Genomic DNA, 72,089 nt, shown 5'->3' with positions numbered 1-72,089 from the left:
GGTCCTCCTGAAATGTCCTGAGTTTACTCTGTAAGCAGTGGAGAGCCTTCAAAATCTTTAATATGAATTTTCATTAAGAGGGAAATATTCTCTTTGCTTTTTTCTTGAACTTTAAACAAGTTGCTTAAGCAAAAGTTCTAAAAAATGACCATAGCCTCAAATATTTATTGATTCAGATCTCAGGAATCTAGGAGATTAAGAGCTAAGAATCAGGTGTGGGTGGCTCACTTCTGTCCTTAGTTTCTTAGAGATAATTTGCTGAATGTCCTCTTCCCCTCCATATCTGCCAGTTGGAAATCTTACGAGAAATGCTCCCTGTTCAAGGATATGAATGACAAGATCCGCATCCAGCACCCTCTCGGCCTACGGGGAAGCCACCAAAGTAGACTCACGTTTTGCTTGAAATGATGGGTGATTGTTCCATCAAGTTCTGACATTAATGGTTTTGGTTAATCTGACACAATTGAGACAATAGTTTCTCTTGTCATTATTTCTTCATTTTTATCAAAGCTCACTCACTGTTCTGGGTAAAGGCAGATCTAGCCTTCTTCTGAAGCTGCACCTCCAACATGTGCTGACCTGGAAGGATGGCTATTTACAGGACTCCTGGGTTTGTTCACCTTCCTTGGATACTCGAGTATTGGAGTGCTCAAATGCATATGTTCTAGAGACCGTTTGTTTCATTAGAAGATGTGACTAAATGTGAACCTGAAAGAGCTAATCCATAAAGATGGATTCTGGATGGCTAACTGGGCCCAAATTTAAAATAAAGCCAAGTAGCTATTTGCTGACTAGACGTCACACACACACACTTTGAATTCCCTGAAAACTGACACTTATATTCAGCTTTGGGACTCGATTGAGGCTGGGCCCTTCTTCAACCAATCATGGTTTAGCTGCCTCAACCAATCAGGACTCAGTTGCATTGACCAATCAAGGTTTATTTGCATAGGTGAACCTGATTGGGAACTTGGGCAGGAACTTTCACTAGAAAACCAGAGCTCTCCCTTTGCTCTCTGGTACACATCTTAGTTTTTACACTGAAGGCTGCATGTCCCCAGTTTGCAAACTGTACACCAGAATAAAATCTCTTTTCTCCAAACTCCTTTTCAAAAAAATTTTCGTTCACAAAAAAGTGTTCAACATTCTTTTCTCCCTAAGCAAACCCACTTACTTTTCTCCTCCAGCCTTCCTAGGTCAGAGGCACAAGTTGTGCCAGAGGCAGAACAAACTAGACACTTAGGAACACAATAAATCGCAAGCACCTGCTCCAGCACCTCTGAGGAAGGTGTGTACATACATACAGACTAAGGCTGCTTTCACTTATAAATGCGCTGCATCTGGAGCCTTTCATTTGCAATTAAAAGAAAGAGACTTTAAAAATAGGAGAGATGAAAACAGAAACCAAAGCCCTAAGCAATGTGGGTGGGGATGTGGAGCTGGCCCTAAGAATGACCAGGGACTGGTCCTCTGCTTCCTGCATCCGCTTCTCTCTGGTGCTTGCCTCGTTTTCCCTGGCCGACTGTCAGAGTGAAGCCGGGGTAATGGCTTCTTCTGGAACCATGGGGCTTGCCTCTTCACAATACTGGGACCAGTGAGGAAACAGGACCCTCTACACTGATTCCAGCTGCAATCCTCATAGAGAACTCTGACTGGGTCAGCCTGGGTCAGGTGCCCACCAGGGTGCAGGGTATCAGAGAATGATGATTGATAGTTCCAACCTCAGCAAACAAGTAAACAGGAGGAGTAAACATTTTACCTGAAAGACAAGAAGTGCTGTTCTGGACAGACAAAACCATAGCTGTGATACACTCTGATTTTGCCACAAGGGCTTTATGCCACAACATACCAGAACTTTCTAGCCTCAGATAGCTTTGCCTTGACAAATGTTACATGGTAAAGAATTTTCTTCAGTTACAGAATCCTTTTGTGGTTTTCCAATTCTAATGATTAGTTTACTTGTTATTTCAAATACCTGAGCATCCTCTGAACTTTATTCTGGCCTATGTATATCTTGAAGGCAAATACTTGTTCCAAACATTACCCAAAATATTAAGGTTCAGGGGCTTTGCTGAGGTCATAGTGCCATGTCCTCTCCTGTGGTCAGTGATGCCAGTTTTCAAGTGGATCCCTGCCTTGTAGTAATTTTGGCTGGACAGGGACCATGCTGAATGACTCACATCCAAATAAAATGAGGACAGCACAGAAGGAGCACTCTAGGCCGGCTGTGCCAAAGTGGACGAGCTGCTCACGGCCAGTCCAGCTGTGTTCCCTCCCAGTCTGCCTTCAGTGGTGGCTGCCTTCGTAGGACAGATTTGGATTTAATGTGCGTTTCATAGAGAGGAAAGGGAAGACTTCATCTCTGGAAAGTCATTTTACAGATAAGAAAACCGAGCCCCAGAGATGTCACATGACATGAAAAAAGCCATGCAGTCCATGAGATCCCCTAAGGAACTTCACAACAGAAAACATCCACTAGATGCCTGCTGTGTGCATCCATCGCTGGGCCCTTTGAGTAGGATAGAGTAGAGGAGGCTTAAAGCATGGTTCCTGCCCCCCATGAGCCTCCAATCCCAGCTCCCCAGCCACACACGTCAAACTTTAAAAACACAGGGGTACATTTGACATTTTTCCAAATAGAAGACCTTACAAACAGTCAAATGAATTTCAATATTCAGGTTGTCACCAACCATATATCCCATATATAGGGCTTACTTCAAAAGTGAACAAATTGATTACAACACAGAGATACTCATGCTAATTCTAACACGTTGCCTGTTGTACGTTGGCCACAGCTCTGCATGTAGCAACACTGAATAAATACTGTGACGACCAGCGCCTCTTGACTAAGGATGATCTCAGGATTGGCCTCTGAGGTTTTCTAAGGGTTAACTGGGGAAAAGAGTGTGGGATTCCAGGGTCTGCAGTTGATTTCCAAGAGTCACTCCTTGAGGGGCCACTGCCAGTGCAACATCTGGCATGCACCTGAATAAATCCCAGAAGTTTCCTTTTCAATATTGTATAAATTCTGCACCTTGGCTCATGGCTATTAAACCCACTGTGGCAAGATCTCCGCAAGCACGGCAGTATTTCCTTCATGAGGGAGGACCACTCCAAGGACAGCAGCATGGAGCCATCTTCACCCACCCCAAACCCCAGAACCTCCAGATACAGCTGTCATCTATGCTCCTTCTGCTAATAATTCCATTTAGCTCACCCATTTTTTGGAAGCAAGCTTTTCATTTGGAAATGGGCATTCTCATACACTTTCCTACCACCAGATTCCTTCTCCTCCTCTTCCAGACTCAATTTCACCCTGGAAAGTACAGCCATGGGTGCTTTGCCAACCCCTCCCTGTGCATTATGGTCAGCCAAGCCCTGTCACACTCAATGTGGCTTCAATTAAAGGCAGACCCCTTGGAGAGGGCCACCACCTGCCTGCTCTCCTTCTTTCTCCTTTGCTCCCAGTTCATGTTGCTGAACAGAATTCTTTGAGGGACTCTTTGTAAGATTGACCATCCATAGTCCTGGCCTCCAGTTGCTTCCCCTGAATGAGAGTTAGAGCTGGAATTACAGTATACTGGAGACAAACAGGTTCTATAAGGTTATTTGGCCCCATAGCCCTATTGTGCAGATTAAAGAAATGAGTCTCCAACGGGATCCTACTGCTCTCAGGTCAAGCAAGGGTCCTCAGGCCTCGTAGCCTCACGTGTGCTCTACCCTCTGCTTTGTGTATGCTTCTCATCACTGTAGCCTTCTGGCCAACTCCAGCTCACCAATCTTTGCTAAGGCACTTCTGGGAAATGGTCTTTACTCCCTTCCCCCATCTCTTCTCCCTCCCATGGAATTTGTTATTTTCTCTTTGGACTTCTAGTTTTTCACAGCACTTCCATTACAGCTTCTCACAGTGTATCAGACATACAGATTCTGTCCTAGTTTGTTCCCCGCTTCCCAAAAGCAAATCCTAAGACAAGGATTCCTAATGACAGCAGTTGATGTGGGAGTCAACCCTGGGAACCACCACTGGGATATGGGGAGGGATGAAAATCTGTAAAAGATGAGGGATTGAGCAGGTTCTGCCTGTGCACAATGGGGGCTCAGTCCCACTGGGAGCCCGTGCATAGCCTGAGAAGGACACACCTCAGGGCAGTAAAAAGCAGGAAAGCTGGTGCATTTATTTACCAACTGTGGTGCCTCGTTTTGGGAGGCCTGCTTCTGGAACATAAACTGTCTGGCACTTCCAGCCCTTTCAAACTCTGAGCAAAGCACTGTCCTCAGCCAGAGGATGCTTCCAGGCAGAGATATCCTGAAACAGTCTGCAGGGACCTCCAGTGTGGTCCAAGGGCTGACAGTGCCTTCTACAGATGCTAACTTGCCTGTGTCCCCCAGAGAAGCACAGCCTGGACTGCATTCATCTCAGCAGACCCAAGATATGGTGTCCAACTGGCACACTCATTATTTTCATTTAACTTAAAAAGGAATTAAGCCAGTTAATAACCTCACATAACTAAGGAAAAAGCTCAGAACTTGCAGCTGGGCTTCTGATTGAATGTTTCTCCAAGGTACTTCATTTCTCAGAATTTTCAACCAGATCATCCCTCTTCTAATATCAGAAGTATATTCCTTCAAGTCCTGGGGACTTAGTCCAAAGTAGCCTGCCAGTAGCAAGATTTTAAAGTGTATTTCTGAAATCTTTATGAATTACATACTTTTCTATAATTTATGCACATTTCTTTTAGTATTTTTAAACATTAAAATTACCAGTTAAAATTATCAACTATTTTTTGTACTTTTTTTTGTGTGTGTGAGAAACTGATGTTCCAGCATAACTTTTCTGTGGCTATCTCAGGGCTTCATGTGTCTCCTAGCTCAGGCTATTCCACAGGTTGAGAGTCACAGTCCTCCTTTCCATGTGAAAACTACATGCGATGGAGATTTAGTTCTGGAAACTCTGCCATCCAGCACGTTAGGGGTCTCCTGCTTTAGCCTTGGGATCCATGTTGATAAGGGGAGTTGCTGAGCCATTGGGCTAGGGCCCCATGAACATAGAATTTCTGCTGAAGCAAGTGAGAGTCTGGGGAGCAGCCCAGTGAAAAGAGGGAGGAACAGGTGCATGAAGAGTTATGCATGAAGTTATGCATGAAGACACTTGAAACGTGTCTTCTCAAGGGGCTGGTTCATGCTTGGTGTTTTTCCCATGCCTCCTTCGTATGCGTGGATTGCTCCTGACTGTCTGCCCTGTCCCATATCGCCATATACGCTACCGGGCAGTCTTACACCAGAACCGTGGCCAGTGATAGAGATTCTCCTGAAGATTTTGTTAGGGGCGAAGGCACTATAGTTAGTGGATGTCTCCATAAAGCAACTTTTCCCAGGTCTTCCTTCTTGGCCATGCAGAAGATAAATCACTTTTTAAATCTTTCTCTTCCCTTAATGCATTGCCAAGCCTTTTGGCTTTTGGCTTCTCTACTCCTGGACTCCCCTGTGACTCTTCTGGCTTTACAGGGGTGGTTTTCTCCACAGCCTTGGCCACATGTCAATACCCACTGCCATGCATTCCCCATCCCTTCTCTCCATTAAACCATAAAGGACCCCCAATTACAAGTATTCTACATCTTTAGCAAGAATCTCTAGAATTATAAATATATGTGATTCTTTTTCCTCTTGTATTCCTTATAACCATGAGCAGAAATAGGAGAAGTAAACTCCAAATCCATTTCACTTGGATGAAATAGATCAAATATCCAATATTTCATCTTTACTTTGATTGTTTAATAGAAGACATTAATAGATGGAGTTAGTTTGAATATCATCAGGTACACACACACATACACACAAATATGTATGTACATGTATATATACAGAAAAATAATATTTGAAAAGAGGAAGCTTGAGGGTATTGCCTCTCTACTTCATGTGCCTGCCTTTCTCACCTCCACAGCCTCCCAATAAACATTCTTCCCTCAGCTCTGATGCTCCCATCACTGTGTAGTTCACCTTGGAATCCCAACTTGAGGCAGGATTGATTGTCACCTGTTTGTTCTTCCAGGCTTTGCTTGTGCCTGCATTATGGTGAATTAGATAGAGATGCTGTCTCAGATTGTGCACCCCCAAGACAGATCATGAGACAAGGATTCTATTGAGAGCTGATCTCAGGCAAGTTTACTCAACACTTTATAAATGCTACCCCATCGTAAGTATAACCCCTTCATCTCAGTCCCTCTGAGAAGGAGAGCCTAGCACAGAAGTTTTACCCTTCAGTGATTTACTGCCCACAGCCCTCTTGACCCTGTCCCACTGCCTCTGACCTTGTTGTTACCCTGGGGTGCCCCAGGGAAACTCACTTTGTTTGGAAGCACACTGTGTTCTTTTGGTGGGGCTTCAGGTCCCTTGGTTCTGAAGCATTTTTCTCAATACATTCCCATCTACTCATCATCTTTCAGAAATTTCCCCCGGTTCTGGCCTGCCTAAAGCCCCTCTCCCTGCTTTCCAGAACAACAATGGGTTTTGCTGAGTGACACTTACTAATGGGCCAGGTGGGGAATCCATTGCACTGCAGGGGAAAGGTGTCCAGGTTTACTGGCAGATAAAATGTGGTAAGTTAGTTACTGAGGCAAGAGTGTTCGGGTCAAGCAGACAGTGGGAGGGACCTCCCGACTAGGGGAGAAGCAGACAGTGGGAGGGGCCTCCCGACTAGGGGAGAAGCCGGTGGACTCATGGGCTGTTTTGTCTTCCTACAGAGGTTAGCATCAAGAGACCTGAGAACCAAGTATTTTACTGTGTATAATCAAGGCCTTGCCAAAGATAAAACCTGACTGGCTACACCCCTGGTTACTGGGATATGCTGTCCCTCCATTATAATTAGAAAAAACACAGGTGCATGGAGTGAAGGATCAACGTAGGGATAGGCTGTTCCTACGTTATAATTAGAAAACACACATGTGGATGGAGTGAAGGATCGATGGAGGCAGATCAACCTTTCTTCCTGCCTTGGAGGAAAGTCTCGAGGTTTGCTCAGGAAAGAGCATCAGAAGGAAGGTGAGATAATGAAGCACGACCATTTGAATTTTGTGTGGAAGGAATGCGGCTTGCAGGCTGCCAAGCTTCAGGGTACAGTTTTCATCTCTGATTTGTCCCCATGGGAGGTGGCTGCCAAATGCGATGAATCAGGCAGTAGAATGTCCACACCCTCTCATCTGTTCTAATCCACCTTTACTCAGAACTTGCCTACGGATAAATCAGCGCGCAGCTGGGCAATGGAAGGGCGTGCCGTGACGGACTCACCGAGAGACTGGTCCTGCTGCTGCCCAGTCATGATCAGCTATTTCCACACGTCAGCACGTTTATCTCTTCGCTTAAGGCCATTTAGGTTGGAATTCCTATACAGTGCTGTTGAAAGGCCCTATATAATATTCTCAGTTTGGATGAAAGTTTTTGAGGGAGAAAGATGGTTCTCAGTAAGTCAAGAGATTTCAGAAGAATGGTGTGAGAAAAGTGTGGAATTTGAAGAAAAGCACACAGCTATTTAATATCATGAAGTCCTGGTTTTTTACAAAGTGAAAAGTTTAGATCATAGGGTCAGTTGAAGATTAAATAAGATGTGACACATACATATATATTTGTATATATACACATCTGTATCCTGTATATGTGTGCACGTGTATATGTATGTGTATGTGTGTACCTAAATCCACATGACAATAATCCACATTCCATGTGATCCGCTCTCCACATGAAGTGCACACAAAGACCCTCAGCCTAGTCACTGCAGAATAACTAAAAAGGCATTCCATTTGTAGTTTCTGTCTACCATTTTACTATTTAAAGAACTAAATTTATTACCCACATCCACACTTGTAAAGTCTTTTGAAATTTCCTTAAAGCACTCTGGAGCCTCTCCTGCCACACTTCATCCCCAACCTTTGCCTGTGCTTCCCCCTTCCTTTCCCTTCTAGCCTTTCTGCTTTTTTGTCTAGAGATACACCGAAGACATAGTTCATGCGTTCTTGTTAAATGAATGGCGCCTCAAAATATCAGCCTTCCTGGGCCATTTTAACAAGAACAGAAACTCATGAGGTCCTCTTTCTACACAGATGTCAGAGCTTATCATTGTTATGCCAAAACAGTAAGAGGCAAGCTGCATAATTAGTAAGAATTTCATCAAGAACAGCATTTTCCCAGGGGCAAACAGAGAGACTGCAATTAGAAGGCAATGTTTTTGGTGAGGCAGGGGATGCTGGAAGCCCTCTGAAGGAGTGGGGAAGAAACCAGCTATGGCACTCAGTGCTATGACTGCAAGACAGCTGCAGACACCCTGCTAATTTCAAACCTAGTTGTTATTTAATATGGATTGGGGCTTTATCATCTCTAGATAATTAGTAATGTTTGTCCTTAGGAGGTGTGCTTTCTTTAATGGGGGTCAAAGATATCTGAAGTTCTCTTTAGTGGTAATAGAGTGCTGAACAGTGCTGAAGTTCTCTTCAGTGGTAATAGAGAGAGAGAGAGAGAGAGAGAAAAAAAACTCAAATGGAGCAAGCATGTCCAACGTCACCCATGTGAATAAAGCTCCTTGTCCACCATGACGTAAGGGTGTAGGACAATGGCCAGGTTGCTCACACTGGGCTGGGCCACCCTTCAAGACTCAGACTTTGGGGAGAATGAGGAGGTCACTTTCTAGGAAAGAGCTCGTGTTTCCTTGGGCAGAGAGCAGACTTTCATAGAGAGATTTCAATAGTGAGAGATACAACCTCCCACTACCACCCGCATCTGCATGCTGAAGGACCAGAGAGAGGTAGGGAAGTGTGCACAGAGCACCCTGGAGTAGATGCTGTGGGAGGGTGGACCGGACCTCCAGGTGCTTTTTTCTGGCTGCTCTTGGGGCTGCTATGAAAATTCTCAGTGGTGACTTCTCCAGAGGACCTCTGAGCTATGCCTCTCCACCCTGGAGCACCTGGAGACCCTGATGGACTGAGGCAGTGTATGAAAGCCCAGCTCCCTTGCCTTAAGCAACTTAGACTCTCCCCTGCAGCTGTGCTCCAGAACAGTGCCCCTTGGGATTTGGTTCAGGCCCATTTCACCAGAAGCCACACTATTGCTCTGTTCCCCTTTCTCTGTCCTCTCCCGACTCCCTTCCGGATGTCTCCTGTGGGAATCCCTCAATCAATCACCTGCACAAGAATCTCCACCTCAAATTTTCCTTTCAGGGACCTCAACTTAAGACAGCTCCCAGCTTCATCCATGTCACTGCAAAGGACATGAACTCATTCTTTTTTTAGGGCTGCATAGTATTCCATGATGTATGTGTGCCACATTTTCTTTATCTAGTCTATCATTGATGGGCATTTGGGTTGGTTCCAAGACATTGCCATTGTAAATAGTGCTGCAATAAACACAGGTGTGCATGTGTCCTCAGCAAACTAACACAGGAACAGAAAACCAAATACCACATGTTCTCATTCATAAGTGGGAGTTGAGCAGTGAGAACACATGGATGCCAGGAGGGGAACATCGCACACTGCGGTCTGTCGGGGACCAGGGAGAAAGGGGAAGGAGAGCATTAGGACAAGTACCTAATACATGTGAAGCTTAAAACCTATATGATGAGTTGATAGGTGCAGCAAACCACCATGGCCCATGTGTATCTATGTAACAAACCTGCACGTTCAGCACATGTAGCCCAGAACTTAACGTAAAATAAAATAAAATAAAATAAAATAAAATAAAATAAAATAAAATAAAATAAAATAAAAAAACAGTTCCCTTGTGACAAAGGGCTGGCTTTCTTTTGGGGTTGCAAAGATGGGCCATGCCATCTCTCTGGCATAGTAATTGCATTCTGAATTATTCTAAATCTGTTGAAGATCCTCGGATCTAGATGTGCTAATTTTAATGACTCTGAAGAGAAGAGTAGGCATACTCTTCTGGCTACTGGCTAAAGTAGTTCTGCTGGCTAAAATGAGATGCCCCTCTCTCAGACAGCCAATGGGACTGCAAAGTTAAGAAAATAGTCTTTTATTCCTGGTGATAGCACCATTCCAGTAATGTTAGTTGTGCTACCTGCTTTCGCAGGCATCTGCTGTCAGAACACAGGCTCAGTGGCACACACGATTTGTCAGTTGGCGCTGGCCACAGAACACTTGCTGATGTGGGCCTTTCTTCCACTCCCAAACGAGACGATGGTTTTGCTTCCACTCCAATGTTTTAAAGATGAGGAGATGACCCCAACTGGCTTTGTTTTCTTTATATGATTCTAAAAATAACAACTATCTTCTTTTATGTTTTATTCAAAACGGGTCCATGAATTCCTCAAGATGCATCTCCTTTTAATGTGTGTTAATTCAGGAGCCCCAAAAGCAACAACAGAGAAGATAAAGTATTTCAACATATGTTATTTTAAATTCTTAACATCTGAGAAGCAAAAACCAAAATATGCTAAAAAAAAAAAAAAAAAAAAAAGAAAAATGAAAACATGTGAAGCCAAAATGTGCCTTCTGGCCTCCGAGTTTCTGTGTAGGTAAATCCTGCTTCCTTGAAGCCTGTCTACCCGCTCACCAAAGCATTCCCCAGGCTAGGACTCCCAAGAAACACCATCTGGTCATTCCAACCCTGAACATTGCTTCCTTGTCTGATCACCTATTAATTATATGGCATATTTCTATTTAATAACATCACATAGCCTTTGGGGCTGAGATCACTGGGATGGTTTCACATAATTTGATTCAAACCCTGGTGCCAGGACATACTGCGATCCTGAAGGACTTACCTGAATTACTTGAGCCACAGTTTCTTCTTCAGGTGCGTGAGCCTGATATTTTGACAAGGCTGTGTATAAAGATTAACTGAAGTATTGGATCTCAGAAGCCCAACAGAACAGGCTCTCAATACATATTCCCCTGTTCCTTGCTTTCCTCATGTTATTCATTATTTTTTTATATGGGGAATCTGTGTGTCGTGGTGTTTGACTATATTGCAAGCTACTCATGAGCAGAGAATCAAAGGGCAAATCATTTATTTGAGAGGTGCTCCCTGGGAGTACCAGGAGGAGAATGTGGAAGTTAGCCTGAGAAGGTGATATGGTTTGGCTATGTCCCCACCCAAATCTCATCTTGAATTGTAACTCCCACAATTCACTGGTGTTATGGGAGGAACCTGGTGGAAGGTAATTGAGTCATGGAGGCGGGTCTTTCCCATGCTGTTCTTATGATACTGAATAGGTCTCACAAGATCTGATGGTTTTAAAAATGGGAGTTTCCCTTCACAAGCTATCTGCTCTTGCCTACTGTCTTCCATGTAAGAGGTGACTTGCTCCTCCTTGCCTTTCGCCATGATTCTGAGGTCTCCCCAGCCATATGGAACTGTTAGTTCTCATTAAACCTCTTTCTTTTGTAAATTGCACAGTCTCGGGTATGTCTTTATCAGCAGCGTGAAAATGGAATAATACAAAAGGGAAGGAGCTACCAGAGTTAGCAAGCAAGTCGCTACCATGGGTAATCAGAGCTTAATGCTGTGAAGAAAGTCAGAAAATGGCAGAAATCATGTGCTCTGCAGTTATCCAGCCTGAGGGCCTGGGGCCACCAAACCCCCTCAGTCATGGGCTAAGAGCTGTCCCAGGGCACTTCCAGCCCGCTCTGTTTTCAGACAAAGTCAACTTCCAAGGCTCCAGAGAAAGACCCAAGTAACAAGATGCAGTCATTGGATGCTTGAAACTCTGCCCTAAAGTGGGTATAATCAGGCCAAAGGAAAGAAAACGGATGGACACTGAGAGCACTTGCTACAGGAGCCTTTAGCTGAGAAAAAAAGTCTGTGATGATGACTGGCTTGAAAACACAAAGTCTGAGTATAAATACTAACCTTTACGCAATGCACGGGGTTAGTTGTGGACTGTTCTGCTGGCAAGAGGCAGAAAAATGTCAGTCCTGCGTCAAGGATCTTATTTACATCTAGCTGGAACACTTCTTTAAAAGCCCAGTCAACTTGACTACATAGAGTATGGAAGGATGAAAGGGCATACATATATGTGTTTATATGTGTATGTATGTATTCACATAACAAACTGATTGCAAAAACTCCCTCCCATAGGTTAGCCAAGAAACCATTTGGATTGCTCAGAGTTATCACAAGGCAAAGGAGGAGTACATACTGAGAAGACCACAAAGGGTGAGATAGTGAGTCCAGACGCAGGTCAGGGGGCATGGTCCAAGAAAGTGGCACTGACCTGGGAGCTGACAGATATGTAGCAGTTAACCAAGTGAAGGGTCGAGAGTGGGGCCGGGGAGGGCCAGGAAAGGACGTGGTGCCAGAGACCCTGTGGCAGGATAGAGTGTGGAGTGAAGCCAGCAGAGAACTCCTAACTCCAGGGGTTTTGCAAAGTGACAGTTGAGTCATTTAGCTTCTCTGCCTCTCACCTTTTGCATCTGAGGAGTGAAAACAATAAACCCTACTTTACAGCAGCCTGTCCAATAGAAATTCCTGGGATGATGATGGAAATAGAATATCTGGGCTGCCTGATACAGTAACCTCTGTCCACCTCTGACTGTTAAGCACATTCAATGTGTCTACTGAGGCTGAGAAACTAAGGCGTGTCTACTGAGGTGATTTGGTTTGGCTGTGTCCCCACCCAAATCTCATCTTTAATTGTAACTCCCACGATTCCCAGGTACCATGGGAGGAACCTGGCGGGAGGTAATTGAATAATGGGAGTGGGTGTCTTTCCCATGCTGTTCTTGCAATAGTAAATAAGTGTCACAAGATCTGATGGTTTTAAAAAACAGGAGTTACCCTGCACAAGCTCTCTTCTCTTGCCTGCAATCATCCATGTAAGATGTGACTCCTCCTTGCCTTCTGCCATGATTGTGAGGCCTTCCCATCCATGTGGAACTGGTAGGTCTCATTAAACCTCTTTCCTTTGTAAATTGCCAAGTCTTGGGAATGTCCTTAGCAGCAGCATGCAAATGGACTAATACAGAAGGGAAGGAGCTACCAAAGTTCCTTCAATGAAAGCTCCTTCTTTCAATAAAAATGAAAGTTTTATTGAATTTCAATTAACCTAAATTTAAGTGGCCACAGGTGACTAGTGGCTATCCTATTGGAGAGCGCTTCTTGAAAGTGTGATTTTAGGGATTAAAGGGAATTCTTTATATCGAAAGTGTCTGGCACAGAACAGTCCTCCACCCATCTTGATTCCCCAGCCCTGAAGTGAGATCCTGGTGACATAAGCCAGGTCTCTATATAGAATGCTTATTTAAGATTGCCTCTTCAACAGGATTGTATTTGCTGGGCGCGGTGGCTCAAGCCTGTAATCCCAGCACTTTGGGAGGCCGAGACGGGAGGATCACGAGGTCAGGAGATCAAGACCATCCTGGCTAACACGGTGAAACCCCGTCTCTACTAAAAAATACAAAAAAAAAAAAAAACTAGCCGGGCGAGGTGGCAGGCGCCTGTAGTCCCAGCTACTCAGGAGGCTGAGGCAGGAGAATGGTGTAAACCTGGGAGGCGGAGCTTGCAGTGAGCTGAGATCCGGCCACTGCACTCCAGCCTGGGCGTCAGAGCGAGACTCCGTCCAAAAAAAAAAAAAAAACAAAAAAACAAAAAAAAAAAAACCAGGGGCCTATTTGGCTCTAGTGTAGCTCGCCGCCAGCAGACCCCATTGGTAGTGATGGCATTCTTGGCATCCTTCCAGGGCCATGATTGACTTGGCCAGTAAAAGACAAAATTCAGGTAGCCACTAAACAGTATGAAATATCTCAGTTTTAACCTAAAGTGGAAGCAATAACAGTCTCCAAGGCTGCAGAAGCAGGGCTTAGCAGACGAACCAAAAGACAAGAAAAGCCCCATTTAAAGAATAACAATCAATAGCTGAAAGCTATTAAGTTCACTCTTCTAGTTCAAAGGGATTTGAAATGGCAATTTGTCAGGCAACTGTTGTCACTTTAGATGCCCCAGTGCTTTCTTTGAAGCCCTTGATTGACTACAGGAGGTTACGCCAGATTGCTCTAAGGACAGGATTTCCACAGTTGAACACATTTATATCCAAGTAATTATGACTCTTCTGAAATTTAATCAACACAAGGCAAAAGAGAGCTAGTTTGAGAAAATATACATGTGCTCTGCAAGGTCAAGGCGATGGCTTCGGTGGCTATGCCCACAGACAGACAACTAGCTGGATGGTTTCAGTCACTTAATTGTGCTGATCAGATTCTCGAGCAGGTTTCCCTGCTGGCCAGGGAAAGGGGGAGGATCACAGAGTGAGGACTTTCTCCATTCTGCTTGTTCTGTTCAACAACGAAACAGACTTCCACTTGAGATGGGTTGTTTCTAGGGAAGAACAGCCAATGAGAAATAAGCAACCTAACACATTTACACAGTGTAATCTCTTCAGCTAGCAGAGGCGGAGCTGGAAGGACATTTTTGCCAATTGTTTTGGAAAATAGATGAGTGCCCCTGTGAAGCAGTGGCTGAACGGCTCTCGGGCAGATGGGCCCAAAGGGGTTTTAGCAAGTGAGAAAGAGGACTGAGAACTGTGGTAGCTACTGGGCCTTAAGTCAAACTTTCTTCTAGAAATGTGCAGAATGGACACAGAATATGAGAAGCCCTCTGAAGCATTTTTTGCCTTAGGAACAACGAATTGCAAGTTAATTTGCTACTTTTTTGTGGAGTTTTCAGGAACGTGTTCATCAAGAATGGAGTGTGCTCCTGGGTGTCTGCAGAGCAGGGCGTGCATGGTGACATCAGCCAGAGCTGTGGCCCCGTCCTAAGCATCCAAGAGGAAGGTCAAAGCAGAAGGTGGGAAGGGATAGAAGCTGTTGTCAGAGTCCAACCTCTTCCTAAACTTCTAAGCCCTCTATGACTCAGGCAAGAGTGTGTCTTAGATAGAAGGGGGCAGAGTGACACAGATGGTAAAGATGGGAGCTGACGGGCTGCCCAGCAGCTGTGTGCCAGATGTCCCTGCTATGCAGCCTTGGGGACACATCCATGCCAAATAACTAAAGAGAAGCTATGACAGGAAAAAAAACACACACAACATGGTATCTACATACGACATGTGGGGCTGGGGCCAGGAATGAGGTCAGGAAGAGCACCCCACCAAGGCAGGATGAACAGATGGAAGGAAGGTCAAGCCAGGAAAGATCTGGAAAGAAAGGATGGGAGAATCCACTTTTATTTTATTTTTTTATTTTTATTTTTTTCTTTTGAGAAGGAACCTTGCTCTGTTGCCCAGGCTCGAGTGCAGTGGCGTGATCTCGGCTCACTGCAAGCTCCGCCTTCTGGCTTCATGCCATTCTCCTGCCTCAGCCTCCCAAGTAGCTGGGACTACAGGCACCCGCCACCATGCTCGGCTAATTTTTTTGTATTTTTAGTAGAGACAAGGTTTTACCATGTTAGCCAGGATGGTTTCGATCTCCTGACCTCGTGATCCGCCCACCTTGGCCTCCCAAAGTGCTGGAATTACAGGCGTGAGCCACCACACCTGGAGGAATCCACTTCTAGCTGTTTTGCAGGGAGTGTCCCAGGTACAGGACACCAGGAGACAACATGTGTGGGCAAAAGTACCTACACTCACAGTAGGGGTCCAAGGCCAAAACCCACCAGGGCATTTGCTGTTCAGTCTGTGATGTGTGCATGCTGACCACACAGCAGGGAGCAGGTTCTGCCAGCGCCACCCCACCCAGGCCATGTGAGCAATGTTAGCCCTGCGTTTATGCTGATGGATCTACCTTATGGGACTCAAACAGCATTCACTCTCCCTGAACAAATTAAGAAGAAACTAATCGCAACATGAGATTCTTTATAAATTACTCAGACAAAAGAAAATGAATCACTATATGCATAAGCAGCAGATGTTATGTGACCTCAAAATTAATGCCTATTAGCAGGCCAAAATGTATGCAGAAGAAGAAAGGTAAGATTTCCATGCTGACAAGTTTGTAGATCTAAATTCATTCTGGAAAAATTGTGTCTTTCAAGTAAGAAAGCATGGTAGGCAACATCTTTCCTGGAGTCTTCATCATCACTCTTGTGGCAAGAAAGTTGACAAGGAAAGAAAATTGCCAAGAACTGGAGTTGGTAAGTCCAAAGTTCTGCAGAATTTTGAAGGAGGCAAATGTGAGACACTAACTGCATAACAGATGGGTCTATCTCCCAAGACATTTACTCATGGCCCGGTCAAAGAAAAAAGTAGTGATTTCACCCAAATCAAAAATGTAAAGCCTTCACTGGCTCATGAGGAAGATATCCTTTTAAGTTATTACAGCTTGAGTATCCCTTATTTGAAGTGCTTGGGACCTGCAGTATTTCAGATTTCAATTTTTTTTCAGATTTTGGAATATTTGCATTAATACTTATCTACAGAGCATCCCAAATCTAAAAATATGAAACTTGAAATGCTCCAGTGAACATTTCCTTCGAGAGTCACGTAGGTGCTCAAAAAGTTTTGGATTGTGAACCAGTTTGGATTTCAGATTTGGGATGCTCAACTCGTATTATTACTTTTTAATTGTGATACAATACACATTGTTTTAAGGTGGCAAAACTTACCATCTTAGCCATTTTTAGGTTTACTGTTCAGTGGTATTATGTAAATTCACATTCTTGTGCAAACATCACCACTATTCATCTCCAGAACTCTTTATCTTGCAAAATTGAAAGTTTGAACCCATTAAACAACTCCCCATTCTTCCCTTCCTTCAGGCCTTGGAAACAACCATTCTACTTTCTGTCTCAATGAATCTGACTACTTTAAGTACCTCATAGGAGTATAATCATACGGAATTTGTCCTTTTGTGTCTAACTTATTTAGCTTAGCACAAAGTGTGCAAGATTCATCCATATTGTAATGTGTGTCAGAATTTCCTTCCTTTTCAAGGCTGAAAAGATTCCACTGTATGTAAATACCACATATTGTGTGTTCGCTCATCTGGGTTGCTTCCACTCCTTGGTCATTAAGAATTACGCTACTTTAAACATAGTGTACAAATATCTCAAGAGTCACTGCTTTCAATTCTTTTGGGTATAAGCCCAGAAGTTGAATTGCTGAATTATATAGTAATTCTATTTATAAAATTTTGAGGAACCATCGTACTGCTTTCCATTATAACTGCACCATTTTACTTTCTTACCAACAGCACACAGGAGTTCTAGTTTCTCCACACATCCTTGCCAAACTTATTTTCTCTTTTCTTTCTACCCTTTTTTTTTTTTTTTTTTGGACAGTAGTGAAGGAGATATCTTTAATTATATGGAACTTTCAGAGGTCACTCATTCATTGATTCATTGATTTATTCATATACTCAACTAAATATGTTTATGTTTACATAAATATCGGTTAAATATGTAGTAACTGGTTGAAAGAATATAAACAAAGGGTACTGAGTAACAGTGTAGTCACATCTGACAATCAGTACCCTTTGGTTACAGTCTTTCAATCAGTTACTAATTGAAATAATGTCTAGATTTCGTACATTCAGATATAGTCTAAATGGAGAGGTAGAAAATAAAAAGTAAATAAATAAGATGATACAAGATGATGATAAGAAGCATTAAATAATAGATCAGGATAACATCACTGAGGAACAGATGGCCAGGAAAGTCCTCCCTAGTGAGGAGCCTGTCTCTGGAGCAGCACAATCGAAAGTGCTCCATGAGGGGGAAAAGCAGAGGCAAACCCTTAAGGAGACAAAAGTAGCAGGTGCCTGCCCTCTGTTTAGCATGCATTTCTAGACTTAATAATGACTTCTACCAAGACTTTTTTGTTTAGGGCAAGGATTGTGCATCATGCTTAAGGAAGTGTCTCATGCTTACATATACCTCTATGTTTATATTATAGCACGTATCTTACCCATGACAGGACTTGGCCTGTTCGACCTGTGTACATTTGAGGACCAGCCAGAGCTCATCCCTGTGATGGAGAGCAGGATAGCATGGTGTGGTCTCAGGGCCAGATTGCCTGGGTTGAATTCCAGTTCAACCATGTGCTAGCTGTATAGTGTTAGGTAAAGTATTCATAGTCTTTGTGCTTTGCTTTCCTCATCCGTAGAGACAATAATAGTACATCCCTCATAGGATCATCGTGATAATTAATGATTATATAAAGTCCTAGAACAGTGCCTGGCACACTAAGCATTTGGCAAGGTTTAGATATTTTTCTGATGTCCTCTCCATCATGCTACCAGGACACTTGTTGATATGTAGACATTCGTAGGGGATTAAATAGACATTAAGGATAGCTTGTTTTTACACTGCTTGAATCTCCACAATCTCATCCCTCAAATGCTCTTCCAAATTTTCAACACTTGAACAACAGAGTTCCCTACAACCTGAGTAAACCTTTATGTTTCTAGGAAAAATCTTGTATATGTTGAATGGAAGCCTATGTCTTCACAGTTTTCCTTGTTCAGGTTCTACCTGTGGTGGATGCACCAAACAAATCTGGTCCTACAGTGGTGCGTTTCAATAACTTCAAGATGATTGGCAGGTCCCCTGAATCTTCTCTTCTCCAGGCTGACTACTTCCAAAGATATGGCTTTGAGCATCTTCCGTTCCTTGGCCTGGTGCCTCTGAATGAGATCCCACTGATTTTTATACCACTTAAAATACAGCGCCCAGCACTGAGTGTAATTCTTCAAGTGTGATTTGTCAGGATGAAGTGGAGCAGACCAACAAACTTCTTCATTCAAGATCCAATTATTCTCTTATGGTAACCAAACATTGAAGTCAAAATTGTGGTTGCCACATATTATGATTCCTCCTAAAGATCTTATGTAAATCAGCACCATCAGGAGTTCTGTAGAAATTTAGCTTCTGGGATACTTCTTGGTTTACCACTTTTATGCAGTGTTTTTGGTGTTTGAGTCCCAAATGTTAAAAAAAATACATCATTTATTCCTTCCATTTGTTTGAAACAGTTTATCATTATTTGACCACTAAATTTGTTAGACAATGTCATCAATAACCTATTGCCTCATTAGATAATCTGAGAGATGCACCACTGGAATTTTTATTTAAGTTACTACTAATACATGTAAATCAAAAGGAGAGAGTTCAGAACCATGAGCCACTGTTGGAGTCCTTTTTTAAATTGACACTATTCCATCAATAGAATATTAGAGGTTCCATCTTTCAACTAGTTGCTGACCCAAACAATTGTGATTGAATTTTTTCCTAATTTCCCTTCATTTTGTAACAGACATTGTGACACACCCTGTCAAATAACTAACACTAGTCTAGCAAGCCACTGCAGTCCAGAGCCTCATGGCCATTAGGTAGGGGAAATGCCTTCTGCACCAGTGGATGAAGGAGAATTATTGAACTATTGTTCAAAAGCAGAGTATGGCAGAACCAGGCATGCCACTGCCCATGGTAAGTTATACAGGCATCACACGGTGTCCCTGGAGCTTTACTATAGCTGAACTTAGAATCCCTAGGAGAGCTTATGAGCACACAGTCTTTGAGGCTCCAGTTTCAGAGTTTCTGATTCAGGACGCCTGGGTGGTGCCTGAGAATTTGCATTTTTAATAAGCTCCCAAGTGAGGCTGCTGCTTCTTATCTGGGGGCCACACTTTGAGAACCACTGTTTTACACAAACTTTTTTTGTGTGCTACTATTAATATAGAAAGAGGTAACAGTAGAGGGTGAGGTGGATCCCTAGTTCTGCTTACACCTTTGAAACTATTCAAACAGAAAATCTCTCTACCAGAGGGCTGAGTAATTCTTAACGCTGTCTTTAGGTTTTACTAAAAAGGTCTTTGTTATCTTTTCTTATTAGAATTCTGATTTTTTTTTCACTCAGTGCCTCATAAATGAGCCTATTGACTTATTTATGGCAAAAAGAGCAAGGTCTTTTCTGATCTTTAGCCAAAAATTTCCCTATAACATAATACCTACTACATGGTTTAATCCAGTACTTCTTGAGAAAAAGAAATAGGGTTTAGTGTGAAATTGCTATTTCTCAGTGAATTCATGCTAGCTTCTAGTGATCACGGATTCCTTTTAAACGTGAAGCGGAATGAGTAATGTATTCCAGAGTCTTGCCTGTAACAGGTCTGTGAGGTGTCTGCTCCCCTGGTCAGTGTTTGCTTGGAAGCAAATGGAATTTGAGGGATTCCCTTTTCTGCAAGTTGTTCATCAACTTTCCACTGTGGTTTCCCAGCAGTGGGCTGCTGCCTATGGCCATCCTCTGCCTTCCTTATGTGCTCAAGGACCCCTGTTTTTCTAGCATGCATTGCAGTCCCCTGCCCACTCAGAACTTGCAGGCCACCTCACCTCCACAAGGACCTTCTCTTCCTAGTCCATGTCCCCAGGCAGGAAGCATCCCATTGTCAAATGAATCTTGTGGGCCCGGTTCCTTTCTCCACATCCTCAGGAACTGGACACTCTTGAAAGTGAGCAGCTACAAGGGCACCGGTGACTTCCAACTGATGTCCATGGCCATTTGTGTCCCGGGTTTATGTTGGGAGAAGGTGACAAAAGAGGCCGATGAGCATAGACCCAAAGAAGTATTGATGTTGCCAGACACTCTCCTGATTCCAGTCCTTCTGGAAAGGGCCATCAAGGGTAGAGGACCGAATTTGTGCCATTGGACAAGATCTTACCATAAAAAAAAAAAAAAAAAAAAAAAAAAAAAAAAAAAAGAAGCTCTATGAGAGTGGGTGCTGCTTCCCTGCAAGTCCTTCACCTCCTCTAGGTGGCTCTCGCTCTTCCCAGAACACACAGTCTTTTCCCTCTTCCTGGGATGTTCATACTCCTGAAACCTGCATCATTTGAGCCTTTACCAAGACTCCTTCCCTGTGAGATTTTTCCTGAATGTTTTATCTAAATTTGTAACTGCTCCCATCGTCACTCTTCCAATCTCTTTTTCTTATTTTTCTCGTTAGCATGTTCTGATACTGAAAATCCAGTTGATTCCATTGTTTATTGTCTGTCCACTCATGTACATAGAAATTTTTATCTACTTGTTCCACTGTTGTATCCTGAGCATTGGGAATTGTGTTTGGTGCATAGATGCTGCTCCTCAGTAAATACTGAATGAGTGAATGAGTGAATGAATGAAGTGGAAGAGGGAAACTGCAAAAGGGAAGGTAGGCATGGAACCCCAGCGTGCTATATTACCAGCAGATATGGTCTCAATTGCATCAACTTTTTGCTAGGAGGTCACATGTAAGTCAGGTATTTGGCTATCTTAAAACTCTCCAGGCCCATGTACACCATCAAAAAACTGGGCTCCCCATGGCAGTGACTACTACTCCAGTTTAGGGTATCTAGTCTAGGTAGCCTCACAAGGTCTCCCCACTATTATATTTTGTGACTCTATGAGCACTTGGATAGGGGCACTATAAAAAGGGCTTGCATTCAGAAAGGCAGGAGTCGTTATTTTCCCCCTCTGTTACCAAATTGTGTAAGGTAGAATCAGACCTTTTCAATGTCATGCAAAGAGATGCCCTCAAATTCTGGATGAGGTTGGAAAACCTCCACACAGAACACTTAGTCAGTTCCTACAATGTCAGACTGTCATTCAGTAAGAATGTAATCTACTGGCCCTGCTTTTTGTCAGATAATTACTAATTATGATGCGATAGGGTCTTGCTAAGTGTTTGCAGATATCATCTCATTTAATTAGCACGTTCAATTGGTTGGCTGGGGTAACACTCATTTCAAAGATTCAGAAACTAAGGTTCAGATATGTTACATAGTTTTCCCAAGGATGTGCTGTTAGCAGACTGGGGAGCAGGATGGAAGCCGGGTAAGTCTAATCTCAAAGTCCATATTGTCTGTAACTTCTGGGTCTAAATTTCAGCTCATCAGTCCTAGCAGGCAAGTAAATTTAAAGGGAGGACACTATGCAAATTGTGCACCACAGTTCTGCTGTAATTCTGAGCTTTTCCACGGGGGCTAGTTTAAGAAGAATCACTCGGGTCCATGTGATCAAGGCCTAGGCATCTGGACCTCTCAGGAGCCCATCAATGGCCTGTGGCTGCAATCCACTGGGATCCCAAGAGACCACCTTCCCCTTTCTTCTTTTCCATCAAGATTTGGGGCCTGCACTTTTCACAGTCAGCATGGCCAGTGGGCCCAAAGGCACATCTGTGTTTCTACAGAGCACCACTTCATGTGCATAAATAAAATAAGAAATAGCCAAGTAGACACCTGTGTATACAGTCACCTGCTTTTGCCAGACAGATATTTATTCGTTGTTGTATAAATGAGGAAACTTTGCACTCAGCCCTGAAAATTTGGCCACACTGGATCATCCGTCCTCCTCCCCAGTGATTTCTTCACTGAGAATGGCCACAGTTGGTTGACACTTCATTGTACTCTGCTTAAAGATCAGCGCACAGGCCCGGGAAGATCTGTTTTGCACCTGTATGGGGGTCTCATAAGGTGCTCAAGCTGTCAGGACAGTCCTGTGCACCAATGCTAAATCATGTCATACAGGACAGGGAGGAAGTGCTTCTAAAGGCAGGTGTCTGATCCTGTCACACATTATTTTATGAGACGGCCCTTTAAAATAGACCGTGTGTGATGGGGCTTGCTTTAAAGAGGTCGGCCTGTCTCACTGGACTGAGAGCAGAAAAGATTTAAAAACAAGGCAAGAACATAAACAAGGAATGTCAGGTTCTACCCATGTCTTTACCCCCCACACAGAAAGAAACACCCACAGAGAAATGTAAAGATTCTGCCTCAGCAAACTGCAAATGTTTGATTTGTGGACTACCATTAAACTGATGGAAGGATATCTTACTCAGGGCATTCTGGTAACAGGTGGATGACAGCAAACAGCATTTCAGAAGGGCTAGGGAATTAATTATATTTCTTAGCTAGTTATCCTTTTCAATTGATCGAAGTAGTTCAGTCAATTCTTATTTAATTGCAGCATCTCTAGAACTGGTATAAGCAATGGAATTTTTAAATGCCTTTTGAAAAAGCTTTCTGTGTTTGGAACCAGCATTCAAATGCCATGTCACTTCCTAGGGAATGGCTGAGGGGCTGGACGGGAAAGGCTGCAAGGAGGATGAGCTCTTGAATACTCGCAGCAAAATAAGAGAAAACAGTCAAGCGAACACATGGCATCAGAACTGGGCCTAAGTCCCATCCCCTCTGGGGACATGGTCCAGCACTGGCTGCCTGCTCATGCAGAGGCCCTCAATGCATTATTAGTAAGTGGCCTGACTTCTGGGGACGCCTCATGCCATTTCCAGAGCTCTGCTAGGGAATTAAATTCTGATTTCTTGGGCTTATCTGTGGTCCATTCCATGTTCTTAAAAGACTATTTGCGGCTTCTTGGCACAAGAATCCCTATTTGGGAAACACAGCCCTTCCTAGCTTTCTAGCCTCCTTCTTGCAAATCTGGCCCCCTTGTCTCCACTTTGGGTTCTAGTCCCTGTGCTCCTGTCCCCTCAGTAACTTGCTTTGTCCACTATAGGCTCACACATGCTCGAGGTATTTCTATCAACATCCTCTTCATTGCCCACCAAGCTGTGCCTTGCCCATTCAGAGCTGGATTTTTTTGTGCCTTAAGGAGTCTGCCAGTGCTTGCCCATGGAAGTGCCTCACTCAGGACCCGCATCTTCAAAGGTGCATTGTACCCTGAGCTGGGACAGAGGGGAGCAGAGACCACACAGTGGGAGAAATGGGAGCAGGGGTCCTTATCATTGGGCATCCATTGTAGATTCTAATGTAAGAACACCGGTGTTTGAGGTCAGTTTACCTGGACTGATATGGATGATGCACTAGGAAGGGCAGAGACTAGCATCAAAGAAATCACTGGGGAACTGGATTCCAGGACACTTGTCTATGGACATGGGAGCAAACCTTGGGTGGTGGACACAAAAAGGTAGAGTAAGTTATACGTTGAAAGGGCATTTAAAAATATTTTAAATTTCTGTTTTATTTATACCCTGTTTTTATTAAGTAAATGTAAAATAAGTTTATAAAATATGTGTAAGAAAAATAAGTAAAATAGATAAAAGGCATAATGGCAATAATACAGCAAGCACCACTGACCCACCAACCAGATGAAGAAAAGGAACAGCAGCAGCAGTTTGGAGGGATCCTGTGGACACCTCATGCCTCTCGTTTCATTCTTCACATTCCAAAGTTTTCTCAATAGCTTTACTGCATATGAAAGTGTTCCTAAAATATAGCATCAGTTTTGTATGTTACCGAGTTTACATCGTCTTTGCAGTCACTTGCTTTTCTCACAATATTATTTTCCTGAAATCTATTCACAATTTCCATGAGGCTGTCATTTATCCAATGACACAAATGAAAAATTTTGCTCTTGCCAGATACGCCACAGTTTACTTTGCCATTTTCTTTTCGTGGGCATTTTGGTTGCTTCTGGTTTGGGTGTGTGCGCGCACGTGTGCACACTCAGCATCAAAATCAAAGCTGCCATGAGTGCTTTCGCTCAAGTATAAGAGCATGCATTTCTCCATGGAATCTATGCAGAGGGTAGAATTGCTGGGCCCTGAATTGTTGGCCTCGTTTGCATTGCCAGTGTTCCTGGATAAAATCCAGTTGTCTGCATGGAAGCTGTAGTAGTTGACAGGTTCCCAGAACTATATAATTGCTCCCATTTATGCACACCCTTGCTAACCTTCTATGCTAACCAAAGTTTTCAACCTGTTTTAGCTGCACGAGTGTGAAATAGTATTTCATTTGGTTTTATGATTTGCAGTTCCCCTATTCCTAATCAGGTTGAACTTCTTTCATATGCTTATTAGCCATCCAAATGTTCTCCTCAGTAAAGTTCCTCTTCAAATGTTCTTTTTACTCATCTGTTGGGATTTTTTCTTTTTTTTTTTTTTGGCTTTGTTGACATTCTTGGCATAATTTAAATATCCAATATACTAACCCTTTGTCAGTTACATGCACTACAAGGATCTCTTCCCAGTCTGTCAATTCTGTGTTTTTATTTTGATTTTTTTTCACGTTAGTTATTAATTAAAATCTAATTAAATTATCTCTTTTCTTACAGTTTGTGCTTCTTATGAATTGTTTAAAAATTCCTACCTATTGCAACATTATAACGGTCTCATATTACCTGCTGAAAGTACTGGTTTTGCATTTTCATATAAAAGTGTGTATCACCTTTTGTTGTTGTTATGGTGTGAAGTGCAGTGTTAATGTCATGTTTTTTCTATATAGATGATACTATGGTCTGAATATGTCTCCCCAAATTTATATATTGACACTTAATCACCAATGCAATGGTAGTAAGAGCTGGGGTCTTTGGGAAATGATTGAGTGATGGGGAGAGCCCTCTAATGGGACTAGCAATGTGTTAAGATGGCTGGAGAGAAATAACTGGCCCCTGTCCCTTCCCCCTCATGCCATTTGAGGATGTGCAGCAAAAAGATGCCATCTGTGATGCGGAGAGCAACCCTCACTGGACATTGAATCTGCTCACACCTTGACTTCCCAGCCTCCAGAACTGTGAGAAATACATTTTTTTTGTTTATAAATTACCCAGCCTAAAGCATTTTGTTGTAGCAGCAGGAATAGACTATGGTGGATGCCCAATCACCTTTCTGTCATGCGCGTCTGTGTGAAGAGACCACCAAACAGGCTTTGTGTGAGCAACATGGCTGTTTATTTCACCTGGGTGCAGGTGGGCTGAGTCTGAAAAGAGAGTCAGTGAAGGGAGATAAGGGTGGGGCCGTTTTATAGGATTTGGGTAGATAAAGGAAAACTACAGTCAAAGGGGGGTTGTTCTCTGGCGGGCAGGAGTGGGGGTTACAAGGTGCTCAGTGGGGGAGCTTTTTGAGCCAGAATGAGCCAGGAAAAGGAATTTCACAAGATAATATCATCGCTTAAGGCAAGGAACGGCCATTTTCACTTCTTTTGTGGTGGAATGTCATTGGTTAAGGCGAGGCAGGGCATTTGCAATTCTTTTGTGATTCTTCAGTTACTTCAGGCCATCTGGGCGTATTAGTGCAAGTCACAGGGGATGCAATGGCTTGGCTTGGGCTCAGAGGCCTGACATTCCTGCCTTCTTATATTAATAAGAAAAATAAAACAAAATAATATAAAGTGTTGGGGCGGCGAAAATTTTTTGGGGGGTGGTATGGAGAGAGAATGGGCAACATTTCTCAGGGCTGCTTCAAGTGGGATTAGGGGCAGTGTGGGAACCTAGAGTGGGAAAGATTAAGCTGAAGGAAGATTTTGTGGTAAGGAGTGATATTGTGGGGTTGTTAGAAGAAACATTTGTCGTATAGAACGATTGGTGATGGCCTGGATACGGTTTTGGATGAATTGAGAAACTAAATGGAAGATACAAGGTCCGAATAAAACAAGGAGAAAAATGGATATTAAAGGACTAAGAATTGGGAGGGCCCAGGACGTCCAATTAGAGAGTGCCCAAGGAGGTTCAGCATAGCCTTGCCAGCAAAGATTATTCACTTTAAGAGGGAATTTAGAGTGGCGGTTTGCGATAGCACCAGGAGATATCAGCTGTGATGGCTTGGAGAAACAGTGTAAACCGGCAGTGTAAACACGAGCAGGGCATTTATGAGTAGTTGAGAAGGTGAATAGGAGTATGAGGAGACAGAAGACAGTAGGGATGAAAGTTTTTTGGGGTGCAGTCCAAGTTGGTCTGGTGTCTGGAATGAGACTGGGACCTAATAAAAAGGAGTGTCCACACAGGAGCTTAAATGGGCTGGAACCTGTAGCATTCCAAGGACAGGCCTGAATTCTGAGAAAGGAAAGTGGTAAAAGTATTGTCTAGTCCTTTTTAAGTTGGTGACTGAGCTTGGAGAGGTGTGTTTTTAAAAGACTATTAGTCTGTTCTACCTTTCCTGAAGATTGAGGACGGTAAAGGATATAAAGGTTTCACTGAATACTAAGAGCCTGAGAAACTGCTTGGGTGATTTGACTATTAAAGGCTGGTCCGTTATCAGACTATATAGAGGTAGAAAGGCCAAACCGAGGAATTATGTCTGAAATGACTGCGGTGGCCTTCTTAGACCCTGTGGGAAAGGCCTCTACCCATCCAGTGAAAGTGTCTACCCAGACTAAGAGATATTTTAGTTTTCTGACTCGGGACATATGAGTAAAGTCAATTTGCCAGTCCTGGGCAGGGGCAAATCCTCCAGCTTGATGTGTAGGAAAGGGAGGGGGTCTGAACAATCCCTGAGGGGCAGTAGAATAGCTGATGAAACACTGAGAAGTGATCTCCTTGAGGATAGATTTCCATGATGGAAAGGAAATGAGAGGTTCTAAGAGGTGGACTAGCAGTTTGTAACCTACATGGAAGAGGTTATGAAATGACGACAGAATAGAATGGGCCTGTGAGGCTGGAAGGAGATATTTTCCTTGGTCAAAGAACCATTTGCCTTGTGTGGGAAGAGATTGATAGGTGGAAGTTTCAGCCGGGGAGTAGGTGGGAGTGGCCGATATGAAGGAGGAAAGCTGCTGTGAGGGATAGAAGTTGGAACCCTAGCTGCTTTTTTAGCTAACTTATCAGCATAAGCATTGTCTTGAGCGATGGAAGAAAACAGATTTTGGGAGTTATGAGGACCATAGAGAGTTGAGCATAGTTTGTGATTTTTAGGGTGTCTATCAGTATTAAAGCAGTGGCAGCCGCTGCGCACAGACATGAGGGCTAGGCTAAAACAGTAAGATCAAGTTGTTTGAACAGAAAGGCTACAGGATGCGGTCCCGGCTCTTGTGTAAGAATTCTGTCCGCACTAACCATGCCTAGGAAGGAAAGGAGTTGTTGTTTTGTAGAAGGGATTGGGGTTTGGGAGATTAGCCAGACACGATCAGCAGGGAGAGTAAGTGTGTTTTTATACGAGAATTATGCAGAGATAGGTAACAGATGAGGAAGAAATTTGGGCTTGACTGAAGTAATGGGAGCTGTCCGTGAGGCCTTGCAGCAGTACAGCCCAGGTAATTTGCTGAGCCTGATGGGTGTCAGGGTCAGTCCAAGTGAAAGCGAAGAGAGGCTGGGATGAAGGGTGTAAAGGAATAGTAAAGAAAGTATGTTCGAGATCCAGAATAGAATAATGGGTTGTGGAGGGAGGTATTGAGGATAGGAGAGTATATAGGTTTGGCACCACGGGGTGGATAAGCAAGACAATTTGGTTGATAAGGTGCTGAACTAACCTGTAAGCCTTGTCTGGTTTTAGGACAGGTAAAATGGGGGAATTGTAAGGGGAGTTTGCAGGCTTTAAAAGGCGATGCTGTAGCAGGCACGTGATAACAGGCTTTAATCCTTTTAAAGCGTGCTGTGGGATGGGATATTGGGGTTGAGCAGGGTAAGGGTGATTAGGTTTTAATGAGATGGTAAGGGGTGCATGATCAGTCTCCAAGGAGGGAGTAGAGGTATCCTATAATTGTGGGTTAAGGTGGGGGGATACAAGGGGAAGACGCAAAGGAGGCTTTGGGTTGGGGAGAGGGGCGGCAATGAGATGTGGCTGTAGTCCAGGAATAGTCAGGGAAGCAGATAATTTGGTTAAAATGTCTTGGCCTAATAAGGGAACTGGACAGGTGGGGATAACTAAAAAGGAGTGCATAAAAGAATGTTGCCCAAGTTGACACTAGAGTTGGGGAATTTTAAGAGATTTAGAAGCCTGGCTGTCAATACCCACAACATTTATGGAGGCAAGGGAAACAGGCCCTTGTAAAGAAAGTAATGTGGAGTGGGTAGCCTCTGTATTGATTAAGAAGGGGACGGACTTACCCTCCACCGTAAGAGTTACCCAAAGCATCTGTGATGGTCCAGGAGGCTTCCGAGGGGATGTGGCAGTGTCAATCTTCAACTGCGAAGCTCAGAAGGTCTGGAAAGGAGTCAGTCAGAGAGCCTTGGGCCAGAGCTCCAGGGGCTCTGGGAGCAGCTGTCAGAAGAGTTGGACAGTCCGATTTCCAGTGGGGTCCCGCACAGATGGGACACGGCTTAGGAGGAATCCTGGGCTGCGGGCATTCCTTGGCCCAGTGGCCAGATTTCCAGCACTTGTAGCAAGCTCCTGGGGGAGGAGGTTCGGGAGGAACCCGTGGCAGCTGCGGTTCAGGCATTCGGAGTTGTGTGCTGGAGATGTGGCTGGGGTTTGTCTCACAGTGGAGGCAAGGAATTGCAACTCAGAAATAAGTTGCTACTTGGCTGCCTCTACTCTATTATTGTTCACCTTGAAGGCAAGGTTCATTAAATCCTGTTGTGGGGTTTGAGGGCCGGAATTTAATTTTGGGGGTTTATTTAATGTCAGGAGCAGATTGGGTAATAAAATAACATGCATATTAAGAATAAGACGGCCTTCTGACCTTAAGGGTCTAGGGCTGAAAAGCGTCTCAGGGTTGCTGCTAAACAGGCCATGAACTGGGCTAAGTTTTTCATATTTGATAAAAAAGAGCCTAAATACTAACTGATTTGGGAGAGGTCAAATAAAGAAAAAGGAGCATTAACCCTGACTATGCCTTTAGCTCTAGCCACTTTTTTTAAGAGGAAATTGCTGGGCAGGTTGGGGAGCGCTAGTTGCGCAACAAAACTGTAAGCCAGACCGGGTGTGAGGAGGGGAGTGATAACAGGATTACAGGGTGGGGGAGCAGAGGCTGGGGAAAAATTGGGACCTAGCTCGACCTGGCGAGGAGGGGAGAGGTCAGATGGGTCTGTAGAAAAGGAAGATTAGAAAGACTCAGCGACACTTGGGGTTGGGACTGAGGGGACAGGCAGGAGGGAAAGAAGGAAGATTTGGGAGGAGTTGCATTGGGAACAGAGACTGGGGAGGGACCGATGTGTAAAAGAATGCCTGGACGTCAGGCGCCTCAGACCGTTTGCCCATTTTACGACAAGAATTATTTAGATCTTGTAGGACGGAAAAATTGAAAGTGCCATTTTCTGGCTATTTGAAACTATTGATCAGTTTGTATTGGGGTCAAGTGCATTGTAGAAGAAAATAAGGCATTTAGGTTTCAGATCAGGTGTGAGTTGAAGAGGTTTTAAGTTCTTGAGAACACAGGCTATGGAGAAGAAGGAAGAATGGAGGGTGGAAGTTTGCCCATAGTGAAGGAGGCAAGTCCAGAGAAAAGAAAGAGTAGAGATAAGAGAGAAGGAGTTTGTGAGTTCTTGCCCTCCACAAAAGTGGGAAAGGGGTCGGGGCACGGAACTAAGGTATTGGAGCACAAAAATAAGACATTGGGGTGCAAAATAAGAGGGGGCACAAAAATAAGAGGTCGGGGCTCAAAAATAAGAGGGGACGCAAAAATAAGAGGTCGGGGTACTTGCCCCTCCCCCAGAAAAGCAGAGAAGGGGTAGACACAGGGAGGGTAGGGGTTGGGGTGCTTGCCCCTCCCCCAGAAAAGCAGGACTTGCCACTTAGGGTGAAGGACGAAGGCCGGTGTCCCTGCAGCGTGGTCAGACACCTCTGAAACGTGGGTGAGTAATCAGAGAGGCGTCCCTGCAATGATTAAACACCAACGGAAGGCTGCCTTCCCCAGTTCGTGATGGGCGCCAGTGTTTTGGGTCCACGGATAAAACATGTTCCTTTGTCTCTACCAGAAAATGAAAGGAATTGAAATTCAGAGAAGGGAGAGATTGAAGGGTGGTGCCAAGATTGAAAGAGAAAGAGGTTGAGAGATACTGAGAGAGGTTGGAGAAGAAAGTAAAAAGGGGGCCACTTACCCGATTTAAAATTGGTGAAATGTTCCTTGGGCTGGTTGGTCTGAGGACTAGAGGTCGTAGGTGGATCTTTCTCAGGGAGCAAAGAGCAGGAGGACAGGGGATTGATCTCCCAAGGGAGGTGCCCTGATTCGAGTCACGGCACCAAAATGTCATGCGCGTCCATGTGAAGAGACCACCAAACAGGCTTTGTGTGAGCCACATGGCTGTTTATTTCACCTGGGTGCAGGCGGGCTGAGTCTGAAAAGAGAGTCAGCGAAGGGCAATAAGGGTGGGGCCGTTTTATAGGATTTGGGTAGGTAAAGGAAAACTACAGTCAAAGGGGGGTTGTTCTCTGGCAGGCATGAGTGGGGGTCACAAGGTTCTCAGTGGGGGAGCTTTTTGAGCCAGGATGAGCCAGGAAAAGGAATTTCACAAGATAATATCATTGCTTAAGGCAAGGACCAGCCATTTTCACTTCTTTTGTGGTGGAATGTCATTGGTTAAGGCGAGGCAGGGCATTTGCACTTCTTTTGTGATTCTTAGTTACTTCAGGCCATCTGGGCGTATAAGTGCAAGTCACAGGGGGTACAATGGCTTGGCTTGGGTTCAGAGGCCTGACACTTTCTATCATTGGTTGAAGTGCTTTCTCTCCACTAACATGCAGTACAAGCTCTGCCTCAAGGCAGGGTTGCATATATACGCATGCGTATGTTTCTAGAACCGCTATTCAGTTCTGGGATTTTTTAGGGGGAGTCTATCCTTACATTAATACAACATTATCTTAGTTACTTTAGCTTTAGATAATTTTTCTTATTTTCTGATTTGGTCATTTTTCCTGCATGTGTGTATAGATATTTTTTAAGCAGATCTTCATGCTTTTTAAGTTCTGTGATAATTTTGAATGGAATGACATTGACTCTTTAGGTTCCTAGAGAGCAATAGCATTTATTCCTGATCTGTAAAGTGAAGATTCTAGTGGAGGGTTTTTGCTTGTTTGTTTGTTTGTTTTCAGGCATTGAAGAAAAAGGGAACAGTGGACCAAATGCCTGTGGGTGAATGGCCAGCAAGCTTAAGCCTTGCTTGTACAAACCTGGAGCCTCCATAGTGTCCGTCTCACCTTTGGACAGAAATGGAGAAACATATGAAGACAGAGCCAGCATTAGAAAGGGAGCCAATGTCAAGGAATGTGAGATAACAGTACATTCTGGAAATAATATTAGCTTGTTAAATAGAAGCTATTTGTTTAATAAACCATTAATATACAATAAGATTGCCTTAAATCAAACTCAGTTCAATATTTAGTATGGATTTTGTTGAAAATATTTTCATAGGATACATCACACAAAATACATTTTTTCAATACATTATATAATACCATAAAGTTTTTAATGTTTAAATGATGTGTCTGTGGTGGAGAGAATGTTGGATTTTTATTTTCTGGCAGTAGAATTTATTTAATCTATATAAAATGTAGTCTCTTCATTTGGAAAATGAGATTAATAATACTCAATTTTTGAAAGTTTGATAAAAATTAAATTAGATAATATCTGTCAGTGTCCTCAAATTTGAACTTTGGTTTAAGTTATTGAGGCTTTTGCCCAAAGGCCACCTCTACAGAAGCTCAGTGTGTACATTTGTGAATGGTGGATTCCCCTATGGTTACTCATAGCTCCATCCCTTCCCTCATTTGCTACAGAGTCTGTATCCTCCCGGGGCCTCTTGGAATTTGTTGTGTAAAAGAATCAAGGTAATTAATATAGTTAAGAGTACAATAGAGAAGAGGAAATTGCAGAAGCCTATGGGACTAAAGTTTTCTTTTGTTTTGCTTGTTTGTTTTTTGAGACAGGGTCTTGCTCTGTCACCCAGACTGGAGTGCAGTGGCATGATCACAGCTTACTGCTGCCTTGACCTCCAGGGCTCAAGTGATCTTCTTTCCTAAGCCTCCCAAGTAGCTGGGACTACAGGTGTATGCCACCACATCCAGCTAATTTTTGTTTTGTTTGTAGAGATGGGATTTTGCCATGCTGTCCAGGCTGGTCTCTAACTTCTGGGCTCAAGTGGTCCTTCTGCCTTGGCCTCCCAAACTGCTGGGATTACAGGTGTGAACCACCACAGCTGGCCAATGGAAGTAAGTATTTTAATGGGAAAAGTAAAATTGCTAGTAAAAATGAAAAGATAAGAAAGTAAATGAAGCAGAGAAAAACATGAGAATCTACTCTGCATTCAAGATAGAAACTTTTTTATTATTCAGACGAGAAAACACTCTCTGGTGCAACTGCTGCCAATTGTGAGAAGAATTAAAAATAGGTTTTAAATAATATATGTATTTATATATAAAACTCCCTTAGGGCATTGTTTGAGAAAATGAAGTAAAGATTTTAAATGCCTTCTCACTGAATTGTGTTTCTTTGCTTGCTATTCTTTGCCAGAACTGGACCTCAGGGTGGCTGACTGTTATACAGGTTATACAAGGGTCCCTTGGTGTCCGTCCTGTGGGGCTGGTTCCAAGACCCCCATGGATACTAAAGTCTGAGGATGCTCAAGTCCTACAGTCTACCCTGCAGAGCCAGTGGATACAGAAGGTGAATTCCATATGAAACTCACGAAGGCATTTACTCTTATCCAATAGTGCGTGAAGATTTGAGGGCAGGTCTTCTCAGGGGTTGCTGGAAACGTTAAGGCACAAAGCAGGGCACAGTCTGAAAACCTGTGGTCTACTTGAAAACATCGTAAACTTGAAAGTGACATGCACATGAAGTATGATCAATCATGAAAAGTGGCTGTTGCATGCAAAGCGTTCTTATTAAAGCATGCTCTACATCTCTTCGAATGCTTGTTAAAATGCAGTTTCCTGGACCTGAATCAACTCTACCGGGCTTGCTTTTTCAGCAGGTTCCTTGGATCATTCTTATGTGTCCCCAAATTTTAGAACCACAGTATCAGTGGAACAGGGAATTTGGAAGCCGACAGAAAGGCTTGCACAGGTCTATACCCCATCACAAACAATAAGTTTTGTGCTTTGCGTATCTTGAAATAATACATGTGGACTTCACTTAGCTCAAGTGAAAACTATTTTTCCCCTGTCCTCAATATTCCTGGAAAAGCAAAGAGTTATTGGTGGGCTCTGCAAGTCCTTTTGTGCCTGAGGTTTGAATCAATACTTTGGTTTGCACATTATGTGTACTATAATTTGTCAAATGTAAGAGGATTTTGTTGTTATTCATAAAATTAAAAAAAATTAAAATTGTTGTTGTATTTAAAGAAGTATAACCACAAATTATAATTATGTGAGGATTGATGAAAAATTTTAAAAGGATTTCTGAAGTCTTTTTTTCCTCCTAATTTGGGAACCACCCAGTGTCCCTGGTAAGTGTAAGCTATCAGCCAGGGCAGAATTCCAAAACAGACACAGCCCCGGATATTGCCCTCTAATGACTGGACAGGCAAATTAAGTGGAGCTGACTGATCCATGGATCTGTGTGGAACTGTCTGGCCACATGTTCTTGGCCGAGGGGTTACTTGGTGGCTACTCCATTGCTTCCAGTCTCTTCCCCATGCCATTCGAGAGATGCAGTGACACACACACTGCAGAAATTTTGTGACCCATTTATTTATTTAGGTGACTCATATGACACCATCAACAAAAAGCAAGGGTACAAGCAACACTCAGCAACCATTCAGTTTGGTCTATTCTTGAATTTGAAGAAATTTGGAGATGAACTTTAGGAGTTTAAAACTAGTACTTTAAAACTTTGACCAAGCATTAAATGGCGTTTAAAAGTCAATCTCTTCTGTAGTAGAGTGCAATCACATGAATAGATTTATACTTGATTTTTAAAATGTCAGTCTACAAAAAGCCAAAAAACAGAGGAAAAAAAAAAAGGTTGCGGGAGGTGAGTTTCCTGCAGTCCATATCAGATGTGAAAAAGAAGTTGTCTGACTCTTAATGTGATAAAATTTGTTTAGAGATCCTCCTACGCTGTATTAGTCTGTTCTCACCCTGCTAATAAAGACATACCCAAGACTGGTGATTTATAAAGGAATGAGATTTCATTGACTCCCAGCTCTACATGACTGGGGAGGCTTCACAATCGTGGTGGAAGGTGAATGAGGAGCAAAGTCACGTCTTACATAGTGGCAGGCAAGGGGCTCGTGCAGGAGAACTCCCCTTTACAAAATTGTTGGATCTCGTGAAACTTATTCATTACCATGAGAACAGTATGGGGAAACCGCCCCTATGATTCAATTATCTCCACCTGGCCCCACCCTTGAAACATGGAGATTATTACAATTCAAGGTTAGTTGGGTGGGGACACAGCCAAACCATGTCACTTACCTACAACTCAAACTATTAGAGGTTAAAATTTTTAAAATTACATAAAACCTCAGTGAGAGGCCGGGCCACGGTGGCTCACGCCTGTAATGCCAGCACTTTGGGAGGCCGAGGAGGGCGAATCGCGACGTCAGGAGATTGAGACCACCCTGGCTAACACAGTGAAACTCCATCTCTACTAAAAATACAAAAAATTAGCCGGGCGTGGTGACGGGCGTCTGTAGTCCCAGCTACTTGGGAGGGTGAGGCAGGAGAATGGTGTGAACCCGGGAGGCGGAGCTTGCAGTGAGCTGAGATCCCGCCACCACACTCCAGCCTGGGCGACACAGCCAGACTCCGTCTCAAAAAAAATAAAAATAAAAATAAAATAAAAATAAATAAATAAATAACTTCAGTGAGAATGGGAAGGGATTTTATAAAACTGTTCTTTGTTCTTCCCTTCCTCCCCATATTTTCTCTAGCACACACACTCACATCCACACACACACACAGACACACACACACAACACAGACACATGTTGCCAACCATGAAATAAAAGTCAGGATTTTTTTTTCTTTGTATATTTCTTTTCCTCCAGGAAATGGTAGAGGCAAAACATCTCTAAAAGAGTTAAGGATTTTTAAGACTTAAAGGTGTAAAGGATAGTAGTTAGTCCTAATTTTCTTTTTCCTCTTTTTTTACTCATGCACCTAAATGTGTTTCCTAAACTTGGAGCCAGAAAATGAGGAAAAGGGAAACATTCTCATGAAAACAAATCCAACCTCGGCTCAAAATATATGTAATGAAAGTTTTCCTCAAACCAATTTTTCTTTTTAGATTCCAAAAAGCTAATTGAGTTGGCTTTTTCAGCAACCAGCGTTTTCCAGTAGCAAGCCAATTTTCTTCCCAGTGGGACATTTGCTGATAAAACCACTGGAACCAGTGCGCCACCTGATGGTCCTTCTACACATTTCAGTTTACTAGAAAAAGGCAAAACACACATGGAAATTCCCTTTAGCAAATGTACTGTATTCTAACTTGAGTCAGGGAAGATTCTCATAGATTAACAGTTGCTGTTTAAACTAAATATTCATTCACTTTATATAAAACAAAAACTATTTTATTCATGGCCTTCAATCTGAATCCTTTATTAGACTAATTTGTTAAGAAATACCAAGTTGATCTAGTTTCCTGATAATTTTCATTTTCATTTTTCAGTTACTGGTAAATATTTTAAAGGTACACATTACAGGCCAAAGGACATTATCCAACATCATTCCCAACCCCCAAAGTAAAATAAGCCCTCAAGTAGTCTAGGATCAACCTTCCAAATGTGGGAGCTGCCCAAGGTCATTTCGTTCAACATGAATCAAAAGCTAATTGAGCTCAAAGTTAACACCATCAACAGACATCATGAAGATCCTAGAAAGATGCACTGAGAAGGGCCCAACATCACTTCTGTGGTTTTCCTGCCAAAAATGAAAAACACTGGAGAAAATCCAAGGAATAACAACCTAGAAAATAACTGGCCTCTACTCTTCAAAAACATCAAGGTAAAGGAACACAAAGAGAACCTGAGGAAATGTTTCAAAACAAAAAAGTCTAAAGAGACATTAACCCAAGTGCGATTGGATCCTGGACTGGGGTAAATAGGAAAAAGGACATTGTTTGGACAAGTCATAATATTTGAAAATGGACCTGGGACTAAATAATAGCATTCCATCCATGCTAAATTTTCTTATTTTCATAATAATATGATGGTGTGTAAGAAAATGTCCTTGGTCGTTGGAAATATACACCTTGAGAAAATCTGCAAGAGTTGAATCAACATATGGATACAGAGCATTGAGGTCACTTTGCTTGTAGGTGGCACAAAAAGGAAAGAGGTGCAGGTGGGAAGTCCCAAGTATCGTGATTTCTGCCCCCTGTCCTCGTCCAGGGCTGTCTGGCTAAGGGTGGCGATTCTTGGTAAGATCTATCTTATAGTTAGATCTTGGTAGATAAGATCTATCTTATAGTTAGATCTTGGTAGATAAGATCTATCTTATAGTTAGATCTTGGTAGATAAGATCTATCTTATAGTTAGATCTTGGTAGATAAGATCTATCTTATAGTTAGATCTTGGTAGATAAGATCTATCTTATAGTTAGATCTTGGTAGATAAGATCTATCTTATAGTTAGATCTTGGTAGATAAGATCTATCTTATAGTTAGATCTTGGTAGATAAGATCTATCTTATAGATATGGAAGATCAGCTTCTATATCTCCCATATCTATAAGAGGAGATGGATATTCTCCCATCTGCTGTCTTTAGCCTCCCTTCCTAGGATGTGCTGAGGATTAAAGTAGATAATAGTCTAAAGATTAAGAATGTGTTAAACCCCTGTATGGTAGAAAGCAGGGAGAGAGGGAGACAGGGTACCCTCTACTGATGAAGGTTCCAGTAGCTGGGAGAGAGAAACTATCTGTGTGTCTTCAGGAAGTAAAGTCAGATAACAAAATGCAGCCAGTGATTAGGGATTTGTACCATGTATGCCAACTATAATTCTCAGTTTCACCACATTCCTCTCAACATTATCTCATCAGATTTGTACAATGACTTTGCATAGTATGTGGAGGAAGTACTATAAGCTATATTTTATTGATGATGACAGTAGAGCTCACATCTAAATAACAGCACCTCTATTTTGTTTTGTAGATATTAGTCCTGAACAGAGCTGGTGTGAGTTAATAGACCAACTGTCTCATGGACATTCACTACTCCTTGGTTTGATCCAAGATGATTCCTTAGTAGAGGCACCATAGTGTTTCAGAAAGAGCTATATCTTTGAAATATTCCAGGCCTGGATTGGCATCTCGTGTGTACCACTTCCTGAGCATACAGACTTCAGCTGGGGTTGCTCTACCTCTCTGAATCTCAGTTTCCCCAAGATCTTGTGCTTTTAACCACACTGCATGCCCACAAATGTTACAAGCATAGTTTTGCATATGTATTCATTATAATTTGTTGTAACTTTATTGAAGTATAATGCAGATATTGAAAAGGGCCGTGTCCTCAGTGTATAGCTCTGTGCACCTCCACAAAGAACAAACTTGTGACACCATCACCCAAATCATGGAAGCGAATGTTATCAGCACCCAGAAGCCCTTTCTCTGGTGGTATTGACACCATAAATGGGATGTTACTGTACACATCGTTTTGCAACTTGCTGTTTTCAATCAAAGTCATGTTTTTGAGCTCTAAACTGCTGTATTGAATGTAGTTCAAATTGGGAATATCATTTATTTGGAACATTTCAACAGCTTATCATTTAATGAAATAAGATAATGCATATGGGCTTGGGGTGGGGGCATAAACTAAGCTCATATTTGGTTAGCGTCCTGGGGTGAGTGGAGAAGGCAGAAGAGAGAAAAAAAGGAGGGGGAGGCCGAAAGGGAGACAGACAGGGAGCGAGAGAATGAATATGCTGAGCCATTTCCCCTACTGCCAAGCACAGTGAGTCCTTCGGAAACAAACTAGGGATGGTCTCGTCTGTGGCTGCCTGCACCTGTATCCCCACACATTATTCATGTGAAGGAGAATGTTCTGGAATGTCCATTCACATGGGTGTTCTCTGGCAGGTCGTTTTTAATCCCTGTGGCTTCCTAGGGGAAGCAACCTTCCCCCAGGTCTTCATTGTAACTCATTTTCAGATTCCAGTGGATCTTTGCCAAGCATTTTATTATATTTATTTTTCTTCCTGGCTAACCTTGGTCTTTGCTGATTTCATAGCCAAAGCGATAGAGATAACAATCCTGTCTGTGGTTCTGTTTAAGGACACCGGAGGGCAGTGGGGGTCACTCGATTGTACCAGCGGTGGAGAGGTGATCCCAGTCTACTTTACAGCAGGTCTACGGAGACTCCTTAGGAAATGCCGTCTAAAGCCCCATCTCATCAAGCAGCTCTTGACCACAATTTGAAGTTACAGTCACTGAAAGCTCAGCCAAGATGGCTCCCCGCTCCATTCATGCTTTCTTCTGTAGCTCCAGGTCCTGGGTGGGGCAGGGGCCACAGTTAGAGCCCACAGGAAGTGTTTGAGCTGGCAGTCACCATGACGAGTGCAAACATCTGCCTGCCTGTTCCCGGGGCTCCTCCTCCTCCCTGCAAGGCATGGCATGAATGGCAGGGAGGCTGAGGGGCCTCTAGGGTCAGAACACCTGAGCTCCAAATCCTGCAGCCACCTGAGAGCTGTGTGACCATAGGAATGGTGCTGAACCATCCAAGAAGCAACCTGTTCCCATTTTGCATGAGAATTCAATGAAATCAAGAGTATAAACCACAGATCACAAAGCCCAGCCAGGGTACACAGAGATGTCATTTCCTTTTCTTTTTTCCTTCCTTTCCTGTTTTTAACTCTTCTACCTGCTCTTTCCTCTTTCTCTTTTCCTCCCTCCCTCTCTTCCTTCCTTTTTTTCTTCTTTCTTCCCTTGTTCCCTTTCCTAAAACAAAGTACCACATTGCTAAATCTAGGTGCTAGACTCATGGATATGTGCTATATGTATTATCTGTGTATTTCTAAGCGTTTGGAATATTTCATAATTTGAAAGTAAAACATTTAAACAATACCCCTCCAAAAAAGTCTAAAGGTCCACACCAGACAATTTGAAGTAGAATTTGAAGGTGGAGCTATCTGCAATATTTCCAAGCTCTCAGATGATTGCATTATACAGTGGAAGTTGAGAATCACTGGGAAGTCCCTCTATTCCCATTGCTAACTTTTGGGGAGAGTGATTCTGTTTTCTCCAAATGGGGTGAGTGACCCCTGCCTGACTCAGCTTATCCCAGTCAACATGGGCATGCCCTGGAGGCATTGCTGGGGGAGACATTTGAAGGCTTCAGAAATAGCAGAGGGGAAAGATGTCCACCAGGCCTGACCATTTGTTGGGGTCAGAGAAAAGTGGTTAATTTACCCTGCAGAACACTAACCAAATAGGAGCTCAGTTTATGCCTCCACCCCAAGCCCATATGCAAGCATGGGAACCCCAGGCCTGGGAGAGACCTCTGCAAAGCTCCATCCTGAGTTTCCATCAGGAGAATCAACCTTAAGAGATCAGAGTTTCAGAGATGAAGTCTCCTTCATTCTGTGCCAGAGTTAACCTAAATTCCTTCCACTCCCCAGACCCCATCATGGGCCTTGACCATGTAACAGAGGCCTGTGCTGAACATAAAACCTGATTGCATTTCTGCCTACTAGAGTCTGAAGAAATGGGAGGCATGGGGGATTGACTCAGATGAAAGAAGCTGCATATTATTTTCTGTACAGTGGATTCCAAAGAAAAACAAATAACAGAATCCTATGTAATCAAGAAAAATATTACAGCTAAATGTTAGACTCAACTTTAGCTGATCTGTCAATGACAGGAAAAAGCAAAACCACATAGGAGTGTTCTGTTGTGTGCAGCCCCAATACCATCACCAAATGGGTTTTATAAAAACGTGTTGATGGCCAAGCATAGTGGCTCATGCCTGTCATCCCAGCACTTTGGGAGGCCGAGGCGGGTGGATCACCTGAGGTCAGGAGTTTGAGACCAGCTTGGTCAACATGACAAAACCTTGTCTCTACTGAAAATTGACAAAGATTAGCCAGGTGTGGTGATGTGTGCCTATAATCCTATAATCCCAGCCACTAGGGAGGCTGAGGCAGGAGAATTGCTTGAACCTGGGAGGTGAAGGTTGCAGTGAGCCAAAATCGAGCCATTGCACTCCAGCCTGGGTGACAGGAGCGACACTCCATCTCAAAACAAATAAACAAAAAACAAAACAAAACAACAGCAATAAAAAAGGGTTGATGTGAACTTGGACTATGTTCAGGAATTAGAGGTGTGCAAACGACATGGGATTGGGAGTTCTAAAGCGTAATCTTAGCTGGTGGGGAGTAATGGTTGGAATGTACTAGTTGTCTTGATTTAAGCTAGCAAATGGTTTTAGAACATTGTTAACAAACAACAAAAAAGGATCTTTTTTCATTTTTGTTTTTATTTTTGAGACAGAGTCTTGCTCTGTTGCCCAGGCTGTAGTGCAGTGGCATGATCAGGGCTTGCTGCAGCCTCCACCTCCCAGGCTCAAGTGATCTTCCCATCTGGGCACCCCAGTAGCTGGGATTACAGGCATGCACCACCACATCCAGCTAATTTTGTATTTTTTGTAGAGATGAGTTAGCACCATGTTTCTCAGACTGGTCTCGAACTCCTGGGCTCAAGCTATCCTCCTGCCTCGGCCTCCCAAAGTACTGGGATTCCAGGCATGAGCCACTGCTCCCGGCCATCACAAGTATCAGTGAAATAGAGGAAATATTCATAGTGGTTTCTTGTTTTTAGTTAAGATTTTCTTTGATTCAGATATTATAGAATCAATTTGTGTGTTTTTGCATGATATTGGTGAGAGCAGTGACCACGATCAAGTGTTACAGAAAGAAAAGATGTGTGTGTGCCTGTGTACTTTTGTAAAAATGGCTTTGAGGAGAGGGGCACATTCTGCCAAATATCCTTCCTATCTTTTTAACAAAAGAGGATAAGTCACAGTCTTTTGCCTCCGTGGTTATCAATTCCCAGGAAATGTTGCCAGTATTGGTCTTGCTACTCTCGGCTGGAAGGCACTGGGGGACTTCAGGTGTGTTCCAACTGAAGATGGGTGACCCCAGTAGTTCCTGGCTTGAGTTCCTGGGTGGTCTTCTCTGTAGGCTAAAGCTCTTCCTCCAGATGGAGCTAAACACTGCCAGTCATTGCTCTCTAAGACAAGTCCTCCAGTGCAGAGAGCTGGAGCATTTGAGCACTCTTTTTCTTCCCCATGCCAAGATCTGAGTTTCCTGTGCTCCTGTTCTCACACCATTCTTCTCTGTTTTTCCACCTATTTCAACAAAATTTAAATCTGTCAGCACTTGGCCATGCCCTCTGCCAGTGTGTGATATTTGGGTTTTAAATGTAGAGGGGATGTCCAACTAAAAAATCAATAAATAAATTTCCTACTGCCTCTCCAACTGGATTTGTGTAATTGTGTCAGACAAAATCAAGTGTGTAGATGAGTGCCCAGTGTTTGTGTTGAGAGACGATTTCCACACATACTGAAAATAAAGTTTGAACACTTTATGGTCTGAAAAATGAGAAATTAGAGGAGCCCACTGTTTGAGGAATTAGCACCTCGGAGTACTTTACTGCAAGAAGCTAAAATCAGGAGGATTTTGGTATGTGAAGAAGTCTTTTTTTGAAAGTGGTGGAGCTTTTTCCCAGCTCTGTCCACTGAAAGGGCCTTGAGGAAAAGAATCCCAAATAGTAATAAGTACACTAGCTTATAGATCTCAGTTACTAAATACCATTCTCCTTTAAAAGGAATCAGAGATCTTTAGAGAAGAGGTTGGGGAAGGAAAAATCAAAATGAGCCTGGAACTTCATTTTGAGTCATAAAGTAAAAAAGTAAGGAAAGATTGATGGGGCAGGCGGTATTAGTCTACTCAGGCTGCCATAACAAAATAACACAGGCTTGGTAACTTAAACAACAGACATTTATTTCTCACAGTTCTCATGGTTGGAAGTCTCAACGCGCAGGCAGGGTTGGTTTCTGGTGAGGGCTCTCTTGCTGGATTTGCACAATTTTATTAGGCCCAGAATTGGGATGGGCCTAAACAAGCAAATGTGTTCTCAGGGGTGTACTTTGTCATGGCTCATGAAGTGGTCTACTGAGGATGTGTGCTTTTTACTCCTCATGAATTTTACCTCAAAGAAGAAAAAGAAGAATGAAGAGACAGAGGAAAAGGAGGAGGGAGAGCAGGAGGAGAACAAAAGAGGAGGAGAGACAGGAAAACTGTAAACAAATGAGCTCTGGTTAATGATATGATTGCTGAAGTGTTTAGGAGTGGAGAGTGAAGTGTCTACAACTTACTTTGAATGCATCCAAAAAATAAGATGGATGATGGATAAATAGAGGGATGGATGTGTGCTAAAGCAAGTAAGTATATTCAGATGTTAGTATAGGATATGTGGTGGGGAGACCTGTGATCACTGCAATATGTTTTAAATGTTTTAAATTTCCATCTTGAGAAAATAGAGGTGTTCTACTAAGATAAAATACCAAAAGTTCCTACGTCTGGGCTGTTACAGCATCAAGCAACATATGGCGTTTGTCCAAAAGCAATCTCAGTCCGTAGAGTTCTCCTTCCCTAAAATAAAATCTTTCTTTCCCTGTTTAGTTGCATAATGAAACTCTAAAGTCAAATCGAGATATATTATGGCATTTTGAACTCCAGTTAGAATCACACAAAGCCATGTATCTTTCTCCAATAAGCTTCATTTTTAATGATATTATACTATTAATAACACCCCATTAAAATATACGTAACACTGGGCAGGGCAGTGTCTGCTTTGTTCCCTGCTCTCGCCCCGATACCAGAACAGAGCCTGGAGCCCAGTGGGTGGTAAGAATTCTTTGGAACTAAAAAATTAAATGAAAGCATGAAAAATGGGATTTCTGACAGAATCTGGGTGGCATCTGCTAACAAGCATACAGCGACAATCACAATTCCTGTCTAGTTGATTGTCAAGACTAATGAGGATTAGAACTAAGAGTGGAGTCTCTAAAAATTTATTATTAAATTGTTCAAATATATTTATTGGCTTACAGCCTACTTTGCACAAGACATGCCATCAGACACATCTGGATTTGAGCTCACAGCCACTCACTGTGTCATCTGGAATAAGTTGACTAACGTCTTTATGCAGCAGTTTCCTCATCTGCGTAAAGGAAACAGAAAGAGTTTTCCCAAAGTGTTGTTCTGAAGACCCATGAATTATTTCTCTGAAGAACTTGGCAGAACCAGGCACAGAGTAAGAGTTCAAAAACTGGAAGCTCTTTTAAGGTAATAATTCTGTAATAATATTATAGTTCAGATGTGGAGGTGATCACAAAGCCCCAAAGATGAGAAATGGTGAGTCATTCAATGGACATTTATAATCAGAATGCTTTGAGAAAGGCCCTTGGCTATGTGTTTAGCCAGCCCTGGTAGCAGAATTGCAAGATGTGATTTGATCTGCAGACAGTGACCATATGTCAGGGACAACTCACCTGCCATCAAGCATCCTTGCCCTGAGCTTTCATAATGCAGTGTATGTGCCAGGGGGTGTGGTGCTGCTGGTTATCATTATACCTTTGCATAGCTCAACAATATTCATAGAAATGACTATTTCAAATATCAGATTCACAAATGGGCAAGCATGGGTACAGCAATCAAAATTTGTCTTTGGCCTTTCCCATCTTAGCTTTTGCTCCTCTCTTTTCTCTCTTTCCATATTCCTTGTCCTGAGTCCCCAGTATAGCAATAAGAAACATTGGTTTTTTTGAAGCTCAAACCCTGGAAAAAATGAGGCTATGAATTCTACATCAGTGATTTTCAAACTAGAGTACTCAGGCCCCTAGAGGAATGTGAACATTTTCCCACAGATACTCCTTCAAGGGAAGTATAAGAAAATCAACTTCCATACCTGTACTCCCATTATAAAGTTTCCTAATATCAATCATAATGCTCATTGCAATTGCCCAGATCCCACTCCATTCTGAATCAGACTGTGCTGCCCTGCTCCTGAGTAGAAAGCTCTCCAGGGCATCAAGCAGAGGAAACTTCCATTAAGGCATATCAGCTATTGTAAAACTCATGTGGGATAACATCTTTCCCTGGCTTCTCTTAGGAATGAAGATGGCATTTTACAAATATTGCATGCTGCTAAAAGCACATATTTGGAGACTTCCTGGGATATTCTGAATTACATGTGATGGATGAACAGGATATGCTCAGGGAGGATACCTGATGGTGCAGATATTCAAGGTCAGATGGGCTATATCATTTGTATTGCTCATCTTGAAAATTAAAAATGAAAAAGCTTTTCCCACAGAGATCGGTTGTAGTATTTGCTTAATTTCTTTCAATTAGAGTATCAAACAAGTGCTCACAAAGCCTGACACCCCAAGGAAGGCCTCCTTCCCCTGCTCTTTACCATCGATGTTAGCAAGCATGCTGCACAGTCATCGTCACGTACTGATTTGTCACTTGAACTTGATTGACAAGAGATATAGACCAGTTGTGTGTGCACACCTAATTTTATGGGTGAGTTGCATGGCTTGTGTTGATTAGACATAAAACAAAATAAACTCTAAGTCCCTTGAGAGGAAGATCTAGCTGTATTTCACTTGGTTTCTTGCAGTTATTCATTCTCAATAAACAGTTTTTAAGTAAACAAATTAATTAATAAATATATTACCAATATAGGAATGTGCCTGAGTCTCCATTATCCAACCTAACTCTGTAGAGAATAACTGAAAAACAAAAATTTTTCTATTCTTCTAGTTCAGTTTCATTTGTCCCACTTTTAGCTGGTTGTGTAGTGCTCCCTGCTCATTTTCATTGCAACTAAGATATTCTATTTCTGCCAAAAGGTATTATTGACCTATTTTTTCATTCTCAATGACCAGAAGGTTGCTAAGTACAAGATCTTCATTTCTTGACAACACTCTTCATCTCTTAGTTGAAACTTCTCAGAGATCAGCTTGGATTCATCGCTAGGAGAGACCACTGCCAACTTAGGCACAAACCACAATTTAAACAAAAACTAAGAGATATGAGGGTAAAGGATGGAAGTGATGCTGGGTGGGGGAGAGTAAGATATTAGTTTCCCAAGATATGCTTGGGCATAGCACTGAGCTAAGTTGACCATTAAAAAAAAATAATAATCAGGAGTGTTTGTTTGGTTTTGTAATTCCTAAATAAGACACCACAGAGTAGTTGAAAGAAAAAGATTTTGCAACCCAAAGAATTTTAGTTTGAAGATCACTACCAACTTCACAGTGAACTGCTGGAATAGTGAGACATTTATGAGAGACCTGACTTTAGAATTCTGACTGAGCTAAATTATTTTGAGATATTGGGTATGTTTCTAAACCTTTCCAACCCTCTGTTTCCTTATCTGTAAATTGGGAATACGTGGTATAACTCCTCAGAAGGTTTGGTAGTTCAGTATCTGACACATACCATGTACTCATAAAACCTGAGTGTCATTTTTAACCATGTAAGGGGTCATTTAACTTCTCTGACCTTCACTTACCGTTTCAATTCCTCCTGCTTGCCTGTACAATATTGTGGGGGCAATCAAAATGTATTCAAAGGTGTATGGCACATGGTGACTCTAACAGAAAGTAATTAGTAATTGTTAGTAATCTTAGTAACATTAATAGTACTAGTACTTTTAAATTTAATACTAATTAATACAAGTGTTAGTGCTGGCAGTTCTAATAGTCATGAAAGTTTGTAGGTAAGAGAAAAGGTGCAGCCAAGACCCAGATCTGGTCCTGAAAAATGAATATCAGAAGTTTGTTTTATTATTTTGCATTTTTCAAGTCAAATGAAAATTTCCTTTGACTCTCACCGCTTCCATTTTCCTTCCTGCCCTTTGGAAGCCATTAATCTCCTATTTTCAGATTGATTTTTAAAAGCCAGCCACAATGCCAGCGCCTGCCCTCATTCCTGTGCTGAAGTGATTTCAGTTTCCTCTAAAATATTAGATTTTTCCCTCGCTCTTATTTACTATGCACAGATGCAGAAGGAGAATTACTCAAGTTTTGCAATAAAAATAAGCTTGGCTTTGTGAGCACCTGCTTTCCGCTGTTTAATAATGCCGAGCTCCCTTTTTCTATGTGGTTCTGTTTACTCTTCTACAAATTATTTTTGTTCTCAGTTGACAAAGATAAATGATGGGATTAATATATATTGAAGAAGTCTCTGTGTGCTATATGCCAGCTCAGAGGAAGGGTGGGTATTATTTCCCTCAGGTAAGGAAACACAGCAAACTGGATTAAGAGTAATTTGCTGTGGGGCTTATAGATGATCATGATCCATTAGTGGTACACCATTTATGAAAATTGCTTTTTCTTAAATAAAAATTAGAATGACTTTCACTATCTTGTCAGAACTGAGCCAAGCCAACTGCATTTTCCCCCAAGGGAAAACAAAATACCAATGGCAAAGCTTAGATTTTTGTATTTAAACTCAAAGCAATTTTCAAACTCTTCAAAGCAACAGTGAAAATAAAGTGTATGGCAAAGAACTTTATTCTCTAAGGTCCAGGAATACTGCTATACAGTTAAGAGTTGAAAACTCTAAAAAAGATGAAAAGAAAAGAAACTATACAAAAATACTTGAAAGAAAAATGAGTAAAGTGAACCCAGTGTTGTACTTTTTGATCATCATTATTAAAATATGCAAATCTATGTAATTTAAATAGCGATTTTGCAAAATGTGGTTTGAGTGAAGACGTTCAATATAATGGTATTTTTGTTTTCATCTTACAGAATTTCTTTGAGTAATATTTTCAAACAACAAATTCAAAATATACCTAAGCATCTCCTCTATCTTGGCATCCCATTTATCAAGTGCAGTGACTCCCACAGCTGGGATGAAGCACAATAAACACAATCTTACATTCCCAGGCTGCCCTAGGACAGAACATTTTCATCCTGTTAGGAATGTATTCATTTATTGTTGTGCCTATAATAATCGTTAAAACTTTTTAACATTTGAATAGTTTCTTAAAAAATGCATTAAAGATGAGCATAAAATGTGTCAAAATGCTCATTATTTAGAACCATGAAAAAAAGTTTTGTCTTTCCTGTTTTAATTTGAAATTTCTTTTGCCTTTTTTGTTTTGGTGTGTGGATGAAGTAGCCTTATTTCTTGTATTTCCAGTCTGCATCTTGGGGTGGGAGTTGCTATCAGGCCAACATCTTCAAAGCGAAACGAAAAGAAGGCAGGGAGCAGTTATGTCTTACATCGTACTCGAGCGGGCCTTAGTTTTGCCAAGGACAAAAGGAGCTGTGGATTTGGTACAAGATTATGTTAGGGGTGACTGCAAAGTCATGGATCTCTCATATGAGAATTGAGGGTGTGGAGCACATTTATGATTCGGAAAGGAGAAAGAAGGACTTGTGTGTTCAGGGCCTTGGGGTAAGGTTAGAATAACACACGCTTTATCTCAAGTTAACCAACTGGAAACTGGATTTCTCTTGAAGCCAGAGAATCTATCAGTCACCTGAATTAAAAAAGGGGGGGGGATTCTAAAGCTTTCGTCAAGCCCTGAAACTTTGATGCACCAGAAATTGGTTGGGTATGGCCTTAGTGGTGCTGTGGAGTGGACAGTGTTCGTTTGTGAGAGCACCCACTCCTAAGTAATAGTGATGGGAGCCCCCATGTTCAACACCTTGCTCCTGCCTTTTCCCACATTTGTTCAGCTCACAGACACATAAATCTCAAAGTCACCGACATCCATACTGGCATTTGGGCCCAGGAGAACATAGGTAATGTGGTCTCTGCTTCGTGGACTCTACCCACAGGGAGAACTGGATGGAAGCATTAGGCAGATTATAAGCCTCACAAAATTTGGATTCACTGATTTTGTAACTTTGATGGCCCCCGAATTTGCCAAGTCTTGTCTGGATCCTTAGGATATCACACCAAGAAAGATTATTCCAAATAGGTCTACAGGTAATCAGTTATTCTCAAAGCCAGTTGTCTACAACTGAATTTCCCAAATCTGTCCTAGGAAGTTTGGCCAAAGCCCAAGCTAATCAGATACCTTCATGTTCACTGGAGGCTAACAGCTGCCTGTTAATATAATGCCTGAGTAAACAGGTGGTGTTAACTATCACAGTGATACTTTCCCCCTGCTCCACAAAACCTTAAAAGTCAGGCCATTTAGTGCTACATTTACACAACATGTAAGGACAGACTGGAGCAAATGGAATCTTGTCTAGTTCAGAAATATTAAGTTGTTCTTTATACCAGCTTTCCACAAGCAAATAAACCAATTCAGAGCATTCCATCCAAGAAACTGGAAGTCTCTTGATGTGCGTAGCTGTGATAGCGGGATTCTAAATGGGAAAAACGGGGTATATAGTTGAGAACAGTTCCTTCAAACTCCTAGAATTCCTAAGATTATCACTCAGTGGCCAAGATGGTCATAGAAATATGGTTCTCATGGGGAAAGCAGATGGCAGGAGCAGGGTTCCTGAAGAGAACCTCATCACCGTTCCTAAGGAGTGCTCCTGCAAACAAACAGCACCCGCTCGACTCTCCACCCAGTTAATTCTGTCCATCTTTCAGTTTACTGCAAATCTCTCCCCTCGATGCAGTCTCCCCTGATCCCTGCAGGGGGCCAGGCCTCCTGGTTACCTGCTCCCATGGCACCCTGCACTGCTCCTGGTAATACTTAGCAGAGGTGTGGTAAATCATTATTAGTGTAAGTTTATAAGCAATGTGAGGATGGGGATCTTGCCTGTATTATTTTCACACAATGCTTCTACATCATAGATTCTAAAAAACAAATTGTTTAATAAACTAATGATGGATAAGTGAGTGAATGTGTGTGTGAACAAAAGTCACTGATATGTAAGTGTCTGACAAGGAAGAGCTGAGTAAATGTATATTTTCATCTTTCCACAAAAATCACAGTGTGGCAAACAACTAATCCGTCTACATGGATATTAGAAGCCAGGCTTGGTTGGCTGCTGTGTAACATGCAAAGCCATGTGGCCCACTGGAGTCTACAGAGAGGTTCATGCACCAACTTGCCCTTCAGTCAACTGAATGATGAGCCAGTCTCAATCACTTCACATCAGGGAGTACATGCTCACTTACAAGTTTGTGCAGCTTGCCCTCTGGCTGGGGACCTTTCCGCCAAGACTGTAGTAAAGAAAGTGCGTGCATGTGACCTGACACTGTATAGTGTGTGCTCCTATAACTAGGTGCAATTCAGAGTTTCAAGTCACGGAGATCTGTCCATGGCCACTGGCCATAGCTGGGCCATTCCCTGACAGTCTACTCTAGGTTGGAACAAGAGTAGAACAGGAATAAGATCTCCAGAGAATGTTTTTTAAGTTTTCTTTTAGAAAAGTCCCAGATAAATTGGAAACACTTTGGAAGTTTGCAGTTGCTTCATATGAATAGAACAGAATGTGCAGTATTTTTCTATGAGAAACCCTTACCTGAGGTCAAGGGAATCTTAAATTAAAGAAAAAAAAAACAGTTATTTCTTGCAACAGGACTACATTTAAATCATGATAAATAAACTGAAAACATGAATTACTCTATTTCAAGGGAAGCCCTGTTCTACCCAATTCTACCACCAGGCTTATTCTACTTCTGCATGGCCCAGATCCTTTCTTCTGCACATAATTACATCTCCACCCTGGCTTATCAAAGATGGGGACTGTCTGGTGTATGATTATGACTACCTTGAAGATGTTCCTGGACTGTATCTTTTGTTGTGGTTGTTCCATTCTGTTCTTAGAATTCTTCGATCTTATTGTATATTATATTATCTCCAGTATTAGGTCATATTGGTCCATAACATTGTCATTATTATTTTAAATTCTACTGAGATTTTGCAAAATTCACAAGTGCCTTAAATGTTCTATGCTTCTATAAGCTTTGATATAGTTCTATTGGTATTGTGACGGCAGTAACTGACTTGGCATTGACATTGGTATTCCTGGTGAGGTAGAAAGGGCGCTAAATTGTGGACTAGGCTCCTGCTCTCAATTCCTGTCTCCACCATTATTGCCATGGAACCCTCAGCTCCCTAGGCTTCTATCTCTTCATACCTAAAATGAGGACACAGACTAGCCCTGAGGTTTCTAACCATGGCAGCTCATCAGAATTACCTGTGTATAAATGACTCTGCAGACTCCAGAGCCTACCCCGGGAGACTGGGTTTAGTGGGTCTGGGTGGGACCCAGATGGAGTGGATGTGATTTGAGGGTACCTGCAGGTAAGAGCTCAAGAAATTTAGAAGGATGAGGATCTGGGTCAACTTTGTGGATGAGGTTCATTTAAACTGAGCTTTAAAATGCAGGCAAGATTTCAGTAAGTAGAAATGGGTGAGGGTCTTTGGGAGAAATTTTTAAAAATAGAACGTGTGCGTGGATGTGCAAGCGTGAAGTTTTGTCAATGAAGGCTGGATGTGGTGGCTCATGCCTGTAATCCCAGGACTTTGGGAGGCTGAGATGGGGGGACCACCTGAGGGTAGGAGTTTGAGGAGCCTGGCCAACATGGGGAAACCGAGTCTCTACTAAAAATACAAAAATTAGCCAGTCATCATGGTGGGTGTCTGTAGTCCCAGCTACTCGGGAGGCTGAGGCAGGAGAATCACTTGAACCTGGGAGGCAGAGGTTGCAGTGAGCCAAGATTCGTGCCACTGCACTTCAGCCTGGGAGACAGAGCAAGATTCAAAAAAGAAAAAGAAAAACTTCATATATATATGAAGTTTGAGGTGGATTGACCAACAAGTTCCTTGCTTTTCTGGACAGTGTTTCTTGGGAGTAAGGGATGCACTAGAAAGGCTACATTGATCCAGCAGCTCATCTAAGTGGATTTAATAATTTGAAGGCATGGGGTGTCTCACCTCACATGGTTCCACCTTGGACTGCCCTTCCCAGTCTCTTTCCATCTTTCTTTCTTTGCCCAGATTTCTTCCTCTTTATTTTTACCTTATTATAGTGGGAATGTTTTAAAAGCCACCTCAAATAAACTTTATTTCTGGCAGACGATTAAGAGGGTAAACTAATCAATTTTTAAAATCTGTAGGCTACAAATAGTTTGGGTTTATGAGGTCTGCCTGGGATCCAACTAGACTGCATGTGATTTCAGGGCACATTTAGCTAAGAGCTCAAGAAATTTACAAAGAGGATGAGGAATCAGGGTCAACTTTGTTGGTGAGGCTGACTTAAACTGAGCCTTGAAAAGTAGGCAAAATTGAATAGGTGGATTAATTTTAATTTGTTTGCCTGACCATTGCACTTACCATGAGCTCCCAGAAGGCAAAAACTTAATTTACCTGAGTCTCCACCATGAGAATAGTGCTAGGCACCTGACCAAACCCCACAAACGCTGGCAGTATAAATCTGAGAGCAGAAAATGGTCAAGGGTGGAGCACTGTCATCATGCAATTCCCCCTCCAGATGGACTGTATCTCTCATCTCCGTAAACCTTGCCATAGCCCTTGATAAAGCTTGGCTGTGTCCCCACCCAAATCTCACCTTGAATTGTAATAATCCCCACATGTCAAGGGTGGGACCAGGTTGAGATCACTGAATCATGGGGGTGGTTTCCCCATACTATTCTCATGATAGTGAATAAGTCTCATGGGATCTGATGGTTTTATAAGTGGGAGTTCCCCCACACAAGCTCTCTTGTCTCTCACCATGTAAGCCATCCCTTTGCTCTTCCTGTGTCTGTTCACCATGATTATGAAGCCTCTCCCGCCATGTGAAACTCTGAGTCCATCAAACCTCTTTCCTTTGTAAATTACCCAGTCTCAGGTATGTCTTTATTAGCAGTATGAGAACAGATGAATATAGCCCTGCAGCAGTTGGTCTGATTAACCTGAATCACACCATTTACTCTCAGACCTCTTCTCTTCTCACTTTGTTGTAGTTTGACTTGAGGTGACAAAAACCAATCTGTGGTATTTGCCTCTGTGCTTGGCTTATTTCACTTAGTGTAATGTTCCCTAGGTTTATCCATGTTGTCACAAATGACAGAATTTCCACTTTTTTGAGGCTGAATAGTATTCCATTGTGTGTAGACACCCTTTTGTTAAATTCATTCCTCCATTGATGTGGGAGCTTCGGCTGTTTCTGTATCTTGCTATTATGAATAGTGGTGCAATAACATGGGAATGCAGACATCTCTTGGAGAAACTGATTTCATTTCCTTCGGATAGAACCCAGAAGTGGAATTGCTGGGTCTTACGGTAATTCCGGTTTTAGCTTTTTGAGGAACTTCCATACTGGTGTCCGTAATGGCTGTACTAATTTACAATGCCACCAGCAATATGCAAGAATTCCACTTTCTCCATATCCTCACCAATGTGTGTTATCTTTCCTCTTTTTTTTTTTTTTTTTTTTTTTTTTTTTTTTTTTTTTTTTTTTTTTTTTTTTGAGATGGAGTCTTGCTCTGTCATTCAGGCTGGAGTGTAGTGGCATAATCTTATCTCACTGCAACCTCTGTCTCCTGGGGTCAAGCGATTCTTCTGCCTCAGCCTCTTGAGTAGCTAGGCTACAGGTGTGCACCACCACGCCCAGCTATTTTTTAAAAATTATTTTTAGTAGAAACAGGGTTTTGCCATGTTGGCCAGTCTGGTCTTGAACTCCTGACCTTAAGTGATCCACCTGCCTCGGCCTCCCAAAGTGCTGGGATTATAGACGTGAGCCACCACGTCCGGCCTCTTTCCTCTTTTTGATAATAGCCAACCTAACAGTTGTGAGGTGGCATCTCACTGTGGTTTTAATTTGCATTTCTCTGATGATTAGAGGTATTGAGCAGTTTTCATATATCTGTTGGCCATTTGCATGTCTTCTTTTGAGAATTGTCTATTCAGGTTCTTTGCCCACTGTTAAATAAGGTTATTTGTTTTCTTGTTATTGAGTAGAATGAGTTCCTTGTATATTTGGGGCATTAACCTCTTACCTCATGTGTGATTTGCAAATATTTTCTTCCAATCTATGGGTTTTCTCTTCACTCTCCTGATTGTTTCCTTTGTTGCATAGAAGCTTCTCGGTTTGATGCAATCCTATTTGTCCATTTTTGCTTTTGTTGCTTGTGCTTTTGGGGTTATATACAAGAAATATCATATAATTTCATGTATATATGGAATCTTGAAAAGTCAAACTCATAAAAATAGAGAGTAGACTGGTGCTTACCAGGGGCTGGGGGATAGGGTAGACAGGAGAAGGGGAGATGTTGGTCAAAGGGTACAAATCTCAGTTAGACAGGAGCAAAATCCCATCTTCCAGGATTTTAAATGTTCTCACCACAAAGAAAGGATAAAATATTTGGGATGATAGATATGTTAATTAGCCTGATTTCATCATCCCCAAATGTATACATGTATTAAAACATTATATTGTACCCCATAAATGTATATAGTTATTATTTATCAACCCAAAATGTAACAGAACAAAACCAAAAAAGCTCATCTGGATTATCTACTAGTTCTAGCATGTAACAGCCTCCTCTGTGCCTGCCTAAAGGAACAGCTGTTGACGTTCTGGAAGCTGAGATGGGGTATCCTGTTCTGCTTGGGTCCTGCGTTGTGGATAGCCTCTCTGGGCTTGGTGTGGTTGTCCTCTGCTTGTTTGTGCTGGATGCTACCACCAGCCCCAGGCTACTTTGACTTGTCTCCATCCCTGAAGCCATTCCCCTTGCTTGCAGTAATTCTGTTTCCCTGCTAACTCCTATTTGCACTAGGTGTTTCAGAAGGCAACCTAGAAGGAAAAAACCACCTCGGCTAAGGTTGAACTAGTCAGGGATGGAACTCAAATCAAATAAGATGTCACATGTCATGAAACAAAGACGAATAGGTAGGGATCTTCTACTGTCCTGTGTGGCCTCAGGCCCAGCCAGTACTCTCTCTTCAGTGGAGCTAAAGTGGTTTTTCTTGAGCCTCCTCCTTTTGGTCCTTCCTTGGTGGTAAACCAGGCTCCTAAGCTCACATAAGAGGAGGAGTGAGACACAGAGAACCAGCAAAGCACAGGCAGTCAGGAATGACAGCAAGGCATGGAGGCAAGGGACGGTACTGCTGGAGCAGGAAGAAACTGTTCCCACTCGCCCCTCAAAATGCCCGAATCCCTGGCCTTCCGTGAACTCGGGAGAACCTTCCCACTGTGACCTTCCTCCTTGAGCAGATTTGCAGCACACAGAATTTTCTAAGACTGTAACTACAACCCTATAAGGGGTTTTTCTCAGATGCAGAGACAACACATTAAAGTTAACCTTTATCCCAGTTAGAACTGATCCTCTGGGCACCAGATGAGCCTCTGATGCCAGGTCTGAGGCTCTATCCTCTGTGCAGAGCCAGGGGTGGCTGGACAGTCTCACCCACTCCCCTGCCTAAGCCTCCGGGGCATGGATTGCAGGAAGCAGTGGGGTTAGGCAAAGAAATGATACACTTTAGGGCCTTCAGGTTCTGTTTAATACCATATAAGGTACAAATACATAAACTCATTTACATTTTAATGACAAAAATCATAATGAAATGAATTTACAGCACTACCAGTCCCACCTCAAGAGGTCTCCTTTGCAGCCATCAGAGGGAGCGGAGATGAGCGCTGTGTATTCTGCAACTTGGTCTAGACACTGATGCTCCCTTGGGCACCCAGAATGCTGGTTACCCCCTGGCACCTTTGCCTCGTGGCCCTCAACCGTCTCTGTGAATTAGCATTGTCAGTTTTACAGTGGAAAATGCAGGGCCCCTCCCCTAGAGGCTTTGGTTCAGCTCTTCTAGGGTGAGGCTAGGAACTGGTATTTTTTTTAAGCTCCCAAGGTAATTTCAGTGGATACACATCAACACCAATCCTTGCTCTATATTCTAGGAATCAGGGTGGGAAGAGCCTAGGGGGAGAGGGAACCAAGGCCCAGAGGGGTTAAGTCACTTACTTACAGGTTCCACAGCATAGCAAGTCCCAAAGCCAAGACTGGAGCCTAAGATGCTGGGCCTTGACCCGGCGGCCCCACGTGGGCAGCTACCCTGGTCCTTCTTTTTACTCTCTCTTTTCCTTGTACCAGATCTAGAAATACCTATGGATATAATGTGGACCCTTTGTCCTTGGAGCTTTCTGAGCCACATGTTGGAGTCAAAACCAGAGAGTCAAAACCAAGCTTCGGGCCCAGGGTGGCAGAGTCAGTCACAGGAGTCGCCTTCCCCAGTGCAGAGCAGTGGGGGGGTCCATCCATGTCAAGGCGCCCAAAATGTCTCAGGGAATTGTTGATGCTTTGCCTTCCCAGACCCAGAGTTTTGATTAAATTTGGTGATTGATGTTTGGAGATTAAAGTTTCCATTTTCCTTCCCTTTCAGCCTATCCTGAACAGTGAATCTGCCAGAACTCACTGTTGGACAGCCTCTTGGCTGGTTTTCTGTCACCTCCTGGCCCACTGTTCTCTGCGCCAGTCCTCCATTCTTGCTTGTTACCGCACACTCCTACATTTCCAAACACTGGTGCCTGCCGGTCTGGTCTATTGATTGCTTCCCACATTACTATTGCTCCAGAATCCAGTGCCTTTGCTCATGCCACTTCCCAGGATTTAGAAGACTTCACTCTCCAGGCAGCATTTCTCAGTCCCTTCTCATCCCATGCCTCCAGCTCCACCACACATCCTGCTCTTGAGAAGGCCTCCTGATGCAAATCCCCTTAACTCACCTCAGGGCCTTTGCAGTTGCTCTGCTGTTCAGTATTCCTACTCTTTCTCATAACCTGCTTCTTTTAAAGTTCCAGCCTTACCATCCCCTCATTCCAGTGACACTGTCACATCATCCCATTTTCTTTCTTCCAGTGCACGTCACGATTTGAAATCATCTCGAAGTCGTGTCCACTTGTGTGTTGTTGGTTTTGCCCTGCGCAAATGTAGACTCTGTGGTATCCAGTACTTTCTCTGCCTTGCTCACCTCTCTGCCCCAGCACCTAGCACTGCACGAGCACAAAGTATATTCTCCGTCAGTATTAATGCAGTGAATACATGAGTGCAAGTATTTGTGGCCAAAGTCAGTCAGATATAATTCCTGTCCTCCAGGTCGTGGCATCTTGGGTGGATAGTCCAGCCCGCTACAAGCCTCTGCTCAGTCTGGACTAACATCTGCTTGCTCATCATCTCCTCAAGTGAGTCCTCTTGCTTTACCAATGGGAGGGTCATATCTTTCAGAGATGGCACGTAGACATCTGGCTTTGTTAGGGCCCGGCAGGTGCTCAGGAAATAGGCAAGGCTGGTACAAGAACCCCTTCTGTGGCTCAAGAGACCAAACTCTGGTTTGTGGGGTAAAGGACAACCACTATCTTTGCCCACTGTGAGGATGGACTGTTTTGAAAACAAAAGAGCTACCATATTTGCAAAAGCATTTAGTTACAAAACTTGATACACTCACCTGCATAATAAATCATATTTTAGGTCACAAATCAGAAAACTAGGACCCACAGGCCAGATCCAGCCAGCCACCTCTTTCCTGATGGCCTAGAAACTCAAATGGTGCTTTTGAATGGTTACATTTGAAATGGTTATATAAGTACCTAGATAATATTCGGGAATTTTCCCTCTTGACCTACAAGTCTAAAATATTTACTCTCTGTATTTTGCCAACACCTGAATGATTTTGAGTATTGAATTATCTTCCAAAAATCTTACAAAGCAGCAAATGCTGTTTTATGCCGTTGTTCAGAAGGTCAAATGTACACCGGATGAAGTGAGCGGGTACAGAACTTACTTTCAACTCTGGAGAGATTGCTACGTTCTAGGAAAAGGTCTGCTCAAGGAACAGATAATCTACCCCACGATGCAAACCAAAAACCAAAGTCTACATTTGCGCAGGGCAAAACCAAAAGGTTGGTCACGGTGAGAACGCAGGCGCGCCCGTCAGAACGCGGCCAGTGGGGAATGTCGGACTGTGCCAGGAATCGGCGCAGAAGAGCATATTCAATCCTACACGAATGTGTGGCTGAAAATGTCCATTTCACCTAGGTTCAGCCCATTTTTCTTTCATCCGTCAGTGTTAACTCTGATTCCGTGAGGTCTGGATTTTAAGAATGGCACCAATATTGCAATCCTTTCCATCACAGCACAGTGCATGTTTCTCTTATGGCTACGGAGACGCCCTCAGACTGGACCTTTTTCCTTAAGATGAGGGTGCGCTGCAGAGCGGTTATACCTATGCGTGTCCACTTGGGGGCTCCATAGAACAACATCTGTGTTAGAGCCCACTTCAACCCACAGCATCTCAATCGCCAAGCTTAAGCCAAATATAATAAATGTCTGCCCAAATCTGTAATTTCTGTAAATACAATAATAAAAGTAATCTGATATTTTGTTATTGAGATAAAAGACATTTTCAGGTGAGATTCTTCTAGCCAGAAAAGCCAGTCTAGGAAAATATCAGATCACTTTTATTAGTATCAGATCCTTCCAACAGCACAGTCTTTCTGAAATATCTGAAGCATGACCATGTGATGTAAGCAGACATCTCTGAGCTGCTTCCAGACATCAATTTTTCGGTACTGAGGCTGAACAAACCTTTCTCTCGTCCACCTGGTGCTGAGAAGTTCCCCAAGAGCTAAGATGGAGCTCACACTGGGGTCCTTGTGCACTTTCCAGAAATGAAAACAGATCTCAGAAAAGTCCATTCCAACCATATTCTGCTATCAAAGGTATGTCTGTCCTGTCATGGTTTTAATTTCTTCTTCCAGTCTGAACAAATGTTACCAATTTCAGAGTTTTTAGAATTCTTACCAGATAATAATTTCTCCGGTCGGTCCTCTGGGTTTGGAAAACAATACTTGAGGTAAGCTGTTTCTGATCTCCTGCTAATCTAAGATAATTGCTTTTGGGTTTCACGGGGAATCTGAAATTCTCTATGCCAGATTCGCTGAATGGGTCTGTGGGAAAGGGGCTTTTGGGAGACTTTTCACCTCTACTAACAAATCTGTCTTTAGCAGAGGTTGTATTACAAAAGTGTCATTTCTACCAACTGCCAGCTTGCTGTAAGAATCAAATACTACTAACAGGAACTCTAGATATTCTTAATCAAGTCCCCAGCTTCCTCCCTCCCTCCCTCCCTTCATTCTTTCTTTCCTTCCTTCTTTTTTTGTTTACCTTCCTTTCCTTCTTTCTTCTCTCTCTCTTTCTCTTTTGTTCTTCCTTCCTGTATTTTTTTCTTCCTTCCTTCCTTCCTTCCTTCCTTTATTTATTTATTTTAAAATTGTTCAGTAGCCTTCTGGGAAACCCCCAGAAACTGGCTGTCAGGTACAGCTCTCTTGTTGGGTGGGTTTGAGTAGCAAAAGATATTTCTGAGCTTGACTTTGCAGTTCCTAGGAGAGAATATCAGGATTATGTTGGTCCCTCTGAGACTGTTGAACCTCAGGTAAAGTCTCCAGATGCTCTGCCAGCTTCCATTGAATTCTCTAACTTTCAACTTGGCAGTTGATTCTTAGAGCTTGCATTAAACTTAGACGTCACAACCTCAAGCCAAGAGTTCTGGGGGCCAGGCCTTTCTGAACAGTTGTGAATAAGCTGTGCTTTCTGGAATAAGGACAGAGGCGCCAGAACGCCAATGCATAAAGCTCATTGTAGAAAAGGCTACACTTCCTAGGCCCATACGACCTTGTTTGGAAGTGCAAACCCAGCTACTCCACAGGCTCTAGCGTTCTCTGGGACATGGATAGGTCCACATTCTGGAATGGTTTCTCAAGCCTCCATTTTGCAAAACTAAAGCTACCATCAAGGTTTCTATTGGCCCAGTCATGTAAATTGACCCTGGAGGTTTTATTTTCTGGGGAAATTCAGATCCATCACTGCCTGTTCCTTTGGGCTTCAGAGTGTTTCCACCTATTTGAATCTATTCCTATCTGTTTGCTCACTGCCTGGACAGTGTGGAGGTTTGGGGAACTCTTTTTCTCCTGGTTGGCTATAAGTTAACCTAGAATTGAATTTGGGTCTTTGGATGTCTCTTCAGAGTAAAACTTCATGGATAACTACGAAAGTCAAAGATCCCTGAAATGCCTGCACTTTCTTTGCAGCCTGGCTGGTTAGATAGACTCCAAAGGAGAAAATTAATTTTGAGGAATAACAACCATAACTGAGAATGTGACTTTGCTCTTCTAATCCTTATAGAAAATACGTAAGATGGGGACTATTACTGATCTCCACTTGACAGAGAAGAAACTAAACCTTGGAGAGGTTTGGCAAATTTCCCAAGGTCATGAAGCTGGTAAGTCACAGCAACAGGATCCACCATGAGGGTCATCTTGTGGCCTGTCCAGTAAAGGGCACTCATTTACAGGCAAGGTCTAGGAAGGCAAGGAAACCAATGTTTGCCCAGGCTTACTGTGAGTTAGATACGTCTACTCTTGAACATGCAGAAACACCAGAAAAGACTATCGATCCAGCAAAGCTAAATTTGTTTCACCTGCTGCATTTGCGGGGAGGCGGGGGCAGCCTCTGAGCATGGGGTCTCAGAACGGGGAAGTCAGGAAGTGATGTTTACTGGGTTTTAGTGAGAAGGCGGTAGTAATTTTTAAGGTCAATCTTGGAAGGTGGGAAGCCACTGGGTTTGGGCAGAATTTCTGACCAGCTATAGATTTGTAGCACAGCAAGATGAGGGAAGTGAAAAGAGCTAGTGTTAGTCTTGATAAGGCAACAATGTAATTGGTTCTTAATTTCAGTAGAAATTCCTGGATGTGATTTTTGCTTGTTCTCAGCATTGCAGGTAAGTCATTTTTGCTTTCTCTCTGTATTGTTTACCAAGGCCATCTGGTTTCAGGTATCAGGCACTAGGGGCAGACCAGTAGCTAGAAACAGAAAAGATTCCTGCTCTCAAGGAGCCATGTCCCTATGAGGTAGTCACTGTCTTTATTAGACAGTGTAGAAAAGAAAGGGAGATGAATAATGATATTTCAATTTCCACACATCGGTGAAATCTGGGCCTGGGGTTTGAAGTTGAGACTTAAATTTTGGTTCTTTGAACTCTTAGCCTCTGCAATTATCCTTGGCAGGGGGAGGAAATAAGTAAGGCCTATTGAACAATAAAGAACATTTGTTTTATATCAAAGCACAGGTCCCTACGCAGCCTTTATTTTATCTTTAATATTCAGAAGTGAATCCACAATAGCTTTCCTTCTTGTATGGTAACCAAACTGTATGACATGGCAAAATATCACAAAACAGAGTCTAGAAGTTGAAGCTGTAATAAAAACTACCAGAATATGTGAATAATCTGATTTTTTAAATGTAGTGACTGGGCCTGTGGTGTGGCTTTTTTTGGTAAACAGAGACACATTTTTCTCCCTACAAATGGTGTCATGGATTTTTTTTTTTTTTTTTTTTTTTTTTTCAGTTAGTTGTGTCATATTCTGGCTTCATACTTTTTTCCATGCTTATTTAAGGCCATGGAGTTGTCTAATACCTATTAAGACCTTGGACAGTTTTGACCACCAGGGAGCGTGTTAGACCAGCAAATTGGCACTTGGTCACTAGCGTCCATCCTTTAACACTTCAGAAGATTAAAGGTTAAAGATGGACGTGAGCTTGACTGAAAGTGATTGTAGAGAGATAAGGAGAAGGATAATAATTTTCAAAGGAAACTCTGAGGGTTTTTTTGTTTTGTTTCGTTTTTCAATTCAGCTCAAACCAAATGGTTGCTTTTTTCCCCCCATTTTTGTAAACTGCCGTCATGTACCTGTGAATTTCAGGCAGGGGCTGAGGTGTGGGGAGCTCTCCTGAAACTTTAGAGCAGAGTCGTGATTCTCCCCCGCCCTCCATTACAAAAGGCAGGCAACAATGTAAAGAGAATGTTAGATGGGCTGTGGTTTGTGCTGAGCTGCCCAGGGTTTGCAGGACTGCTGCTTCCAGGATCAAGAAAGGCTGGATTGGCAGGACTAAATAGAAACTTACCCACTTTTGTTGCCTCTTTTCTGAGTCCAGCAGGGAGGCAATCTTAGATCACAGAAATTATTGCCCTACTGAAATGCCGATGTCCATAGAGAAAGTGGCATGTCTAGTGCTGTTAATTTCACTACTGCCATGTATTATCGCCTTAATAAGATAGGGACTTATCCCAGCGAGGGCTGGGAGTAATGCCATTATTAAATGATTGTCTCTTGGCTCCAAACCCACCTTTCTATATCCTGCCTTGTGATGCCAGCACTGGGACTCTGCAAACTGCAAATGGGCTTGGCCAGATGCTCCTTGCGAGGGGACACTAGAGTGAGGCCGCAAGTCAGGAGAGAGAGGGGCCCAACCCTTCCTCCTGAGTATTTCCTCCTCCTGCCAGCATCTCCCCGGCAAGGCCGCTTCCACCCAGCAGTGGCAGTTCCTTCCCATTGCTGCAGCTGAATCATGTCTGTAGTTTTCCAAAACTCACAGAACCAGCCCCATCATGCCCCCTTAGAGACTCCAGCTTACCCTTACATAACTCCAAGTCCAAGGCCTGTGCAAAACAGTTCAGCTAGTTTGGAAGGGAGATTGGCAGTTTCTTACAAAAGTAAACATATTGTTACCCTATGAAGCAGCAGGCGGGCTCTTTAATATCTGCCCAGATAAGTTGAAAACTTGTGTCTCTACAAAAAACTACATGAGAGTGTTTATGCCAGCTTTATTCATAATTGCCAAAATTTGGATACAACCAAGATGTCCTTCAACAGCGAGTGGATAAACAGACTGTAGTACATCTAGGAGACGGAATATTATTGAGTAATAAAAAGAAAAAGCTAGCCAGCCACAGAAAAAGACATAGAGGAACCTTAAATGCATATTGATAAAGAAAGAAGTCAATCTGAAAAGGCTGCATACTGTATGATTTCAACGATATGACATTCTGGAAAATGCAAATCTATGGAGACAGTAAAAAGATGAGTGTTTGTCAGAGGTTCACCTGGGATGGGATTGTTGGACATGAGTAGAGGGAGGGATGAATAGGTACAGGAGAGATAATTTTTTAGTTTTTATTTTTTTAAGGCGGGGTCTTATTCTGCCACCCAAGCTGAAGCATGATCATAGCTCACTGCAGCTTTGAACTATGGGACTCAAGAGACCTCCCATTGCAGCCTCTAGAATTGCTGGGACCACAGGCAGACACCACCACACGAGCTCAGCACAAGATATGTTTAGGGCAGTGAAAAGTATTCTGTATGGTACCCTATGGTGGATGCACGTCATTACACATTTGTCAAAACCCATAGGATGTACCCAAGAGTGAACCCTAATGTGAACTCTGGACTTAACAATGGACTTTCATGAATAATAACGTAACAATATTGGCTCATCAATTACAACAAATGTACCACACCAATGCAAGATGGTAATAATAAGGGGAGTGGGGGGTGCAGGAGCATATAGGAACTTGATACCATCTACGCAATTTTCCAAAAACCTAAAACTGCTCTAAAAATAATCTATTAATTAATTTTTTAAGAACTCAAAGAAACAAAAGCCTTGGCAGTGTTTTTTACATGATCAGGTATGTGCCACACCATGGCTGGTCTAGGTCTCAGTCTCTCTTGCTCCACCCCTAGCATCTCCTGTGTGTATTTCTTCAGACCCACGTCAACTGTGTGGGCCACTCTCCTGAACTCCTCCCTCTCCATGAGCTCCCAGGATTTTCTAGTTCTCTGGAGTCCCTTTTTAGGCCTTCTGGCAACAAAATTGGAATTTTAGTTACTTGGTTCTGTGTGTACTTCCGCAACTGCATCTGTATTGAGCGCCCAGGGGTAAAAGCTACAGACCAAAAAAATAAAAATAAAAATTCACCACCAGTTTCAGCACTTTAAATTCCAGTCCTCTTCTCAGAGTCACTTTTCAGAGTCCGCACAGCTGCCCTGTGCCTTATGTCCAGCTTTTATAGCGACATCCAGTGAACAAGAGAGTGGCGTGTGCTTATCCCGTTACCTGGGACCAGGACTTCTTATTATTTAGATAATCCCATGACCAGAGCCAAATGGATACATCTGCTGTAACATAAAGTGACCTGCACCCCTCAAAAATGCCAAGGTCAAATCAGACAAAAAGTACTGAGGAGTTTCCAAAATTAAAGCAGACTGAAGAGACGGAGCATAGCTCTAAAGGATATCACTGGGGAAACTGGCAACATTTAAATACAGTCTGTGGATTGAAAGTGTTGTATCCAAGTTAAATGTGCCGATTTGGGTAACTATTACAGTTATAGAAAGGGATATCCTGTTCTTTGGAAATATACACCAAAATATATATTGGGCAGAGGGGGTGCTATCTTTAGCTCACTTTCAAGTGATTCAAAATGCACATACACACACACTCTCACACACCTGCACATGCATGCAGGCTGAAGGGTATAGACGAAGGAGCAGTCCTAAAGGGTTTGCTATTCCTAACCTGACCCTGTCCTAGGCCACCAGCACACAGCACCCAACCAGCATTCAACCTTCCAACTGGACATGCGCACCTCTAGTTGCCTCAATGGCTCAGGGCACATGCAGAGGGCTGGCTGGGCCCAACTGACAAGAATTCTTCTATTTGGTGAACTTCCTTAGAGTGAAATTGGCTGGCTCACAAGCCTGTTCCATGAGATACACACACACACACACACACACACACACACACACACACTCCCCATTCAATGAGTCATTAGAAGGGAGAAGCACATGTTTGCAATCCATAAAACAAGACGTAGAACAACAGAGTAGCTTGATGGTGAACTTGGCATCTTTGTGGCTGTGTTCATGTGGCATTCATTCATTCATTTATTCATTCATTCGACAAATGTTTACTGAGCTACCATGTGGCATTCATTCATTCATTTATTCATTCATTCGACAAATGTTTACTGAGCGAGGAAGTGCTGACAATAGTCCTGTAAAAAAGACACGTTCTCTGCCCTCCTGAAAATCACAATCTTTTGGTGGAGAATTATTAGCAGGGCTTACTGGGCCCCACCTGGGGAACTCAAGTAGAAATAAAAGGACACTTTTGCAGAGGGCTGCAAGTCTCCCAGTGTTGCACAAAGGAAAAAGCCTGAGAAATTCTGTTGAATATTGTCAGGATAACACCACGCTTGTCTCTGGGGACCTGGGACCACAAGACAGAAAGAAGGCTTTTAGGTCTTCAAGGACTTTGTACCCCGCTAAGGAGTTTGGACAGGTTTTGTTTTGTTTTTTGTTTTGTTTTTTTGACAGAGTCTTGCTCTGTCACCTAGGCTAAAGTGCAGTGGCATGATCTCAGCTCACTGCAAACTCTGCCTCCCAAGTTCAAGTAATTCTCCTGCCTCAGCCTCCCGAGTAGCTGGGATTACAGGTGCCCACCACCGTGCCCGGCTAATTTTTGTATTTTTTAGTAGAGACGGAGTTTCACCATCTTGATCAGGCTGGTCTTGAACTCCTGACCTCATGATCCACCCGCTTCAGCCTCCCAAAGTGCTAGGATTACAGGCGTGAGCCACCGGGTCCAGCCAGAGTTTGGACTTTTATTAGGACATCCGATGCAATTGATTGAATTTTTTTTTTTCTTTTTTTCTTTTTTTTTTTTTTTTGTGGGACACCCATTTAATGTGGATGCTCAAGGCCTGGGGAGAGTAGGAATTGCACAGAACGCTGGGCAGGCAGGCACGTGGGTGGGAGACAGGCCCACCTCTGGCCCCGAAAGGGGATGCCAGGCAGTGGGGACCAGCTCAGATAGGCAAAGGGGACTGTGGGACGGTGTGGATAGGTGTCCCAGGCTGCAGACCCACCGGGGTACCCTGAAGACTGGCCCTGGAGAAGGTATTTAAGCCAAGGGATGAGTGCCCAAGCCGGAGCCTGGCCCAGGGGACATGGTTGAGCCTGTTTGGAGGCCCCTGGAACCTAGGGGCTGGCATGGCCGGGACCTCCCAGAGCTGTTGCTGGAACTCAAGGCGCCTCCTCTGGTTGGACTTCAGCGGCTACTGTAGGCAGGCCTGGAGGGGGTCATTCTCCTGCCGGTGGTCCAGACAGAAGTTGACCTGGTCCAGGATGTGATGGCAGCATATTCTGCTTCCCCTAAGCTGTCGCTCTTGCCTTGGTCTCCCGCCGTTCCCGCACACCCACGTTCCGGATGGGACCTGACTCAGGCACCAGGAGGGCCTCGCGACGAAGGGGCGCGGCGACCTTCGCTCTGAAGGCAGGAGCCAGGCGGGGGAACCGGGGGCGATCAGGGAGGATCGCAGATGCGTTTTAGACAATAAGACAACAGACAGGGGCAATTCACAACCGTGGCTACACAGCAGAATCAGGGCCTTGAGGGGTCCCAAACTGATCTAAGAATAAAGTCTTAACAATTTTTAAAAATCACCCTAGGCTGGTGGTTCTGAAAATATGGTCCAGAGACCCTCAAGGCCCTAAGGATTGTTTTCAGAAGTCCATAAATTCAAAAATATTTTCCTAATACTGTGCTCCTCAGAAACGACGTACTTTATTCATGAGTGTACGCTGGGTCTTTCCAGAGGCGAGGGCACATGGGATGTTCCAACAGATTAAACGCAGAGGCAGACATGAGATTCCAGGTGTCTTGTTAAGCCAGTCTTTAAATAGAAGGCAAGCAGGTGAAATAGTGCCATTATTTCCGCCCAGCTTCTGTTTTGGAAAAATATAGTATATAAACTGTTCGTTTATGTTACATAAGTAGTATTATTATTTGATTTGCTTATTTATTTATTTATTATTTGATTTGTTTGTTTATTTATTTATTTATTTATTTGAGACAGAGTCTCTCTCTCTGTCACCTAGGCTCAAGTGCAGTGGCTCGATCTCGGCTCACCGCAACCTCCTCCTGGGTTTAACCAATTCTCCAGTGTCAGCCTTCTGAGTAGCTGGGATTACAGCGCCCACCATGCTCAGCTAATTTTAGTATTTTTAGTAGATACAGGGTTTCACCATATTGGCCAGGCTGGACTCGAATGCTTGACCTCAAGAGATCCGCTGGCCTCGGTCTCCCAAAGTGCTGGGATTACAGGCGTGAGCCAAGGCACCTGGCTGAATAATGCATAAGTATTTTTAAATCTCAGTTATATTTTCTAGTACACTAACTATCAGTAGATAAACCCACACAAACCAAATCTCTTTACATTGTCAATAATTTTTAAAAGTGTAAGGGGCTCCTGAGACCCCAAAATTTGAGAACCTCTGTCTAGACATTAGTACTAAAAGATAAAGAGTAGCCTTAAGAGTTGGCTTACAAGGGATTCAAGGAGGGTTTTTAAAAGTATTCATTTACAGAAGGCAGGGCCGGGATGGACCCTGAATGTCCAAGTAGGTCAGATCCACAAAGGCCACATTTGCAGCTGCCTAGACTCTCCCTCGTCCTTCCTCATCAATTCCCATCCACCAGACACTTGGATTTGGCATAAAATATTGATCCCCTAATTCTGAATCTCATCCTACAGACCTTGTTTCTTGCACAAGCTGAGTTCACCATAAATACAGAGTAGGGGAGTTTCTTTGAAAGTGGCAGATTGTTAAGAACTGCTTCGGAAAGATGATCATAACTCTCACCTCTTGTCACCTAGATTAACTTTCCTGAGTGCTTTGCCAGTTCCATATGGCTATTTCTCTCTTTTTTACAGTTTAATAAAGGATTAGGTTGAGCCATATAAAATTATCATTTTTGCAGGATAAAAATAATTGGATATTGGCAATTTATATGATGTAACTTAATAAATTGCATGGCATTGTCACATTATATTTTATTTAACCCAGCCAAGAAATGTGCTTTGCACCCTTGAGTATATGCAAGAACAGCTACCAAAAACAGTTATTCTGAAAATGGCAAGATGTCTTAAAAAGGATAGAAGCCCTTGCGTCTTAGCCTTATTCAGGGACCTTGCTGCTGGTGTGTAGTTGAATGCGAGGGCAAACCAGGGTCTACTGATTCCAAAGTCTGTGCTATCAGACTATGGTGACCAGACATTGGAGTAACCAGCAATTTATTAACTAGTGCATCTCTATACTCCAATGTGATGCTAACCTCCATTTCTCATGTGAATCATTGCAGGATTCGTAGAGCACATTCTCAGGTCTAGGAAAATTTAGATTACATCCTTTATGATTCCTGTAAACAATGTATTATATTGTGAGTTGGTAATATGTATTATTTAACTCAAAGTTTTTGTCATCTGAAAAATGCAGGTAATAATAATATCTACCTAAATGTGTGCAATAAGTTAAGGGAAGTTATTGACTTATACTGGGTACAAGGTTGGGGCTCAATAAATACTATTTTCTCCCTTTCACCACCAAAAATGCATATAGACTTGTGTGTATGTATAAATTCATGCAACACACACTCTCACGCAAGAACACCCTTGCACATACAGGGATACTCACACACACATACATACTCACACAGTGCTAGTATGCGTGAACACTAGTATATGCTGGAGGCAAACACGAATGATGGTGGTAACCTCTTATCTCACTGTGTCTCCCTGAAAGCTTTAGAGGGAGCACTATGGAACAGAAGGAGCATAAATCCAGAACTCAAAAGCGTCTTCTTATTCTCTCCTTTGCTCTTTGGTGCATTATGTTTCTTGTAAAATCCCTTGGCCTCTCAACCAGGCTTTCTCATCTGCAAGATGAAGGCATGGAAGATGATAGCAGCTTCCTGCAATTTGAAAGTCATTTTTTGACAACTGTGATCAACATCTTTTATGTCTGGAGGCACAAGTTCAGACCCCAGCTACATCCTCTGGGAGTTCACTGATTTGAAGCACTGCTTCCTCCTCTCTTACAGTAAGTACGGCCAGCCCGATGGGTCTTTTTGATAATTAAATGAAATATAAGGACACCCCTACCCACTCTGTGAGGGTCTGTGATCTCAGCTATGTCCAGCAGGACAGATGACACCCTGTCCTTCATGTGACAAGATCCTGTCTCTCCCACACTTCTCTCTCCCAGAGTCCCAGGCAGAGCCCCACTCCCATGCCTTGACAGTGACACAGAAAATTTTCCTGCCTCCTTTGAATGAACTTAACAGTATGATCAAACATCATGTAAGAAAAAAAAGCAAAGAAACCCCTCACACCCACTCTGGTACACCTTGGTGTTTGCCATTATTAGAACAGCAAACGAAATACTATTGATTCAGAGGGTTTGTGGTTTACCGACCTAGTGCAGTTAAGTTCCTCTTCCTACCTCCGTGACTCATGAATACACATCAAATCCTAAATAGTTTATTTACCATTTGAACAGTTTTTTGCTTCTTGTCCCATTTCCCTTTGGACAGACAACCCAAAATGCTTTCTTTACCCACAGAAACAAATGTAAAAACAAGAAATACTGTTCTAGGAATAAAGGAAGATGTAAGAACATTAGTTTTATGAAAAAAGAAATCTCATTAGAGAGCCTTATAGGAAAAAATACCCGAGTTCCAATTTATATCCCGCCATAATAATCCCTGTTTTACTCTAAAATCGTCCTGGATTGGATGAGGAACAATAGAGTAACCTCACTGAGAAGCAGAGCACTCAGCCTGGGTGAGATGGGGGCCAAGGCAGGAATGAGCAGGAGCTAGTGCAGACGTCTGCTTTCCGGATGGGGGAACCAAGGGTCTTGCCTGTTAACCCTTCCTAATTCATATACCCTGTAAAACCTTACTGCTTGAGGCATGGTCCTGGACCTAGGGTCACCTGGAAGCTTATTGGAGAAGCAAACTCACAGACCCCAAGCCTAGTAAATCAGAAATCTGCATTTTAACAGAGGCCCAGGCGATTTGAATAGACACTCAAGTCTGAGAGCAGTGCCTTGAAAAGCTTTGCCAGGATGCTGTGAAGCATAAGCGGCATGACTTGATCTGTGGTCCGTTAGAATTCACAAGATAACTTTTCCTAAGTCTTAAATTAGAGGATTTCAGAGTTAAAAGGACCTTCCCTCAACCTCGTTAATGCACGAGTTCCCTGTGAGTGGCCCCACTGGAAGATTCTGGTGTCACATCAGAGGAGTTTGTCCTCTGGGAAAAGTTTTTCAACAGTGCTTCCGTGGGGCGAGTAGGAACATGCTTCCTCTTAATTTCCACTCACCAGTGCATTATACACATTACAGAGCCACTCAGAGAAAAGATTGAGCTTCTTTCCCTGCAAAGGATTTTCGGAACACTGAAACGAATCCCATGCCTGATCCTATATCCAATTTCTGCCCAAAGAGCTCTGGTAGGTTCAGAATCACTCCCTTAAGGAAGAGTATCCACAGAGTGGCCCTGCACCTACCCCTCTGCTGGAGAGGCCACATGAAACTGCATCAGTATGCTGAGATGCTGATCCCTTCACACTTTGCTGATGCACTCGGGTGTTATTAAAATTATGACTATCTGCTGATTTCCCAGGCAGTCCATGGAGAGCTGAGTCTGGCTAGACACTGAGACTGACTGTTGTTATCTATGCCTGTTGTCCACGTGACAGCCAGGGCTAAAGACAAGACTTTCTGTCTCTATCAACAGCCACAGTAACTCCTCATGAAACAATATTTGGTACTAGAGATACCAGCTGCAGTAGAAAATATACAGATCATAGGCACTGAACTCCAACAAGACCCAGTCTAGTCCAGAGATAGGCCGCGGGAGTGCAGATACCAGTTGATCACTTAAACTTGTTTGATGTTCTTGGCAGTACTTCTAAGCACTGAGGAAGTAAGTCTAAGGCAGCCAAGTTAAAGAGTATCCTCAATAATCCAATAATCTAATAATAACAACCACCTAGTGCATCCTTCCTGTGTGCCTGGTTCATTTACAGCATTTTATGTTATCTTTTGTGAGTATATGACTAACTTCACTGTGCAGATGAGGCAGCTGAGGCTCAGAGAGGCTAAGTTAGTTGCCTAAGTTTACACAGCCAATAAGTCACTTTGTAGATTCAAATGCTTCTTTACCACTATAAAATTTATAATAATTATGCTATTAACTAATCCTGAAGAGGTTAACTCATGTTTGGTATGATCTAATTGAAATGGCAGAGAAGAATGTAGAATATTTTAGAAGTATTTCCACTAGAATAGTAAAAATAATTTACTCTTTAGTGTTTTATGGCAATGCAATGTAATGAAGACTTTTTGTAGGCAACTGGGAGAAAGAGAGATTTGACTTTAAATTTTGGCTCTGCCACTTACAAGCTTTGTAAACTTGAACAAATTACCTAACCTCTCTGCACCTCGGTCTGGCATCTATAGAGTGGACTTAATAATCCAACTTTGGAGTGCCATGGAGGCACTGATGATAAACTGTTTGGAGCACAGAACACAGAGAAATGCATCTCGCACATGGCAAGATGGAAAATTCAATCTGTGAGATAATGATTAAAGAATGCAGTAATCTGGAATGACATTCTAAGACATGGATATGCTAAAAATACATTCCTATTTTGGGCAAGAAAATACAGCCAGTGTGGAGCATGGGGTTGGAACTGTAGGTTTCTCACACTACTTCCATCACTGCAGAGTCATCAAGAAGTTGAATTTGAAGGTGGCGTAGAATCAGTAATCATTCTGGGAAAGGCAGGAGGCTCTGTGTTTAGAATACCATGAACCAAAGCTCCAAGATGAACAAGAAAAAAGAGCTGAAAAGAACAGTAAACGAGTGTGGAAAACCTAGTGTGAGAATGAGAACAGGGTATGTGCAGGGAATGGGAGGTTGGCTTTTCGGCTACACAACATGGGTCGGCAGATGTTTTCTGTAAAGGGCCAAAGAGGAAATGTTTTAGGTTCTGTGGGTCATACTGTCTGTGTCCCAACCGCTCAACTCTGCTGTTGTAGCAGAAAAGTTAGCAATAGACAATCTATAACTGAATACATGGATGTGTTCCAATGACACTTTAGTTACACCGGGGGCCACCGTTTTTCCACTTCTGCTATAGCTGATAGATTTAAAAACTAACTTGGAATGTCATCATCAAGAAACTCTCTAAATACAAAGGATCCCAAGAAAGCTATTAAGACCCTGAAATCCAGTCCCAAAACATGTATGGAAGAGATAATTTTTTTTGCCGTGAAAAATAAATCTGTCTTACTATCTTAGAAATGACTCTGAGAAAACTGTATTGAGCAGGGAAGTGTTTTCTTTATTCCATGTCTGAAAATATACCTCAAACAGAAAATTCAGATGTGTTAAAATGCTATTTCATCCAAACAGAGGCAGCAGTTTGGAGACATAAAAAGACTCTGGAGCCAGAAGCTACTGCTGAACAGAGAGGTTTATGTTTCAAGGGAGTGGAAATCAGGCTGTACCCGGAGTGTTGGCTTGGGCTGGCAACAGATTGCCCACTCGCTAGGAGCTGGGCTTCCCAAGGAAGGGACAAGCACAAGGAAACCTTCTTTTCCTCTGCAAAGAAGGAAGCTGGGCACCTAAGCGGTTTCATGATTCCATGACTGGCTCATTGAGAATTTATTGGATGAATTTCACTCATAAAGTTTCTTTTATGGAATTCTAAGGGATTTGCTGGAAGAGATTTCTATGTGAAGGTCAAAAGGAGTAAATTATTTAGCTTCCAGAAGAGGCGGTGGTTACTATTCACAGACTGAACAGCGACAGGGAGAACATTTTTCTGTAAACTCCATGAGGGGAGGGATAAAGACTGCCTTGCTCGCCTTTGCATCTCCATCCTATGGTTCAGAGCC

The sequence above is a fragment of the Rhinopithecus roxellana genome, chromosome 13, assembly GCF_007565055.1.
Source record: "Rhinopithecus roxellana isolate Shanxi Qingling chromosome 13, ASM756505v1, whole genome shotgun sequence".
NCBI lineage: Eukaryota > Metazoa > Chordata > Mammalia > Primates > Cercopithecidae > Rhinopithecus > Rhinopithecus roxellana.
The sequence above is the reverse complement of the archived record's forward strand: the minus strand, read 5'-3'. Positions refer to the sequence as shown.